This window comes from Pseudopipra pipra, unplaced genomic scaffold (genome assembly GCF_036250125.1).
Source record: "Pseudopipra pipra isolate bDixPip1 unplaced genomic scaffold, bDixPip1.hap1 HAP1_SCAFFOLD_230, whole genome shotgun sequence".
Classification (NCBI taxonomy): Eukaryota; Metazoa; Chordata; class Aves; order Passeriformes; family Pipridae; genus Pseudopipra; species Pseudopipra pipra.
The window spans coordinates 1-60,386 of record NW_026990709.1 but is presented as its reverse complement, the minus strand read 5'-3'; the positions used below and the strand labels follow the sequence as shown (position 1 = coordinate 60,386).

The 60,386-nt window shown below is 57.3% G+C and overlaps 3 long non-coding RNA genes across 4 annotated transcripts; 2 read left to right on the top strand and 1 right to left on the bottom strand.

Annotated features, from left to right (window-relative positions):
- Positions 1-38,643: 38,643 nt before the first annotated feature.
- On the top strand, positions 38,644-40,804 carry LOC135408204 (uncharacterized). Its single transcript, XR_010427366.1, has 3 exons — positions 38,644-38,917; positions 39,302-39,479; positions 40,063-40,804. It is a non-coding gene; the product is annotated as an uncharacterized LOC135408204 (long non-coding RNA).
- A 6,018-nt stretch (positions 40,805-46,822) lies between these two features.
- LOC135408205 (uncharacterized) lies at positions 46,823-49,020 on the top strand. Its single transcript, XR_010427367.1, has 3 exons — positions 46,823-47,013; positions 48,229-48,321; positions 48,740-49,020. It is a non-coding gene; the product is annotated as an uncharacterized LOC135408205 (long non-coding RNA).
- A 6,668-nt stretch (positions 49,021-55,688) lies between these two features.
- On the bottom strand, positions 55,689-58,797 carry LOC135408203 (uncharacterized). Of its 2 annotated transcripts, XR_010427364.1 has the most exons (4): positions 58,509-58,795; positions 57,978-58,395; positions 56,802-57,767; positions 55,689-56,670 (listed from the first exon to the last, which is right to left on the bottom strand). It is a non-coding gene; the product is annotated as an uncharacterized LOC135408203 (long non-coding RNA). The 2 variants fall into 2 exon arrangements; XR_010427365.1 differs by lacking the exon at positions 56,802-57,767 and having other exon boundaries at positions 58,509-58,797.
- Positions 58,798-60,386: the final 1,589 nt, after the last annotated feature.

Genomic DNA, 60,386 nt, shown 5'->3' with positions numbered 1-60,386 from the left:
TGCCAAACCTCACAAGCTTTCTGTCGCGGGAAACAGGGCTGCTGTCCCCCTTTGGTCAGCCCCGCCCCGCCTTTGCCGGCCACCCGATCCAAACGAGGATTCCTCGCAGGGAAAAGGTGCCAGCACAGAAAGCCCTGCCTGCCCACGGACACCCCAGGCTGCGCCACACACTGCACCTGAAAGCCAAACCTCACAAGCTTTCTGTCCGGGAAACAGGGCTGCTGTCCCCCCTTTGGTCAGCCCCGCCCTGCCATTGCCGGCCACCCGATCCAAACTCGATCCAAATGAGGATTCCTCGCAGGGAAAAGGTGCCAGCACAGAAAGCCCTGCCTGCCCACAGAGTGCCCAGGCTGTGCCACACACTGCACCTGAAAGCCAAACCTCACAAGCTTTCTGTCCCGGGAAACAGGGCTGCTGTCCCCCCTTTGGTCACCCCCGCCCCCGCCATTTTAGCAGCCCCCCCAAAACTCGATCCAAATGAGGATCCTCGCAGGGAAAAGGTGCCAGCACAGAAAGCCCTGCCTGCCCACAGAGTGCCCAGGCTGTGCCACACACTGCACCTGAAAGCCAAACCTCACAAGCTTTCTGTCCCGAGAAACAGGGCTGCTGTCCCCCCTTTGGTCAGCCCCGCCCCGCCATTGTCGGCCACCCGAACCAAACCCGACCCAAATGAGGATTCCTCGCAGGGAAAAGGTGCCAGCACAGAAAGCCCTGCCTGCCCACAGAGTGCCCAGGCTGTGCCACACACTGCACCTGAAAGCCAAACCTCACAAGCTTTCTGTCCCGGGAAACAGGGCTGCTGTCCCCCCTTTGGTCAGCCCCGCCCCGCCATTTTAGCAGTCCCCCAAAACTCGATCCAAATGAGGATTCCTCGCAGGGAAAAGGTGCCAGCACAGAAAGCCCTGCCTGCCCACAGAGTGCCCAGGCTGTGCCACACACTGCACCTGAAAGCCAAACCTCACAAGCTTTCTGTCCCGGGAAACAGGGCTGCTCTCCCCCCTTTGGTCAGCCCCGCCCCGCCATTGCGGGCCACCCGATCCAAACCCGATCCAAATGAGGATTCCTCGCAGGGAAAAGGTGCCAGCACAGAAAGCCCTGCCTGCCCACGGACACCCCAGGCTGCGCCACACACTGCACCTGGAAGGCAAACCTCACAAGCTTTCTGTCCCGGGAAACAGTGCTGCTGTCCCCGCTTTTGATCAGCCGCGACCCGCCACTGCCGGTCAGTCGATCCAAACCCGACCCAAATGAGGATTCCTCGCAGGGAAAAGGTGCCAGCACAGAAAGCCCTGCCTGCCCACAGAGTGTCCAGGCTGCGCCACACACTGCACCTGAAAGCCAAACCTCACAAGCTTTCTGTCCCGGGAAACAGGGCTGCTGTCCCCCCTTTGGTCAGCCCCGCCCACCACTGCCGGCCATCCCGATCCAAACGAGGATTCCTCGCAGGGAAAAGGTGCCAGCACAGAAAGCCTGCCTGCCCACAGTGTGCCAAGTCTGCGCCACACACTGCACCTGAAAGCCAAACCTCACAAGCTTTCTGTCCGGGAAACAGGGGCTGCTGTCCCCCCCCTTGGTCAGCCCCGCCCCGCCATTGCCGGCCACCCGATCCAAACCCGATCCAAATGAGGATTCCTCGCAGGGAAAAGGTGCCAGCACAGAAAGCCCTGCCTGCCCACGGACACCCCAGGCTGCGCCACACACTGCACCTGAAAGCCAAACCTCACAAGCTTTCTGTCCCGGGAAACAGGGCTGCTGTCCCCCCTTTGGTCAGCCCCGCCCCGCCATTGCCGGCCACCCGATCCAAACCCGACCCAAATGAGGATTCCTCGCAGGGAAAAGGTGCCAGCACAGAAAGCCCTGGCCTGCCCACAGAGTGCCCAGGCTGCGCCACACACTGCACCTGAAAGCCAAACCTCACAAGCTTTCTGTCCCGGGAAACAGGGCTGCTGTCCCCCACCTTGGTCAGCCCCGCCCCGCCATTTTAGCAGCCCCCCCAAAACCCGATCCAAATGAGGATTCCTCGCAGGGAAAAGGTGCCAGCACAGAAAGCCCTGCTGCCCACAGTGTGCCCAGGCTGCGCCACACACTGCACCTGAAAGCCAAACCTCACAAGCTTTCTGTCCCGGGAAACAGGGCTGCTGTCCCCCCTTTGGTCAGCCCGCCCACCACTGCCGGCCATCCGATCCAAACCCGATCCAAATGAGGATTCCTCGCAGAGAAAAGGTGCCAGCACAGAAAGCCCTGCCTGCCCACGGACACCCCAGGCTGCGTCACACACTGCACCTGAAAGCCAAACCTCACAAGCTTTCTGTCCCGGGAAACAGGGCTGCTGTCCCCCTTTGGTCAGCCCCGCCCGGCCCATTTTAGCAGCCCCCACGATCCAAACGAGGATTCCTCGCAGGGAAAAGGTGCCAGCACAGAAAGCCCTGCCTGCCCACAGAGTGCCCAGGCTGTGCCACACACTGCACCTGAAAGCCAAACCTCACAAGCTTTCTGTCCCGGGAAACAGGGCTGCTGTCCCCCCTTTGGTCACCCCCCGCCCCGCCATTGCGGGCCACCCGATCCAAACGAGGATTCCTCGCAGGGAAAAGGTGCCAGCACAGAAAGCCCTGCCTGCCCACAGTGTGCCCAGGCTGAGCCACACAATGCACCTGAAAGCCAAACCTCACAAGCTTTCTGTCCCGGGAAACAGGGCTGCTGTCCCCCCTTTGGTCAGCCCCCGCCCACCACTGCCGGCCATCCGATCCAAACCCGATCCAAATGATGATTCCTCGCAAGGAAAAGGTGCCAGCACAGAAAGCCCTGCCTGCCCACAGTGTGCCCAGGCTGCGCCACACACTGCACCTGAAAGCCAAACCTCACAAGCTTTCTGTCCCGGGAAACAGGGCTGCTGTCCCCCCTTTGGTCAGCCCCGCCCCCGCCATTGCGGCCACCCGATCCAAACCCGATCCAAATGAGGATTCCTCGCAGGAAAAGGTGCCAGCACAGAAAGCCCTGCCTGCCCACAGAGTGCCCAGGCTGTGCCACACACTGCACCTGAAAGCCCAAACCTCACAAGCTTTCTGTCCCGGGAAACAGGGCTGCTGTCCCCCCTTTGGTCAGCCCCGCCCCCGCCATTTTAGCAGCCCCCCAAAACCCGATCCAAATGAGGATTCCTCGCAGGGAAAAGGTGCCAGCACAGAAAGCCCTGCCTGCCCACGGACACCCCAGGCTGCGCCACACACTGCACCTGAAAGCCAAACCTCACAAGCTTTCTGTCCCGGGAAACAGGGCTGCTGTCCCCCCTTTGGTCACCCCCGCCCCGCCATTGCCGGCCACCCGATCCAAACCGGACCCAAATGAGGATTCCTCGCAGGGAAAAGGTGCCAGCACAGAAAGCCCTGCCTGCCCACAGAGTGCCCAGGCTGTGCCACACACTGCACCTGAAAGCCAAACCTCTCAAGCTTTCTGTCCCGGGAAACAGGGCTGCTGTCCCCCCTTTGGTCACCCCCGCCCCGCCATTGCCGGCCACCCGATCCAAACCCGATCCAAATGAGGATTCCTCGCAGGGAAAAGGTGCCAGCACAGAAAGCCCTGCCTGCCCACAGAGTGCCCATGCTGAGCCACACAATGCACCTGAAAGCCAAACCTCACAAGCTTTCTGTCCCGGGAAACAGGGCTGCTGTCCCCCCTTTGGTCAGCCCCGCCCCGCCATTGCGGGCCACCCGATCCAAACCCGACCCAAATGAGGATTCCTCGCAGGGAAAAGGTGCCAGCACAGAAAGCCCTGCCTGCCCACAGTGTGCCCAGGCTGCGCCACACACTGCACCTGAAAGCCAAACCTCACAAGCTTTCTGTCCCGGAAACAGGGCTGCTGTCCCCCCTTTGGTCAGCCCCGCCCACCACTGCCGGCCATCCGATCCAAACCCGATCCAAATGAGGATTCCTCGCAAGGAAAAGGTGCCAGCACAGAAAGCCCTGCCTGCCCACGGACACCCCAGGCTGCGCCACACACTGCACCTGAAAGCCAAACCTCACAAGCTTTCTGTCCCGGGAAACAGGGCTGCTGTCCCCCCTTTGGTCACCCCCGCCCCGCCATTGCCGGCCACCCGATCCAAACCCGATCCAAATGAGGATTCCTCGCAGGGAAAAGGTGCCAGCACAGAAAGCCCTTCCTGCCCACAGAGTGCCCAGGCTGTGCCACACACTGCACCTGAAAGCCAAACCTCACAAGCTTTCTGTCCCGGAAACAGGGCTGCTGTCCCCCCTTTGGTCAGCCCCGCCCCGCCATTTTAGCAGCCCCCCCAAAACCCGATCCAAATGAGGATTCCTCGCAGGGAAAAGGTGCCAGCACAGAAAGCCCTGCCTGCCCACAGAGTGCCCAGGCTGAGCCACAAAATGCACCTGAAAGCCAAACCTCACAAGCTGTCTGTCCCGGGAAACAGGGCTGCTGTCCCCCCCTTGGTCAGCCCCGCCCCGCCACTGCTGGCCACTCGATCCAAACCCGATCCAAATGAGGATTCCTCGCAGGGAAAAGGTGCCAGCACAGAAAGCCCTGCCTGCCCACAGAGTGCCCAGGCTGTGCCACACACTGCACCTGAAAGCCAAACCTCACAAGCTTTCTGTCCCGGGAAACAGGGCTGCTGTCCCCCCTTTGGTCAGCCCCGCCCCGCCATTTTAGCAGCCCCCCCAAAACCCGATCCAAATGAGGATTCCTCGCAGGGAAAAGGTGCCAGCACAGAAAGCCCTGCCTGCCCACAGAGTGCCCAGGCTGTGCCACACACTGCACCTGAAAGCCAAACCTCACAAGCTTTCTGTCCCGGGAAACAGGGGCTGCTGTCCCCCCTTGGTCAGCCCCGCCCCGCATTTTAGCAGCCCCCCCTAAAACTCGATCCAAATGAGGATTCCTCGCAGGGAAAAGGTGCCAGCACAGAAAGCCCTGCCTGCCCACAGAGTGCCCAGGCTGTGCCACACACTGCACCTGAAAGCCAAACCTCACAAGCTTTCTGTCCCGGGAAACAGGGCTGCTGTCCCCCCTTTGGTCACCCCCGCCCCGCCATTGCCGGCCACCCGATCCAAACCCGATCCAAATGAGGATTCCTCGCAGGGAAAAGGTGCCAGCACAGAAAGCCCTGCCTGCCCACGGACACCCCAGGCTGCGCCACACACTGCACCTGAAAGCCAAACCTCACAAGCTTTCTGTCCCGGGAAACAGGGCTGCTGTCCCCCCTTTGGTCAGCCCCGCCCCGCCATTTTAGCAGCCCCCCCAAAACTCGATCCAAATGAGGATTCCTCGCAGGGAAAAGGTGCCAGCACAGAAAGCCCTGCCTGCCCACAGAGTGCCCAGGCTGTGCCACACACTGCACCTGAAAGCCAAACCTCACAAGCTTTCTGTCCCGGGAAACAGCGCTGCTGTCCCCCCCTTTGGTCAGCCCCGCCCGGCCATTTTAGCAGCCCCCCCAAAACCCGATCCAAATGAGGATTCCTCGCAGGGCAAAGGTGCCAGCACCGAAAGCCCTGCCTGCCCACGGACACCCCAGGCTGCGCCACACACTGCACCTGAAAGCCAAACCTCACAAGCTTTCTGTCCCGGGAAACAGGGCTGCTGCCCCCCCCTTTGGTCAGCCCCGCCCACCACTGCCGGCCACACGATCCAAACCCAATCCAAATGAGGATTCCTCGCAGGGAAAAGGTGCCAGCACAGAAAGCCCTGCCTGCCCACAGAGTGCCCAGGCTGTGCCACACACTGCACCTGAAAGCCAAACCTCACAGCTTTCTGTCCCGGGAAACAGGGCTGCTGTCCCCCACCTTGGTCAGCCCCGCCCACCACTGCCGGCCACCCGATCCAAACCCGATCCAAATGAGGATTCCTCGCAGGGAAAAGGTGCCAGCACAGAAAGCCCTGCCTGCCCACGGACACCCCAGGCTGCGCCACACACTGCACCTGAAAACCAAACCTCACAAGCTTTCTGTCCCGGGAAACAGGGCTGCTGTCCCCCCTTTGGTCAGCCCCGCCCCGCCATTTTAGCAGCCCCCCCAAAACTCGATCCAAATGAGGATTCCTCGCAGGGAAAAGGTGCCAGCACAGAAAGCCCTGCCTGACCACAGAGTGCCCAGGCTGTGCCACACACTGCACCTGAAAGCCAAACCTCACAAGCTTTCTGTCCCGGGAAACAGGGCTGCTGTCCCCACTTTGGTCAGCCCCGCCCCGCCATTTTAGCAGCCCCCCCAAAACCCGATCCAAATGAGGATTCCTCGCAGGGAAAAGGTGCCAGCACAGAAAGCCCTGCCTGCCCACGGACACCCCAGGCTGCGCCACACACTGCACCTGAAAGCCAAACCTCACAAGCTTTCTGTCCCGGGAAACAGGGCTGCTGTCCCCCCTTCGGTCACCCCCGCCCCGCCATTGCCGGCCACCCGATCCAAACGAGGATTCCTCGCAGGGAAAAGGTGCCAGCACCGAAAGCCCTGCCTGCCCACAGAGTGCCCAGGCTGTGCCACACACTGCACCTGAAAGCCAAACCTCACAAGCTTTCTGTCCCGGGAAACAGGGCTGCTGTCCCCCCTTTGGTCAGCCCCGCCCCGCCATTGCCGGCCACCCGATCCAAACCCGATCCAAATGAGGATTCCTCGCAGGGAAAAGGTGCCAGCACAGAAAGCCCTGCCTGCCCACAGAGTGCCCAGGCTGTGCCACACACTGCACCTGAAAGCCAAACCTCACAAGCTTTCTGTCCCGGGAAACAGGGCTGCTGTCCCCCCTTTGGTCAGCCCCGCCCACCACTGCCGGCCACCCGATCCAAACCCGATCCAAATGAGGATTCCTCGCAGGGAAAAGGTGCCAGCACAGAAAGCCCTGCCTGCCCACGGACACCCCAGGCTGCGCCACACACTGCACCTGAAAGCCAAACCTCACAAGCTTTCTGTCCCGGGAAACAGGGCTGCTGTCCCCACTTTGGTCAGCCCCGCCCGGCCATTTTAGCAGCCCCCCCAAAACCCGATCCAAATGAGGATTCCTCGCAGGGAAAAGGTGCCAGCACAGAAAGCCCTGCCTGCCCACGGACACCCCAGGCTGCGCCACACACTGCACCTGAAAGCAAAACCTCACAAGCTTTCTCTCCAGGGAAACAGGGCTGCTGTCCCCCCTTTGGTCAGCCCCGCCCCGCCATTGCCGGCCACCCGATCCAAACCCGTTCCAAATGAGGATTCCTCGCAGGGAAAAGGTGCCAGCACAGAAAGCCCTGCCTGCCCACAGAGTGCCCAGGCTGAGCCAAACAATGCACCTGAAAGCCAAACCTCACAAGCTTTCTGTCCCGGGAAACAGGGCTGCTGTCCCCCCTTTGGTCACCCCCGCCCCGCCATTTTAGCAGCCCCCCCAAAACCCGATCCAAATGAGGATTCCTCGCAGGGAAAAGGTGCCAGCACAGAAAGCCCTGCCTGCCCACGGAGTGCCCAGGCTGTGCCACACACTGCATCTGAAAGCCAAACCTCACAAGCTTTCTGTCCCGGGAAACAGGGCTGCTGTCCCCCCTTTGGTCAGCCCCGCCCCGCCATTGCCGACCACCCGATCCAAATGAGGATTCCTCGCAGGGAAAAGGTGCCAGCACAGAAAGCCCTGCCTGCCCACAGAGTGCCCAGGCTGTGCCACACACTGCACCTGAAAGCCAAACCTCACAAGCTTTCTGTCCCGGGAAACAGGGCTGCTGTCCCCCCTTTGGTCAGCCCCGCCCACCACTGCCGGCCATCCGATCCAAACCCGATCCAAATGAGGATTCCTCGCAGGGAAAAGGTGCCAGCACAGAAAGCCCTGCCTGCTAACAGAGTGCTTAGGCTGTGCCACACACTGCACCTGAAAGCCAAACCTCACAAGCTTTCTGTCCCGGGAAACAGGGCTGCTGTCCCCCCTTTGGTCACCCCCGCCCCTCCATTTTAGCAGCCCCCCCAAAACCCGATCCAAATGAGGATTCCTCGCAGGGAAAAGGTGCCAGCACAGAAAGCCCTGCCTGCCCACAGAGTGCCCAGGCTGCGCCACACACTGCACCTGAAAGCCAAACCTCACAAGCTTTCTGTCCCGGGAAACAGGGCTGCTGTCCCCCCTTTGGTCAGCCCCGCCCACCACTGCCGGCCACCCGATCCAAACCCGATCCAAATGAGGATTCCTCGCAGGGAAAAGGTGCCAGCACAGAAAGCCCTGCCTGCCCACGGACACCCCAGGCTGCGCCACACACTGCACCTGAAAGCCAAACCTCACAAGCTTTCTGTCCCGGGAAACAGGGCTGCTGTCCCCCCTTTGGTCAGCCCCGCCCGGCCATTTTAGCAGCCCCCCCAAAACCCGATCCAAATGAGGATTCCTCGCAGGGAAAAGGTGCCAGCACAGAAAGCCCTGCCTGCCCACGGACACCCCAGGCTGCGCCACACACTGCACCTGAAAGCAAAACCTCACAAGCTTTCTCTCCAGGGAAACAGGGCTGCTGTCCCCCCTTTGGTCAGCCCCGCCCCGCCATTGCCGGCCACCCGATCCAAACCCGTTCCAAATGAGGATTCCTCGCAGGGAAAAGGTGCCAGCACAGAAAGCCCTGCCTGCCCACAGAGTGCCCAGGCTGAGCCACACAATGCACCTGAAAGCCAAACCTCACAAGCTTTCTGTCCCGGGAAACAGGGCTGCTGTCCCCCCTTTGGTCAGCTCCGCCCACCACTGCCGGCCATCCGATCCAAACCCGATCCAAATGAGGATTCCTCGCAAGGAAAAGGTGCCAGCACAGAAAGCCCTGCCTGCCCACGGACACCCCAGGCTGCGCCACACACTGCACCTGAAAGCCAAACCTCACAAGCTTTCTGTCCCGGGAAACAGGGCTGCTGTCCCCCCTTTGGTCAGCCCCGCCCCGCCATTGCCGGCCACCCGATCCAAACCCGATCCAAATGAGGATTCCTCGCAGGGAAAAGGTGCCAGCACAGAAAGCCCTGCCTGCCCACAGAGTGCCCAGGCTGTGCCACACACTGCACCTGAAAGCCAAACCTCACAAGCTTTCTGTCCCGGGAAACAGGGCTGCTGTCCCCACTTTGGTCAGCCCCGCCCCGCCATTTTAGCAGCCCCCCCAAAACCCGATCCAAATGAGGATTCCTCGCAGGGAAAAGGTGCCAGCACAGAAAGCCCTGCCTGCCCACAGAGTGCCCAGGCTGAGCCACAAAATGCACCTGAAAGCCAAACCTCACAAGCTTTCTGTCCCGGGAAACAGGGCTGCTGTCCCCCCTTTGGTCAGCCCCGCCCCGCCATTGCTGGCCACTCGATCCAAACCCGATCCAAATGAGGATTCCTCGCAGGGAAAAGGTGCCAGCACAGAAAGCCCTGCCTGCCCACAGAGTGCCCAGGCTGTGCCACACACTGCACCTGAAAGCCAAACCTCACAAGCTTTCTGTCCCGGGAAACAGGGCTGCTGTCCCCCCTTTGGTCAGCCCCGCCCACCACTGCCGGCCACCCGATCCAAACCCGACCCAAATGAGGATTCCTCGCAGGGAAAAGGTGCCAGCACAGAAAGCCCTGCCTGCCCACAGAGTGCCCAGGCTGTGCCACACACTGCACCTGAAAGCCAAACCTCACAAGCTTTCTGTCCCGGGAAACAGGGCTGCTGTCCCCCCTTTGGTCAGCCCCGCCCCGCCATTTTAGCAGCCCCCCCAAAACCCGATCCAAATGAGGATTCCTCGCAGGGAAAAGGTGCCAGCACAGAAAGCCCTGCCTGCCCACGGAGTGCCCAGGCTGTGCCACACACTGCACCTGAAAGCCAAACCTCACGAGCTTTCTGTCCCGGGAAACAGCGCTGCTGTCCCCCCTTTGGTCAGCCCCGCCTGGCCATTTTAGCAGCCCCCCCAAAACCCGATCCAAATGAGGATTCCTCGCAGGGAAAAGGTGCCAGCACCGAAAGCCCTGCCTGCCCAAGGACACCCCAGGCTGCGCCACACACTGCACCTGAAAGCCAAACCTCTCAAGCTTTCTGTCCCGGGAAACAGGGCTGCTGTCCCCTCTTTGGTCAGCCCCGCCCCGCCGTTTTAGCAGCCCCCCCAAAACCCGATCCAAATGAGGATTCCTCGCAGGGAAAAGGTGCCAGCACAGAAAGCCCTGCCTGCCCACAGAGTGCCCAGGCTGAACCACACAATGCACCTGAAAGCCAAACCTCACAAGCTTTCTGTCCCGGGAAACAGGGCTGCTGGCCCCCCTTTGGTCAGCCCCGCCCACCACTGCCGGCCACACGATCCAAACCCAATCCAAATGAGGATTCCTCGCAGGGAAAAGGTGCCAGCACAGAAAGCCCTGCCTGCCCACAGAGTGCCCAGGCTGTGCCACACACTGCACCTGAAAGCCAAACCTCACAAGCTTTCTGTCCCGGGAAACAGGGCTGCTGTCCCCACTTTGGTCAGCCCCGCCCCGCCATTTTAGCAGCCCCCCCAAAACCCGATCGAAATGAGGATTCCTCGCAGGGAAAAGGTGCCAGCACAGAAAGCCCTGCCTGCCCACAGAGTGCCAATGCTGAGCCACACAATGCACCTGAAAGCCAAACCTCACAAGCTTTCTGTCCCGGGAAACAGGGCTGCTGTCCCCCCTTTGGTCAGCCCCGCCCCGCCATTTTAGCAGCCCCCCCAAAACCCGATCCAAATGAGGATTCCTCGCAGGGAAAAGGTGCCAGCACAGAAAGCCCTGCCTGCCCACAGAGTGCCCAGGCTGTGCCACACACTGCACCTGAAAGCCAAACCTCACAAGCTTTCTGTCCCGGGAAACAGGGCTGCTGTCCCCCCTTTGGTCAGCCCCGCCCACCACTGCCGGCCACCCGATCCAAACCCGATCCAAATGAGGATTCCTCGCAGGGAAAAGGTGCCAGCACAGAAAGCCCTGCCTGCCCACGGACACCCCAGGCTGCGCCACACACTGCACCTGAAAGCCAAACCTCACAAGCTTTCTGTCCCGGGAAACAGGGCTGCTGTCCCCCCTTTGGTCAGCCCCGCCCCGCCACTGCTGGCCACTCGATCCAAACCCGATCCAAATGAGGATTCCTCGCAGGGAAAAGGTGCCAGCACAGAAAGCCCTGCCTGCCCACAGAGTGCCCAGGCTGTGCCACACACTGCACTTGAAAGCCAAACCTCACAAGCTTTCTGTCCCGGGAAACAGGGCTGCTGTCCCCCCTTTGGTCACCCCCGCCCCGCCATTGCCGGCCACCCAATCCAAACCCGATCCAAATGAGGATTCCTCGCAGGGAAAAGGTGCCAGCACAGAAAGCCCTGCCTGCCCACAGAGTGCCCAGGCTGTGCCACACACTGCACCTGAAAGCCAAACCTCACAAGCTTTCTGTCCCGGGAAACAGGGCTGCTGCCCCCCACCTTGGTCAGCCCCGCCCCGCCATTGCCGGCTACCCGAGCCAAACCGATCCAAATGAGGATTCCTCGCAGGGAAAAGGTGCCAGCACAGAAAGCCCTGCCTGCCCACAGAGTGCCCAGGCTGTGCCACACACTGCACCTGAAAGCCAAACCTCACAAGCTTTCTGTCCCGGGAAACAGGGCTGCTGTCCCCCCTTTGGTCAGCCCCGCCCCGCCATTTTAGCAGCCCCCCCAAAACCCGATCCAAATGAGGATTCCTCGCAGGGAAAAGGTGCCAGCGCAGAAAGCCCTGCCTGCCCACACAGTGCCCAGGCTGTGCCACACACTGCACCTGAAAGCCAAACCTCACAAGCTTTCTGTCCCGGGAAACAGGGCTGCTGTCCCCCCTTTGGTCAGCCCCGCCCCGCCTTTGCCGGCCACCCGATCCAAATGAGGATTCCTCGCAGGGAAAAGGTGCCAGCACAGAGAGCCCTGCCTGCCCACAGAGTGCCCAGGCTGTGCCACACACTGCACCTGAAAGCCAAACCTCACAAGCTTTCTGTCCCGGGAAACAGGGCTGCTGTCCCCCCTTTGGTCAGCCAAGCCCCGCCATTTTAGCAGCCACCCCAAAACTCGATCCAAATGAAGATTCCTCGCACGGAAAAGGTGCCAGCACAGAAAGCCCTGCCTGCCCACAGAGTGCCCAGGCTGTGCCACACACTGCACCTGAAAGCCAAACCTCACAAGCTTTCTGTCCCGGGAAACAGGGCTGCTGTCCCCCACCTTGGTCAGTCCCGCGCACCACTGCCGGCCACCCGATCCAAACCCGATCCAAATGAGGATTCCTCGCAGGGAAAAGGTGCCAGCACAGAAAGCCCTGCCTGCCCACGGACACCCCAGGCTGCACCACACACTGCACCTGAAAGCCAAACCTCACAAGCTTTCTGTCCCGGGAAACAGGGCTACTGTCCCCACTTTGGTCACCCCCGACCCGCCATTTTAGCAGCCCCCCCAAAACCCGATCCAAATGAGGATTCCTCGCAGGGAAAAGGTGCCAGCACAGAAAGCCCTGCCTGCCCACGGAGTGCCCAGGCTGTGCCACACACTGCATCTGAAAGCCAAACCTCACAAGCTTTCTGTCCCGGGAAACAGGGCTGCTGTCCCCCCTTTGGTCAGCCCCGCCCCGCCATTGCCGACCACCCGATCCAAATGAGGATTCCTCGCAGGGAAAAGGTGCCAGCACAGAAAGCCCTGCCTGCCCACAGAGTGCCCAGGCTGTGCCACACACTGCACCTGAAAGCCAAACCTCACAAGCTTTCTGTCCCGGGAAACAGGGCTGCTGTCCCCCCTTTGGTCAGCCCCGCCCCGCCATTGCCGGCCACCCGATCCAAACCCGTTCCAAATGAGGATTCCTCGCAGGGAAAAGGTGCCAGCACAGAAAGCCCTGCCTGCCCACAGAGTGCCCAGGCTGAGCCAAACAATGCACCTGAAAGCCAAACCTCACAAGCTTTCTGTCCCGGGAAACAGGGCTGCTGTCCCCCCTTTGGTCACCCCCGCCCCGCCATTTTAGCAGCCCCCCCAAAACCCGATCCAAATGAGGATTCCTCGCAGGGAAAAGGTGCCAGCACAGAAAGCCCTGCCTGCCCACAGAGTGCCCAGGCTGTGCCACACACTGCACCTGAAAGCCAAACCTCACAAGCTTTCTGTCCCGGGAAACAGGGCTGCTGTCCCCCCTTTGGTCAGCCCCGCCCCGCCATTGCCGGCCACCCGATCCAAACCCGACCCAAATGAGGATTCCTCGCAGGGAAAAGGTGCCAGCACAGAAAGCCCTGCCTGCCCACAGAGTGCCCAGGCTGTGCCACACACTGCACCTGAAAGCCAAACTTCACAAGCTTTCTGTCGCGGGAAACAGGGCTGCTGTCCCCCCTTTGGTCAGCCCCGCCCCGCCATTTTAGCAGCCCCCCCAAAACCCGATCCAAATGAGGATTCCACGCAGGGAAAAGGTGCCAGCACAGAAAGCCCTGCCTGCCCACGGACACCCCAGGCTGCGCCACACACTGCACCTGAAAGCCAAACCTCACAAGCTTTCTGTCCCGGGAAACAGGGCTGCTGTCCCCCCTTTGGTCACCCCCGCCCCGCCATTACGGGCCACCCGATCCAAACCCGATCCAAATGAGGATTCCTCGCAGGGAAAAGGTGCCAGCACAGAAAGCCCTGCCTGCCCACGGACACCCCAGGCTGCGCCACACACTGCACCTGAAAGCCAAACCTCACAAGCTTTCTGTCCCGGGAAACAGGGCTGCTGTCCCCCCTTTGGTCAGCCCCGCCCCGCCATTTTAGCAGCCCCCCCAAAACCCGATCCAAATGAGGATTCCTCGCAGGGAAAAGGTGCCAGCACAGAAAGCCCTGCCTGCCCACGGACGCCCCAGGCTACGCCACACACTGCACCTGAAAGCCAAACCTCACAAGCTTTCTGTCCCGGGAAACAGGGCTGCTGTTCCCCCTTTGGTCAGCCCCGCCCACCACTGCCGGCCACCCGATCCAAACCCGATCCAAATGAGGATTCCTCGCAGGGAAAAGGTGCCAGCACAGAAAGCCCTGCCTGCCCACAGAGTGCCCAGGCTGCGCCACACACTGCACCTGAAAGCCAAACCTCACAAGCTTTCTGTCCCGGGAAACAGGGCTGCTGTCCCCCCTTTGGTCACCCCCGCCCCGCCATTACCGGCCACCCGATCCAAACCCGATCCAAATGAGGATTCCTCGCAGGGAAAAGGTGCCAGCACAGAAATCCCTGCCTGCCCACAGAGTGCCCAGGCTGTGCCACACACTGCACCTGAAAGCCAAACCTCACAAGCTTTCTGTCCCGGGAAACAGGGCTGCTGTCCCCCCTTTGGTCAGCCCCGCCCCGCCATTTTAGCAGCCCCCCCAAAACTCGATCCAAATGAGGATTCCTCGCAGGGAAAAGGTGCCAGCACAGAAAGCCCTGCCTGCCCACGGACACCCCAGGCTGCGCCACACACTGCACCTGAAAGCCAAACCTCACAAACTTTCTGTCCCGGGAAACAGGGCTGCTGTCCCCCCTTCGGTCAGCCCCGCCCCGCCATTGCCGGCCACCCGATCCAAACCCGATCCAAATGAGGATTCCTCGCAGGGAAAAGGTGCCAGCACAGAAAGCCCTGCCTACCCACGGACACCCCAGGCTGCGCCACACACTGCACCTGAAAGCCAAACCTCACAAGCTTTCTGTCCCGGGAAACAGGGCTGCTGTCCCCCCTTTGGTCACCCCCGCCCCGCCATTACGGGCCACCCGATCCAAACCCGATCCAAATGAGGATTCCTCGCAGGGAAAAGGTGCCAGCACAGAAAGCCCTGCCTGCCCACAGAGTGCCCAGGCTGTGCCACACACTGCACCTGAAAGCCAAACCTCACAAGCTTTCTGTCCCGGGAAACAGGGCTGCTGTCCCCCCTTTGGTCAGCCCCGCCCCGACATTTTAGCAGCCCCCCCAAAACCCGATCCAAATGAGGATTCCTCGCAGGGAAAAGGTGCCAGCACAGAAAGCCCTGCCTGCCCACGGACACCTCAGGCTGCGCCACACACTGCACCTGAAAGCCAAACCTCACAAGCTTTCTGTCCCGGGAAACAGGGCTGCTGTCCCCCCCCTTCGTCAGCCCCGCCCACACGATCCAAACCCTATCCAAATGAGGATTACTCGCAGGAAAAAGGTGCCAGCACAGAAAGCCCTGCCTGCCCACAGAGTGCCCAGGCTGTGCCACACACTGCACCTGAAAGCCAAACCTCACAAGCTTTCTGTCCCGGGAAACAGGGCTGCTGTCCCCCCTTTGGTCAGCCCCGCCCCGCCATTGCCGGCCACCCGATCCAAACCCGATCCAAATGAGGATTCCTCGCAGGGAAAAGGTGCCAGCACAGAAAGCCCTGCCTGCCCACAGAGTGCCCAGGCTGTGCCACACACTGCACCTGAAAGCCAAACCTCACAAGCTTTCTGTCCCGGGAAACAGGGCTGCTGTCCCCCCTTTGGTCACCCCGGCCCAGCCATTTTAGCAGCCCCCCCAAAACCCGATCCAAATGAGGATTCCTCGCAGGGAAAAGGTGCCAGCGCAGAAAGCCCTGCCTGCCCACAGTGTGCCCAGGCTGTGCCACACACTGCACCTGAAAGCCAAACCTCACAAGCTTTCTGTCCCGGGAAACAGGGCTGCTGTCCCCCCTTTGGTCAGCCCCGCCCACCACTGCCGGCCACCCGATCCAAACCCGATCCAAATGAGGATTCCTCGCAGGGAAAAGCTGCCAGCACAGAAAGCCCTGCCTGCCCACAGAGTGCCCAGGCTGTGCCACACACTGCACCTGAAAGCCAAACCTCACAAGCTTTCTGTCCCGGGAAACAGGGCTGCTGTCCCCCCTTTGGTCAGCCCCGCCCCGCCATTTTAGCAGCCCCCCCAAAACCCGATCCAAATGAGGATTCCTCGCAGGGAAAAGGTGCCAGCACAGAAAGCCCTGCCTGCCCACCGAGTGCCCAGGTTGTGCCACACACTGCACCTGAAAGCCAAACCTCACAAGCTTTCTGTCCCGGGAAACAGGGCTGCTGTCCCCCACCTTGGTCAGCCCCGCCCACCACTGCCGGCCACCCGATCCAAACCCGACCCAAATGAGGATTCCTCGCAGGGAAAAGGTGCCAGCACAGAAAGCCCTGCCTGCCCACAGTGTGCCCAGGCTGCGCCACACACTGCACCTGAAAGCCAAACCTCACAAGCTTTCTGTCCCGGGAAACAGGGCTGCTGTCCCCCCTTTGGTCAGCCCCGCCCCGCCATTTTAGCAGCCCCCCCAAAACCCGATCCAAATGAGGATTCCTCGCAGGGAAAAGGTGCCAGCACAGAAAGCCCTGCCTGCCCACGGACACCCCAGGCTGCGCCACACACTGCACCTGAAAGCCAAACCTCACAAGCTTTCTGTCCCGGGAAACAGGGCTGCTGTCCCCCCTTTGGTCAGCCCCGCCCACCACTGCCGGCCACCCGATCCAAACCCGATCCAAATGAGGATTCCTCGCAGGGAAAAGGTGCCAGCACAGAAAGCCCTGCCTGCCCACGGACACCCCAGGCTGCGCCACACACTGCACCTGAAAGCCAAACCTCACAAGCTTTCTGTCCCGGGAAACAGGGCTGCTGTCCCCCCTTTGGTCACCCCCGCCCCGCCATTACGGGCCACCCGATCCAAACCCGATCCAAATGAGGATTCCTCGCAGGGAAAAGGTGCCAGCACAGAAAGCCCTGCCTGCCCACAGAGTGCCCAGGCTGAGCCAAACAATGCACCTGAAAGCCAAACCTCACAAGCTTTCTGTCCCGGGAAACAGGGCTGCTGTCCCCCCTTTGGTCACCCCCGCCCCGCCATTTTAGCAGCCCCCCCAAAACCCGATCCAAATGAGGATTCCTCGCAGGGAAAAGGTGCCAGCACAGAAAGCCCTGCCTGCCCACAGAGTGCCCAGGCTGTGCCACACACTGCACCTGAAATCCAAACCTCACAAGCTTTCTGTCGCGGAAAACAGGGCTGCTGTCCCCCCTTTGGTCAGCCCCGCCCCGCCATTTTAGCAGCCCCCCCAAAACCCGATCCAAATGAGGATTCCACGCAGGGAAAAGGTGCCAGCACAGAAAGCCCTGCCTGCCCACGGACACCCCAGGCTGCGCCACACACTGCACCTGAAAGCCAAACCTCACAAGCTTTCTGTCCCGGGAAACAGGGCTGCTGTCCCCCCTTTGGTCACCCCCGCCCCGCCATTACGGGCCACCCGATCCAAACCCGATCCAAATGAGGATTCCTCGCAGGGAAAAGGTGCCAGCACAGAAAGCCCTGCCTGCCCACAGAGTGCCCAGGCTGTGCCACACACTGCACCTGAAAGCCAAACCTCACAAGCTTTCTGTCCCGGGAAACAGGGCTGCTGTCCCCCCTTTGGTCAGCCCCGCCCCGCCATTGCCGGCCACCCGATCCAAACCCGACCCAAATGAGGATTCCTCGCAGGGAAAAGGTGCCAGCACAGAAAGCCCTGCCTGCCCACGGACACCCCAGGCTGCGCCACACACTGCACCTGAAAGCCAAACCTCACAAGCTTTCTGTCCCGGGAAACAGGGCTGCTGTCCCCCCTTTGGTCAGCCCCGCCCCGCCATTGCCGGCCACCCGATCCAAACCGGATCCAAATGAGGATTCCTCGCAGGGAAAAGGTGCCAGCACAGAAAGCCCTGCCTGCCCACAGAGTGCCCCGGCTGTGCCACACACTGCACCTGAAAGCCAAACATCACAAGCTTTCTGTCCCGGGAAACAGGGCTGCTGTCCCCCCTTTGGTCACCCCCGCCCCGCCATTTTAGCAGCCCCCCCAAAACCCGATCCAAATGAGGATTCCTCGCAGGGAAATGGTGCCAGCGCAGAAAGCCCTGTCTGCCCACAGTGTGCCCAGGCTGTGCCACACACTGCACCTGAAAGCCAAACCTCACAAGCTTTCTGTCCCGGGAAACAGGGCTACTGTCCCCGCCTTGGTCAGCCCCGCCCACCACTGCCGGCCACCCGATCCAAACCCGATCCAAATGAGGATTCCTCGCAGGGAAAAGGTGCCAGCACAGAAAGCCCTGCCTGCCCACAGAGTGCCCAGGCTGTGCCACACACTGCACCTGAAAGCCAAACCTCACAAGCTTTCTGTCCCGGGAAACAGGGCTGCTGTCCCCCCTTTGGTCAGCCCCGCCCCGCCATTTTAGCAGCCCCCCCAAAACCCGATCCAAATGAGGATTCCTCGCAGGGAAAAGGTGCCAGCACAGAAAGCCATGCCTGCCCACGGACACCCCAGGCTGCGCCACACACTGCACCTGAAAGCCAAACCTCACAAGCTTTCTGTCCCGGGAAACAGGGCTGCTGTCCCCCCTTTGGTCACCCCGTCCCAGCCATTTTAGCAGCCCCCCCAAAACCCGATCCAAATGAGGATTCCTCGCAGGGAAAAGGTGCCAGCGCAGAAAGCCCTGCCTGCCCACAGTGTGCCCAGGCTGTGCCACACACTGCACCTGAAAGCCAAACCTCACAAGCTTTCTGTCCCGGGAAACAGGGCTGCTGTCCCCCCTTTGGTCAGCCCCGCCCACCACTGCCGGCCACACGATCCAAAACCGATCCAAATGAGGATTCCTCGCAGGGAAAAGGTGCCAGCACAGAAAGCCCTGCCTGCCCACAGTGTGCCCAGGCTGCGCCACACACTGCACCTGAAAGCCAAACCTCACAAGCTTTCTGTCCCGGGAAACAGGGCTGCTGTCCCCCACCTTGGTCAGCCCCGCCCCGCCATTGCCAGCCACCCGATCCAAACCCGACCCAAATGAGGATTCCTCGCAGGGAAAAGGTGCCAGCACAGAAAGCCCTGCCTGCCCACGGACACCCCAGGCTGCGCCACACACTGCACCTGAAAGCCAAACCTCACAAGCTTTCTGTCCCGGGAAACAGGGCTGCTGTCCCCCCTTTGGTCAGCCCCGCCCCGCCATTGCCGGCCACCCGATCCAAACCGGATCCGAATGAGGATTCCTCGCAGGGAAAAGGTGCCAGCACAGAAAGCCCTGCCTGCCCACAGAGTGCCCCGGCTGTGCCACACACTGCACCTGAAAGCCAAACCTCACAAGCTTTCTGTCCCGGGAAACAGGGCTGCTGTCCCCCCTTTGGTCACCCCCGCCCCGCCATTTTAGCAGCCCCCCCAAAACCCGATCCAAATGAGGATTCCTCGCAGGGAAATGGTGCCAGCGCAGAAAGCCCTGTCTGCCCACAGTGTGCCCAGGCTGTGCCACACACTGCACCTGAAAGCCAAACCTCACAAGCTTTCTGTCCCGGGAAACAGGGCTACTGTCCCCGCCTTGGTCAGCCCCGCCCACCACTGCCGGCCACCCGATCCAAACCCGATCCAAATGAGGATTCCTCGCAGGGAAAAGGTGCCAGCACAGAAAGCCCTGCCTGCCCACAGAGTGCCCAGGCTGTGCCACACACTGCACCTGAAAGCCAAACCTCACAAGCTTTCTGTCCCGGGAAACAGGGCTGCTGTCCCCCCTTTGGTCAGCCCCGCCCACCACTGCCGGCCACACGATCCAAACCCGATCCAAATGAGGATTCCTCGCAGGGAAAAGGTGCCAGCACAGAAAGCCCTGCCTGCCCACAGAGTGCCCAGGCTGTGCCACACACTGCACCTGAAAGCCAAACCTCACAAGCTTTCTGTCCCGGGAAACAGGGCTGCTGTCCCCCCTTTGGTCAGCCCCGCCCACCACTGCCGGCCACCCGATCCAAACCCGATCCAAATGAGGATTCCTCGCAGGGAAAAGGTGCCAGCACAGAAAGCCCTGCCTGCCCACAGTGTGCCCAGGCTGCGCCACACACTGCACCTGAAAGCCCAACCTCACAAGCTTTCTGTCCCGGGAAACAGGGCTGCTGTCCCCCCTTTGGTCAGCCCCGCCCACCACTGCCGGCCACCCGATCCAAACCCGATCCAAATGAGGATTCCTCGCAGGGAAAAGGTGCCAGCACAGAAAGCCCTGCCTGCCCACAGAGTGCCCAGGCTGTGCCACACACTGCACCTGAAAGCCAAACCTCACAAGCTTTCTGTCCCGGGAAACAGGGCTGCTGTCCCCCCTTTGGTCAACCCCGCCCTGCCATTTTAGCAGCCCCCCCAAAACCCGATCCAAATGAGAATACCTCGCAGGGAAAAGGTGCCAGCGCAGAAAGCCCTGCCTGCCCACAGTGTGCCCAGGCTGCGCCACACACAGCACCTGAAAGCCAAACCTCACAAGCTTTCTGTCCCGGGAAACAGGGCTGCTGTCCCCCCCCTTGGTCACCCCGCCCACACGATCCAAACCCGATCCAAATGAGGATTACTCGCAGGAAAAAGGTGCCAGCACAGAAAGCCCTGCCTGCCCACAGAGTGCCCAGGCTGTGCCACACACTGCACCTGAAAGCCAAACCTCACAAGCTTTCTGTCCCGGGAAAAGAAGACTGCTGCTGTCCCCCACCTTGGTCAGCCCCGCCCACCACTGCCGGTCACCCGATCCAAACCCGATCCAAATGAGGATTCCTCGCAGGGAAAAGGTGCCAGCACAGAAAGCCCTGCCTGCCCACGGACACCCCAGGCTGCGCCACACACTGCACCTGAAAGCCAAACCTCACAAGCTTTCTGTCCCGGGAAACAGGGCTGCTGTCCCCCCCGTTGGTCAGTCCCGCCCACCACTGCCGGCCACCCGATCCAAACCCGATCCAAATGAGGATTCCTCGCAGGGAAAAGGTGCCAGCACAGAAAGCCCTGCCTGCCCACAGAGTGCCCAGGCTGTGCCACACACTGCACCTGAAAGCCAAACCTCACAAGCTTTCTGTCCCGGGAAACAGGGCTGCTGTCCCCCCTTTGGTCACCCCCGCCCTGCCATTTTAGCAGCCCCCCGAAAACCCGATCCAAATGAGGATTCCTCGCAGGGAAAAGGTGCCAGCACAGAAAGCCCTGCCTGCCCACGGACACCCCAGGCTGCGCCACACACTGCACCTGAAAGCCAAACCTCACAAGCTTTCTGTCCCGGGAAACAGGGCTGCTGTCCCCCCTTTGGTCAGCCCCGCCCCGCCATTTTAGCAGCCCCCCCAAAACCCGATCCAAATGAGGATTCCTCGCAGGGAAAAGGTGCCAGCACAGAAAGCCCTGCCTGCCCACGGACACCCCAGGCTGCGCCACACACTGCACCTGAAAGCCAAACCTCACAAGCTTTCTGTCCCGGGAAACAGGGCTGCTGTCCCCCCCCTTGGTCAGCCCTGCCCACCACTGCCGGCCACACGATCCAAACCCGATCCAAATGAGGATTCCTCGCAGGGAAAAGGTGCCAGCACAGAAAGCCCTGCCTGCCCACAGAGTGCCCAGGCTGCGCCACACACTGCACCTGAAAGCCAAACCTCACAAGCTTTCTGTCCCGGGAAACAGGGCTGCTGTCCCCCCTTTGGTCACCCCCGCCCCGCCATTTTAGCAGCCCCCCCAAAACCCGATCCAAATGAGGATTCCTCGCAGGGAAAAGGTGCCAGCACAGAAAGCCCTGCCTGCCCACAGAGTGCCCAGGCTGTGCCACACACTGCACCTGAAAGCCAAACCTCACAAGCTTTCTGTCCCGGGAAACAGGGCTGCTGTCCCCCCTTCGGTCAGCCCCGCCCCGCCATTTTAGCAGCCCCCCCAAAACTCGATCCAAATGAGGATTCCTCGCAGGGAAAAGGTGCCAGCACAGAAAGCCCTGCCTGCCCACAGAGTGCCCAGGCTGTCCCACACACTGCACCTGAAAGCCAAACCTCACAAGCTTTCTGTCCCGGGAAACAGGGCTGCTGTCCCCCCTTTGGTCACCCCCGCCCCGCCATTGCCGGCCACCCGATTCAAACCCGATCCAAATGAGGATTCCTCGCAGGGAAAAGGTGCCAGCACAGAAAGCCCTGCCTGCCCACAGTGTGCCCAGGCTGCGCCACACACTGCACCTGAAAGCCAAACATCACAAGCTTTCTGTCCCGGGAAACAGGGCTGCTGTCCCCCCTTTGGTCAGCCCCGCCCCGCCATTGCCGGCCACCCGATCCAAACCCGACCCAAATGAGGATTCCTCGCAGGGAAAAGGTGCCAGCACAGAAAGCCCTGCCTGCCCACGGACACCCCAGGCTGCGCCACACACTGCACCTGAAAGCCAAACCTCACAAGCTTTCTGTCCCGGGAAACAGGGCTGCTGTCCCCCCTTTGGTCAGCCCCGCCCCGCCATTGCCGGCCACCCGATCCAAACCGGATCCAAATGAGGATTCCTCGCAGGGAAAAGGTGCCAGCACAGAAAGCCCTGCCTGCCCACAGAGTGCCCCGGCTGTGCCACACACTGCACCTGAAAGCCAAACATCACAAGCTTTCTGTCCCGGGAAACAGGGCTGCTGTCCCCCCTTTGGTCACCCCCGCCCCGCCATTTTAGCAGCCCCCCCAAAACCCGATCCAAATGAGGATTCCTCGCAGGGAAATGGTGCCAGCGCAGAAAGCCCTGTCTGCCCACAGTGTGCCCAGGCTGTGCCACACACTGCACCTGAAAGCCAAACCTCACAAGCTTTCTGTCCCGGGAAACAGGGCTACTGTCCCCGCCTTGGTCAGCCCCGCCCACCACTGCCGGCCACCCGATCCAAACCCGATCCAAATGAGGATTCCTCGCAGGGAAAAGGTGCCAGCACAGAAAGCCCTGCCTGCCCACAGAGTGCCCAGGCTGTGCCACACACTGCACCTGAAAGCCAAACCTCACAAGCTTTCTGTCCCGGGAAACAGGGCTGCTGTCCCCCCTTTGGTCAGCCCCGCCCCGCCATTTTAGCAGCCCCCCCAAAACCCGATCCAAATGAGGATTCCTCGCAGGGAAAAGGTGCCAGCACAGAAAGCCATGCCTGCCCACGGACACCCCAGGCTGCGCCACACACTGCACCTGAAAGCCAAACCTCACAAGCTTTCTGTCCCGGGAAACAGGGCTGCTGTCCCCCCTTTGGTCAGCCCCGCCCCGCCATTGCCGGCCACCCGATCCAAACCCGATCCAAATGAGGATTCCTCGCAGGGAAAAGGTGCCAGCACAGAAAGCCCTGCCTGCCCACAGAGTGCCCAGGCTGTGCCACACACTGCACCTGAAAGCCAAACCTCACAAGCTTTCTGTCCCGGGAAACAGGGCTGCTGTCCCCCCTTTGGTCACCCCGTCCCAGCCATTTTAGCAGCCCCCCCAAAACCCGATCCAAATGAGGATTCCTCGCAGGGAAAAGGTGCCAGCGCAGAAAGCCCTGCCTGCCCACAGTGTGCCCAGGCTGTGCCACACACTGCACCTGAAAGCCAAACCTCACAAGCTTTCTGTCCCGGGAAACAGGGCTGCTGTCCCCCCTTTGGTCAGCCCCGCCCACCACTGCCGGCCACACGATCCAAAACCGATCCAAATGAGGATTCCTCGCAGGGAAAAGGTGCCAGCACAGAAAGCCCTGCTTGCCCACAGTGTGCCCAGGCTGCGCCACACACTGCACCTGAAAGCCAAACCTCACAAGCTTTCTGTCCCGGGAAACAGGGCTGCTGTCCCCCACCTTGGTCAGCCCCGCCCCGCCATTGCCAGCCACCCGATCCAAACCCGACCCAAATGAGGATTCCTCGCAGGGAAAAGGTGCCAGCACAGAAAGCCCTGCCTGCCCACGGACACCCCAGGCTGCGCCACACACTGCACCTGAAAGCCAAACCTCACAAGCTTTCTGTCCCGGGAAACAGGGCTGCTGTCCCCCCTTTGGTCAGCCCCGCCCCGCCATTGCCGGCCACCCGATCCAAACCGGATCCGAATGAGGATTCCTCGCAGGGAAAAGGTGCCAGCACAGAAAGCCCTGCCTGCCCACAGAGTGCCCCGGCTGTGCCACACACTGCACCTGAAAGCCAAACCTCACAAGCTTTCTGTCCCGGGAAACAGGGCTGCTGTCCCCCCTTTGGTCACCCCCGCCCCGCCATTTTAGCAGCCCCCCCAAAACCCGATCCAAATGAGGATTCCTCGCAGGGAAATGGTGCCAGCGCAGAAAGCCCTGTCTGCCCACAGTGTGCCCAGGCTGTGCCACACACTGCACCTGAAAGCCAAACCTCACAAGCTTTCTGTCCCGGGAAACAGGGCTACTGTCCCCGCCTTGGTCAGCCCCGCCCACCACTGCCGGCCACCCGATCCAAACCCGATCCAAATGAGGATTCCTCGCAGGGAAAAGGTGCCAGCACAGAAAGCCCTGCCTGCCCACAGAGTGCCCAGGCTGTGCCACACACTGCACCTGAAAGCCAAACCTCACAAGCTTTCTGTCCCGGGAAACAGGGCTGCTGTCCCCCCTTTGGTCAGCCCCGCCCACCACTGCCGGCCACACGATCCAAACCCGATCCAAATGAGGATTCCTCGCAGGGAAAAGGTGCCAGCACAGAAAGCCCTGCCTGCCCACAGAGTGCCCAGGCTGTGCCACACACTGCACCTGAAAGCCAAACCTCACAAGCTTTCTGTCCCGGGAAACAGGGCTGCTGTCCCCCCTTTGGTCAGCCCCGCCCACCACTGCCGGCCACCCGATCCAAACCCGATCCAAATGAGGATTCCTCGCAGGGAAAAGGTGCCAGCACAGAAAGCCCTGCCTGCCCACAGTGTGCCCAGGCTGCGCCACACACTGCACCTGAAAGCCCAACCTCACAAGCTTTCTGTCCCGGGAAACAGGGCTGCTGTCCCCCCTTTGGTCAGCCCCGCCCACCACTGCCGGCCACCCGATCCAAACCCGATCCAAATGAGGATTCCTCGCAGGGAAAAGGTGCCAGCACAGAAAGCCCTGCCTGCCCACAGAGTGCCCAGGCTGTGCCACACACTGCACCTGAAAGCCAAACCTCACAAGCTTTCTGTCCCGGGAAACAGGGCTGCTGTCCCCCCTTTGGTCAGCCCCGCCCACCACTGCCGGCCACACGATCCAAACCCGATCCAAATGAGGATTCCTCGCAGGGAAAAGGTGCCAGCACAGAAAGCCCTGCCTGCCCACAGAGTGCCCAGGCTGTGCCACACACTGCACCTGAAAGCCAAACCTCACAAGCTTTCTGTCCCGGGAAACAGGGCTGCTGTCCCCCCTTTGGTCAGCCCCGCCCACCACTGCCGGCCACCCGATCCAAACCCGATCCAAATGAGGATTCCTCGCAGGGAAAAGGTGCCAGCACAGAAAGCCCTGCCTGCCCACAGTGTGCCCAGGCTGCGCCACACACAGCACCTGAAAGCCAAACCTCACAAGCTTTCTGTCCCGGGAAACAGGGCTGCTGTCCCCCCCCTTGGTCACCCCGCCCACACGATCCAAACCCGATCCAAATGAGGATTACTCGCAGGAAAAAGGTGCCAGCACAGAAAGCCCTGCCTGCCCACAGAGTGCCCAGGCTGTGCCACACACTGCACCTGAAAGCCAAACCTCACAAGCTTTCTGTCCCGGGAAAAGAAGACTGCTGCTGTCCCCCACCTTGGTCAGCCCCGCCCACCACTGCCGGTCACCCGATCCAAACCCGATCCAAATGAGGATTCCTCGCAGGGAAAAGGTGCCAGCACAGAAAGCCCTGCCTGCCCACGGACACCCCCAGGCCTGCGCCACACACTGCACCTGAAAGCCAAACCTCACAAGCTTTCTGTCCCGGGAAACAGGGGCTGCTGTCCCCCCCGTTGGTCAGTCCCGCCCACCACTGCCGGCCACCCGATCCAAACCCGATCCAAATGAGGATTCCTCGCAGGGAAAAGGTGCCAGCACAGAAAGCCCTGCCTGCCCACAGAGTGCCCAGGCTGTGCCACACACTGCACCTGAAAGCCAAACCTCACAAGCTTTCTGTCCCGGGAAACAGGGCTGCTGTCCCCCCTTTGGTCACCCCCGCCCTGCCATTTTAGCAGCCCCCCGAAAACCCGATCCAAATGAGGATTCCTCGCAGGGAAAAGGTGCCAGCACAGAAAGCCCTGCCTGCCCACGGACACCCCAGGCTGCGCCACACACTGCACCTGAAAGCCAAACCTCACAAGCTTTCTGTCCCGGGAAACAGGGCTGCTGTCCCCCCTTTGGTCAGCCCCGCCCCGCCATTTTAGCAGCCCCCCCAAAACCCGATCCAAATGAGGATTCCTCGCAGGGAAAAGGTGCCAGCACAGAAAGCCCTGCCTGCCCACGGACACCCCAGGCTGCGCCACACACTGCACCTGAAAGCCAAACCTCACAAGCTTTCTGTCCCGGGAAACAGGGCTGCTGTCCCCCCCCCTTGGTCAGCCCTGCCCACCACTGCCGGCCACACGATCCAAACCCGATCCAAATGAGGATTCCTCGCAGGGAAAAGGTGCCAGCACAGAAAGCCCTGCCTGCCCACAGAGTGCCCAGGCTGCGCCACACACTGCACCTGAAAGCCAAACCTCACAAGCTTTCTGTCCCGGGAAACAGGGCTGCTGTCCCCCCTTTGGTCACCCCCGCCCCGCCATTTTAGCAGCCCCCCCCAAAACCCGATCCAAATGAGGATTCCTCGCAGGGAAAAGGTGCCAGCACAGAAAGCCCTGCCTGCCCACAGAGTGCCCAGGCTGTGCCACACACTGCACCTGAAAGCCAAACCTCACAAGCTTTCTGTCCCGGGAAACAGGGCTGCTGTCCCCCCTTCGGTCAGCCCCGCCCCGCCATTTTAGCAGCCCCCCCAAAACTCGATCCAAATGAGGATTCCTCGCAGGGAAAAGGTGCCAGCACAGAAAGCCCTGCCTGCCCACAGAGTGCCCAGGCTGTCCCACACACTGCACCTGAAAGCCAAACCTCACAAGCTTTCTGTCCCGGGAAACAGGGCTGCTGTCCCCCCCTTTGGTCACCCCCGCCCCGCCATTGCCGGCCACCCGATTCAAACCCGATCCAAATGAGGATTCCTCGCAGGGAAAAGGTGCCAGCACAGAAAGCCCTGCCTGCCCACAGAGAGCCCAGGCTGCGCCACACACTGCACCTGAAAGCCAAACCTCACAAGCTTTCTGTCCCGGGAAACACGGCTGCTGTCCCCCACCTTGGTCAGCCCCCGCCCACCACTGCCGGCCACCCGATCCAAACCCGATCCAAATGAGGATTCCTCGCAGGGAAAAGGTGCCAGCACAGAAAGCCCTGCCTGCCCACGGACACCCCAGGCTGCGCCACACACTGCACCTGAAAGCCAAACCTCACAAGCTTTCTGTCCCGGGAAACAGGGCTGCTGTCCCCCCTTTGGTCACCCCCGCCCCGCCATTGCCGGCCACCCGATTCAAACCCGATCCAAATGAGGATTCCTCGCAGGGAAAAGGTGCCAGCACAGAAAGCCCTGCCTGCCCACAGAGTGCCCAGGCTGCGCCACACACTGCACCTGAAAGCCAAACCTCACAAGCTTTCTGTCCCGGGAAACAGGGCTGCTGTCCCCCCTTTGGTCACCCCAGCCCCGCCATTTTAGCAGCCCCCCCAAAACCCGATCCAAATGAGGATTCCTCGCAGGGAAAAGGTGCCAGCACAGAAAGCCCTGCCTGCCCACAGAGTGCCCAGGCTGTGCCAGACACTGCACCTGAAAGCCAAACCTCACAAGCTTTCTGTCCCGGGAAACACGGCTGCTGCCCCCCACCTTGGTCAGCCCCGCCCACCACTGCCGGCCACCCGATACAAACCAGATCCAAATGAGGATTCCTCGCAGGGAAAAGGTGCCAGCACAGAAAGCCCTGCCTGCCCACGGACACCCCAGGCTGCGCCACACACTGCACCTGAAAGCCAAACCTCACAAGCTTTCTGTCCCGGGAAACAGGGCTCCTGTCCCGTGTAACAGAGTGATAACATTCAAATGCCAAAAAGGATGTTTCGCCAGTGTTTCTGCCTGTCAAAATCGTCCTACCAAAACTCCTGTGTTAGTTTTTCACCAGAACTTCTCACCAGAGTCTTCCCACGGGAGTTTTCTTGCCAAAGGATCCTGGGATTGTCCAGCCTTATCATTTCTCTGCCAACATCTGAACAGGGCTAAGTGCCAAAACACCACAGCCTACCTCCTTAAACACTATAAAAGCTGAAGAGAAATTTTGGAAAACCAGGGAAAGAGGAGTGAGCAAGAGATTTTGGCTATGCCAGCTGAAAAATCTTGTCTCCGCCTCGCCCTCACCTTTTCTTTTCTTCCGCCGCCGTAAAACTGCCTGCCCGTCACCAGAGACTGAACCTCTGCCGTCCGGAATTGCACCGGGACCCTCCGTGCTACTCTGGGTGAGTTTTCCACCCTAAGCCCATTTCTGAGAGGTACGGCAGGACCGAGACCTCTGCACAAGCCTGAGACTGGGCCGGGGGGAGTGACGGCGTGAGCTGCGGAGAAGCCACATCCCGGCTGCATTCCAGACCCCCTGCAGCTAAAGAGATAACATCACCGAATAGCGGCGGCGGAGCCAGAGACAAAAAAAAAAAGGCGAAAGCTACTTCTTTCTCTCCCTCTCCCCCCCCACACTCCACAAGTCAGCTCGGACGAATAGGTAGTTTTTCGCTGGTAATCTTTTTCTGTGCTTCTAAAAAGCAATCTTATCATTTTCTAACCTTTTCTGATTTTTTCCTCTTCCTCTTTGCATCTCTTAGCAATTAATAAAAGCAGTTTTGGCATCAACAGTTAACTTGTATGAGTTTTAATTTTGCTCAAGGGAACATTCGAATATAAAAATTCTTTCTGCAATATTTTAGCAGATTGTAACACCTCCCCAAACCCGACCCAAATGTGGATTCCTCGCAGGGAAAAGGTGCCAGCACAGAAAGCCCTGGCTGCCCACCTTATACCAAAAGTGGGCCATTAGCTGAACTTGAGAGACACACGGCAAAGCTTTTCTTTCCACTATTGAACTGCACCCCGTCTATTGATGAAATGCTCCACTTAAACTCTCAGTCCTATTCCAGAAAAACCATTAGCCGCAGACCCACCTCATAGGCCTCCAAAGACAGCTGGGAAGGAGAGTGGTTCTTCTCTTTTACTCCCTCTGCCCGGACGACCAGCTGCTCCAAGTGCCCTGCCTTACTAACATGGCACACTCCTCTTTGCCTGCTCCAATTTCTATCACCCAGAAACCACCTGGACTCCACCCCCCGCTCAGCTGATTATGCCTCTCAAGGCAGCTGGGCTGAGCCGGGCTGAGCTCAGAGCAGTTTCTCCCCGCAGTTTAAATCCCCCACAAACGCCCTCAGCTGCATTCAATGAGGAGATGATTAGAGCTTGCAGTGCAGCTCCGTTCACCTGCGCTGAACTGAAAGGAGCTCCTCCATGAAGTAAAAATCTCCGAGGAAGAACCTCAACTCGTCTCCTGGTTACCTCACAAGGTCCTTAGGTGCAGATGAGCTGATGTGGCTTGCCTCGAATACCAGGAAACAGACCACTTACTCCCCACAGAGTGCCCAGGCTGCGCCACACACTGCACCTGAAAGCCAAAGCTCACAGGCTTTCTGTCCTGGGGCACAGGGCTGCTGTCCCAATGTTTCTTGCAAATCCCACCTTCCTGCCTTTGCCAAGTTAGGCAATATCAGCCTTTCCTTGGCTATGAGAAGTTTCCTTTATTTTTAAAAAAGCGGAATAATTCCAAGTCCCATCTGCTAAGCAGAAGCAGGGGGGTGACAGAAGGCAGTGGGGTGTAAGCCCTGCTGGTCCCCCAGCTTTTCCCTTTGCCTCTTCCTGACCTGGTTGCTGTTTGTCCTGCCAGGCCAGGGATCCTGAATCCTTCCAAGAGTCCTGGAATTGATGAACTAGAGGTGTAACTGAGGCTGGGCTTTACCCCAATTAAAGAGGAGTTGCTGAACCAGCCCAGCATACGGAACCTCTGCCCTCATAGAGCAACTGGGAACAACTAAGGGGTTTTACAGAAATGCCAGTAGGATAAAGGGTTTGGATGAGCTTTCCCAGCAGCCAGTGCCCTGCTGTGTCTGCCCACAGATCCGTTTTCTGTCTGTATTTCCTGCAGCCGACTCCAAGCAGAATGGGATGGTGTCTTAAAAGCTGGTGGGGTGGGAAAGGGGAAGATCTGTGTTAATTTACAATTCCACAAGATTATCCTTTCAGTCTGTTTTACTTTTGGAGTGTGAAGGACAAGGGGAAGTGGGGTGCAGTGGGGAACCAGTGGAATCCACCAGGCAACTAAAACTAAGCTGGACAATGCTTTTCTCTTTTTCCTTCTTTTCTTTTCCCCGTTCCTACAGAAACTATGTGAAGGATAATTTTAATGTGTGGGAGATGATAATTTTAATGTGTGAGAGAGCAGTGGGAATGTTCTAAGAGCTTTTACACGTTTCTTTCACAGTCTGACTGCCCCTATTCAGAAAAAGTCCCAAGGATTAAAATACCAATGGACATCACGGAGCAGGAACCTTTCCTAAGTGATAGCAAACCTGCTGACAGTGAGTAGAACTAACCTCTCGCATGCCTGCTGGACTCTGACTTGCACTACAGATATATATCTATATATTCAGTGATTTTTTTTTATTTTTTAATCTTTCCTTTTACTTGAGAAGTACTTTTTCTTGTTCTATTTTTTTTCCTCTCTTTTTTAATTTCCAGGCCTCTGCTTTATGACAGATTTTGCTTTTGTGAGCTTTTTGTTTTGGTTTGGTTTTTTTTTCCTTTGCTGGTTACAAAATCAATGTTGTTCCTTCTGGTGCCTCCAGCTTAAGTGCTTTTCTCCCCTCCCCTCCCCTCCCCCTTGGTGTTAACCTGCTGATGGTGGGATTTATTTTTTTCCTCTGAGTCTGGTGTTCTGGATTTGCAGCGCTGTCCTGTCACTGTTTGTTTCCTTAGGTGCCAAGCAGTTGCAAAAAAAATCAGCACTTAACAGAGTAATTAATTATTTGTGTCATTAAGCTGCCCAGGCAGGGATCAGTTGGTCATTAACTTATTTCCCTTCTTAGATGATTTGCTTTTGTGCTCTTCTCTTGGTTTGAATTTCTCATGTTAATATCCATAAATGCTGATTGTAATCTTTATTTTCAGTCATTCCCACTTTACATTTTCCTCTTTTAAGTGAGGAATCACAGCTGACCTTGGCTTTTTTGCCTTTGGGCTGACTTTTTAATATACTAAGGGTGTCCTATACTGTTTTGTTGTGAGTTGGGAGGGGAGAAATACAAATCAGAGCAATAAATTAGTGCTGCTGCCAGACTGGTAATTCCTGGGAGTAGGACCTAAACCCCTAGGTGATAAATCCTTAAATTCTCCTTAGGGTTTAAGAGCTGGGACCCAAGTCCCTTTCCTTTTGGTGGCATAGAGAGGCCTTGGGCAACACGGAGCATTGCTCTGTGGGTTTTAGATACAGAAGTATCTAAAAGTTCTACCTCTTATTTCTAGATGCCAGGCTTTCTGTAAAAAATGTATTGTACCATATATAATGTGATTTTTACAAAAAACCAAACCCACCACACCACAATCTCCAGGACGTGGCACAGGGCTGGATCAGTTCCATTAACACCTTCTGCTCCGAAGCATCTGGCTGCTTTAGGGTTATGTTGGTTTTATGGGTTTTATTTTTTATGAGTAATCTTTGCTGTGAAGGAGACGGGATGTGATCCGCATCCTCCTGCATCCCACACCGTCATCTGTGGAATTTACCCAAAATCTTGGCTACTCAGCTTCTCGGCCCCAGACCCAGCAATGCAGCAGGACCAAGCAGAAAACGTTTCAAATATTATTAAAGTGATTTTTTTTCCCAGTAATATAAACCATGAAATTCCTTATAACATTATAGTATTTTACAGTTTTATGAAGCTTTCTATTGTGACTTTTATGGAATCAAAAGATGAAATGATGAGATACTTTAGCATTTATATTTTTCAAAATGAAATGTATACTGAAAATAAAGTAGCTTTATGCATTTATGGGAGAGTTCATGTCCATTTTCGCTCCTTATGTGTCGAGTCTTGTCTGACCGAATTGAGATCTGAGGATCACTGTGGTGGTATGGGAGAGTGGCTGGCAATTTGGAAGCAGGCGTCATTGGTTCGCCTGGATTGCCAAGGAGCAGCACGGAGATGAGCCCACTGGTGGCAGGGGTGTCACCTCCTTCAGGAAGCAGGCGGTGGGTGCAGGGGAGATGCAGCAGGTGGAGACCATGGAGAGGAAGGTCCTGGTGGAGCCCAGGAGCACAGGCAGAGGCGCCTGGCTGTAGCTGCTGGCGTACTCGTCCAGATACCTGCGGCAGGGGCGGGACGAGGAGACCCGGCACCCCGGGATCGGGAGCAGGAGCTGCGGGATTTAGGGGCGTTGGGGCTGCCCGGGGATGGGAGCCCTCTCCGGCTACCGGGAACGGCGAGTCCGCACTGCAGGACTTGATCGACAGGGCCGAGGACTGCGGGAGGGACAAGTGGTTATGGCCACCCACGACACACTGTCTCATCCCAGCCGTGCTTTGGGGTCCATCCCCCGCTTTTGGGTCGCGCCCCGGGGCTGCAGTCCCGGCCGTGCCCACCGGGGTCACCGCTCTCCCGTGCCAAGGCACAGCCCCGGCTCCCCCGGCCCGAGGGGGACCGTGTCCCGTTCCCTGGGGGGGTCCCAGCCCCAATCCCACCTCGGTCCTCCCGCCGCGGGGCCCCCACTCCGCCTGCCGGGCGAGAGGCGGCACCGGCCAGGACCCGCAGCGGGCACGGGCGGGACCCGGCAACGAGCCCCGGGAACAAGCCCCCGAGCACGGACCCCCGGCAACGAGCCCCTGGACTTAAGAGTAAGGGGTTTGAAATCCTCAAAAGCTCAGTGACGACAGAACAGTGTCACTGCCTTTATCAGCTCATCTCTAAATTCAACATGGCACAAGAAGCTGTGCAGAAATACCCATCTCAACAAAGGTCTCCCAGAGCAGTTCGAATTCAAGGGTGCTTCACTTCAGCTGGGCACAAGCACCACTCCTGCTCACCTCCGTGCTGTGTTTGACAGAGTCTGACATGACATTCCTTTGGGGAACGTGCTGGTTCCTGCTCACGAGGAGGCTGATACACCAGACTTACTGCCTGAGGTACAAAACACTCTCCAGAGTAATCACCCCAACAACTGTATCAGATAGAAACACATCCTTAGAAATAACAATTGCAATGCCAAGGTTTCATGTTCTAAACTCTCTGTCTCTCCCTCCAGCGTTCTCCTGGGAATGTAGGGATGGTGTTTAAGAGCATCATAAGGAGAACTGACAGTCACTGTTCCACACTTTCCAGGATAGCAACACTGCCAAACTGAGCTTGTAACATAGACACTGCCAGGATAATTTGTATATCTCATTAAATGCTAATTCTTCATGAGAAGAATCAGGACAGGGAGGCTGATTTAACACCTAGAGGGATTCATGGGCTACAATGAGGACACTGACCACAAGCCTGGTGCTCCTGAAAAGAGCAGGTATTGACCTGACAAGTGGCTCAGATCGATCTGTGACAAGAACTGGGAGGTGGAGTTGGTACCAGAGTCGCTGTCCCTTCACACACAGTTAGTCATTGGCCTGCAGAAAAGAAGGGGGTTCCTGCCTGCTGCTCTGCCCTGTCACTGCCCCGTTCCCTGGGAAAGTGCAGCTCTTGTCACTGCAGTGTAAAGGTGGGGAAAAGGCAGCGAGAGAAAGGCAGCCCAGCTTGGGGGGTGACCCTCCCTTCCTTCAGCTGCTGGGAAACGTGGCCGGGGGTCCCTCAGAGGCACTCCAGCTGAGGAGCTGCACCACTGCCGGAGGGACTTGGCAGTGACGGGGCAAGGGCAGCTCCTAAAATGCCCAGCTGGAGGAACGAGCCGCCCAGGCCTCCGCACCAAGCCCTGTGCAGGGCACTTGGGCTGCTGGGGAATGGCCCAGCAGGGAGGTTCTGCTCCTGCCAGCCCAGCTGTTGCTGCCAACCGCATAGGAGGGGAGGTATTTTGTCAGGACAGTCGCTCATGGAACTGGTTGCCTGGGGAGGTTGTTGTATCCCCATCCGTGGAATGTTTCAAAACATGACTGGATCCCTCCCTGAGCAGCCCGGTCCGATCCTACTGGTGACTGTGGCCTGAGCAGGAGGTCAGACTTAGAGACCTTGAACTGTCTCTTCTGACCCAGATTCCTCTACAGTCCTGCAGCAGTTCTGGCTTCTTACAGTCCATGAGACCTGTTGGTTCCACAGTCTGCAGAGAAGCTCCTTTGCCCAGCAGGCAGTCCTGGAATGCCCAGCCATCCATGGCAGATTCCCAGAGCTGCCACGTACCCCAGCTGTCCCTGAGCCCCAGCTTTGGCCTCGGCACTGAAACGCTGCCAGGACCTGTCCCTGCTGTGCAGGTCCGTGGGGCTGCAGGACACGGTGTCACACAGCACACACGGCCACTGGGTCCTGCCAGCTCCTCCAGCCTGTGCTTCCTGATTGCCGGGGATTTTAGGGGCCACCTGTCTCCAGGGATGGGCAGGGAAACAGAGATTTCCTGTGACTGGGAGCAACACAGGGCCTTGCCAAGGCAAGCAAATCGCCTGGGCTTCAGGTGCCCGTGTGCAATTCCATCTCCAGGCTCTCCCCCAGCAGCAGGTTCCTGTCCCCAGTTCCCGATCTCCCTCAGCTGAGCGGGCGGGGCGGGGCCGCAGGGCCAGGCGGGCTGGGATTGGGCGGCGGCGCTCGAGCGCTGATTGGGCAGCGCTGGCGGCCCGCGGTATAAAGGGCCGGCGGGGCGGGTGCGGTCGGTTGTGTGTGAGGGCTGAGGGCGCGGCCCCGCTGCTGCCCGGGCTGCGGAGGGGAGAGCGCCTTGGCCGCTGGGTTATGGACCGGGGGAGCCGGGGGGCGTTTAGGGGCGCCTTGTGCTGGGCAGCGGGGGCTGGGTAAGCCCCTTCCCTGCCGGGTGCGCCTGGGAGAGCCGTGGCAGGACTGCGGGGCTGGTTGTCTGAAAAAGGTGGAAGCTCTGTTGGCCTCTGTTGACACCTGCACCAAAGGAGATGCAAATTTTCCCCCTCTTGGTTGCCGGCTTCACAAAGCTTCACAAGCTTCCTTTCCCAGGAAAGGAAGTTTTAGATTCCAGCTCCCCTTTATGCTAAAGGTTTCCTTGTTCTCTCAGCAGGATGTCGAGTGCCACCGTGTCCCTGAGGTTCCCCTTTCTGCTGTTGGGAGAGCACGAGGTGGATGGAGAGGATCCCCAGCCATCTGCAGGCACAAGGGACTCGTACAACTGCGATTTTTCTCCAGGTCCCTTAAGGGGGACTTTCAGGGTACCATGGGTAATGTGCCAGCTCTCCTGCTGGAGTTTTTGTCTTCTGCTATATTTGAACATAAAGAGTAAAACTAAAGTCAGGTGTGTTCTGGAGTATGTTACACTTGTGCAGAGCTCCTTCCCTCTGTTTATTTTCTATTCCGGAAAGCACAGTCTGGGGTTCCTGGGCACTTCCTGTTAAGCGATTCCATGAAAATAATTTTGTACTGAAAGGAGAAAGGAGCTGTCTGTGGGAGATCAGATGTCACTGATAAAAGCTTTGTTTTTTCACTCAGTAAGCTTTTAAAATATCTCATAGTGTGTAGGAATGCCTGGCTTCTAAAACTCACCGAGTCTTAGAAGTTTCTTTGAAGAGCTGATTTCAGACAGGAAAATTGCCCCCCAGGAGGGACTCTGTGCCTGCTCTCCCGTGGCTCCAAGGGATCTCTGGCCCTTCACGCCGGCACCGAGATTTTCTCGGGAAGGGCCTCAGATCCCCGGACCAGTCTGGGACACAGGCAAGATCCCCCTGCATTTTAGGACCAAATTGGGCCCCCTGGAGGGATAGTGCTGTTGGTGCCCCCGGGTTGGGGCACCCCGAGGACTCCAGCGCGCACCGAAAGGATTATTCGGGGAGATCCTCGGGGTGCCCGGCCCTGGGGAGCTCAAAGCAAGGTCCCTGCAATGGATTCAGGCATTGCTGAGAGTATCCCAGGGGTACCTGTCCCTGCTAGACAGGGAGCTCTCTAATGGGCTGTAATTGGGTTCTAAAAGTGGTGCTCCAAGTGCCAAAGCAGTGTGGGATTGGGATTAAGAAATGAGCAGTGATGGTGCATTTGGCTGTTTTCTCTTGAATGTAATGGTAAGAGCTGCAGGAGTGCCAGGTGTGTGTTCCAGTCCCCAGCATTTGGTTTGCACATGTCCTGGTCAGACACAGGTCCAACTTCCTCAGTCCTTAACACAACAAAGAGGGAATGAAGGACTGGCAGTGTTAAGGTGATTGGTGTGACAGGGGTTAAACTGGGAAAACATTGGGGAATTCCTCAGTTGGTCTATTTGCCAGACTCACCCAAACCTGTGTTAGGAAGAGATTGAGTGGAAAAGTTGAGGCAGAAATGAAATGGAAAACTGGGGATAATGAAACTGTAATTGCTGGAACTAAATGTGTCCAAGCAGCAGCTCTTGTTGTGCAGGGAATAACTCCTGTCAGCAGCAAGGTCCCGACTGAAGTGGCAGCTGCAGTTGTTCCTGTGGTGTGGGCCAGTGGAATTGCAGGAGAGTGGGAGAGGGCAGAACCTGTGGGTATTACCCCTGATGTGGGATCTATATGGGTAAGGCAAAGTCAGTATTCTTTAAAATCAGATTGCCAGCTTGAATTGGTTGCAGTAACAGCTAAATTTGCTCATCCTGGTTTGCTTGTAGGACGTGAATGCAAGAACCTGCCAAGAAAACCAGTGGCCAAGATGATTGATCAGTGCAGGACCTGAGAGAAGCACCTTGAATGACAACCTCGAGCAGTTTCCAGTACTGGATTGCAAAGATGGCCTTTGCTGCATCTGCTTGAGCAAGGAAAGCCGAGAAACCTTTGCTTTGGCAGGAGAAAATCCAGAAAGCGGGAAGGAAGAAAAGAAGCTCCCTGACTCCTCCTGAGCCCCAGACAGCCCATGAACTGCCTTCCTGGGAATGGTAGGACAGGATGGACTCTGGATTGCTCCCTCTGGATGTGTGGTAAGACTGTTCTGCCAACTTTTCCAAACAGCTTGTAAGCATTTGCTGCTTTGGTTAGATGGTGCAAGGGCAGCCTTTAAGCAGCTGAAGCATTCCCTGAGGAGAGCTCTGGGTCTGCCAGATGTCTCAGAACTGTTGGAAGCATCTTTGGTGGGGAGGGCAAACAAAGGCCAAGGTGTGCAGTGCCCCCCCTGAGAAGGGACTTTGAGTTAATGGCATCCCTGCAAGTGAACTGTGTGGGCTGTTCCCCCTGTAGGGCAGGTGATAGTCCCAGCTACAGTGATGGGAAAAATAGTTAAAAGGGAGCCCCAAAAGCTGGAAATCCTCCAGGAGGCTCTTGGCAAACAGAGTTTCCTGAGTTCCCCCTGAAAGAAGAACAGTGATAGTTTTGAGTGCTGGTAGATCCTTTGAATAGATAGCCTTGAGTGTGTCCTTGTTGCACCAGTAGGCTTTGTCCAACTCCCCATCTTCCAGGAGATACACATATTAAAGTTTAAAATGATCCTTTTCCTAATCCTTTGTTGTCTTGAGGCTCTCCCCTCAGGAACTGCAGGAACTCCTGGTGCCGCCTGGGCCGATGGATTGGACGCCCCAGCCCCTCCGTTCCTGCCCAGCCACTGGGTCCGTGTCCAGTGGTGGCACTGCCAGCCCTGCAGGTGAAGTGGGAAGGGCCTTTCCAGGTCTTGTGGGTCACATTGATAGCAGCTGACATTGCAGAAAAAGGACCTGGGGTCTCTTCTTCTTTAGTTCAGAAAGCTCCTTTTGATTGGTGAGCAGGACAAAGTGGATCCTTCAGAGTTCCCATCCGTGTTTGTGTCTCAGCCTGTGTTAGGATTCAGGGCTGTAGCTGTTGTTGTCACTGAGGAGTCAAACTCTGCTTTAAATAATGAGACACTGGCCTGATGGCCCAGTGTCAAGAATAAAGGGGGAATGATATCTGAGTGTTGAGATGTAACAAGAGCTGATCCTTTTGCAGTGGGATGTAGCCTGGAAAGTGCACAGAGCTGAGCCAAGGGATTGAAAGGGACCAAGCAAGGGAGGTGAAGAAAGAAGGAAGAAGGGAAGTGAGGCAGCGGCCAAGCAGCAGCAAGTTGCTGTGTAAGCAGGTGAGTTGTGTTGAGGTTCCTAAGGCAGGAACTGAGGACTTTGAGGGCTCCAGGCAGAGCAGACCTGGGATGGCCCTTGGTGACGCCCCTCAGAGACCTTCGAAGTGTAGGTGTGTATGGTAATGAGTGTTGGAAAATGTCCTGACTGTGGAACAGGAATGCAGGGAAGGAAAATGAATCCTCCTGTAATGCTGACCCCTCCCATCATCTGCAGTGGAGATAGGTCTGTGTGCCCTTTGGGAACTGATTGCCAGGACACCTGGTGGGCTGGAATGATTCAAGAGCGTAGGAATACAAGATTGCCTGGCTTCTGAAACTCACCAGTTGTGTCTCAGAGGTTCTTGTAAGAAATTTTAGACAACATCTGAACTTCTAGTGTGTACTTCTGAGTTCAGTTGGAAAGAGATTGTCCAGGGAACAACTATCTTTCTCATTCCAAGAAGTTGCACTTTATGAACTTGCCATCTGAGCTGATGCCCTTGGCAGGAGAAGTGCTCAGCAAGGAGGCTCTTTGCTCCTAGGCAGGAAGAAAGGCCAGTGCCCTTCCTCCCCAAGGCCCAGCCCAGCAGGGCTGGCAGGAGCTGCTGGTGTGGCTGCTCTTTGGGTTCTCAGCTGTGGCTGTGGGGTGGTGACATCGTGTTCCTGCCTGTGCTCCAGGGCAGCCAAAACCCCAGCCCAGCCCCTGGGCCTTTGTGGGAGCCTGAGCTATTGTAGTACTGGGGATGGGGGTTTGGGTTTTTGTTTCCCTAAAAGTAGAACCATTAGGGGGGATCTCTTATCTCACAGTTGTTGTTGTTTTGATATCTTAATTAATTACAACTTGAGAAGAAAAGCTTGTGTAACTTAGGAACTGACTTGCACTGGTTACACTGAAAGTGCCAAGGAGTTGTAGTGTCCACTGGATTGTTTGTATTGAAGCAGTTTGGTGTTTACAGAGGGATAATAACTCCTGTCAGCAGCAAGGTCCTGACTGAAGTGGCAGCTGCAGTTGTTCCTGTGGTGTGGGCCAGTGGAATTCCAAGAAAATGGACAAGGACAGAAGCTGTAAGAATTACCCCTAAGCCAGAGTCTCTCCTGGTAAGGCAAACCCAGTATCCTTTAAAATTAGGAAGCCAAGCTGGATTGGTTCTAGTAACAGCTAAACTTCCTAATCATGGTTTGATAGTAGAATGTGAATGGAAGGACCTGTAAAGAAAGGAAATGGGAAAGATGATGGATTGCTGGGAGCAGGGGCTGGCAGACAGTGGGATGGATGTTTGGTTGTGTTTGGGAATGAGCAGCTTGACCTGCCCAGGGTTGTCTGTGCTGGGGGTGGGTTTGGGTCCTGTGTGGCCACAGGTCTGTGCAGCAGCTGGAGCCTGGGCAGGTCTGGGGGCTGTGGTGTGCCAGGCTGCTGAGTGTGTTGTCCCTGTTTCCTTGGGGTGTCCCAGTGTCCCTGCTTGGCTGTTTGTTGCCCTGCAGGCAGAAGAGCCCAGGCCTGAGCTGGCTGAGTGTTGGTGTGAGCCAGAGTGGGTGTCCCTGCCCTCGGGCCAGTCCCCAGAGCTGCCTTTGGCATCCCCTGCTGAAGGGTGGGAGCTGCCCAGAGCCAGCAGCATCCAGCTGGAGGATCCAGGAGGATGCAGCTCTGCTTTGCTGGGAGGTAAGAGGTGGGGTGCAGGAGCTGGCAGGGGTGTTTTGCAGGCAGAGGGAGGGCAGGAGCAGAAGAATTGCAGGTGCAGCAGCTGGGTCAGTGCTGGATGGAGTCGGGGCTGGGAAAGGGCCCTGAGTGTCAGGGCAGGGGAGAGCCCAGGGTGGCCCTGGGAGCCCTGGGGCTGTGAACAAGTGCAGTGGGCAAAGGAATGGGCACTGGAGAGCTGGGCAAACAGCTGGAGGAGTTGCAAGGGGAACCAGGAGACTGGAATGCAGGAACAGCAGCTCCCTGAGTGTGTGTAGAACCAGGTGTACTGCAGCCCTGAGTGAGGTGGGAAATGAACCTCAGGAGGCTGGGAACGAGTCCCACACACTGGTTAAAGTGGGATGGACTCTTCCCAAGTGTCTGAAAAGCTTTTCTTCAGTATTGCTTTATCAATTGAAAACTGGAGTGATTGTTGAAGTGTTGGCAGTTGTTTTCCTGTGTCTTTGGTGAGGTGTTGACTCAGTACCTTTCTTGGAGCTGCTGTTGGATGAAGAGGTGCCCCCAATTGACCTGTAAGGTCCTTGTTTTTCTTCCCTGCTTCTCCCAGCTTGTCCAGGAGATGGAATTCCAGTGCTACAGTCTGGGTGGGTCATGGTGCTCCCAAAAGGAGCCTTTGTGCCTTCAGGACAAGTTTTGGTGCCACTGGAGCTGCTGGGAGAAGCATAGGGTTGGCAGTGAGAGGCCTGGAATGATGTTGCTGTGGCACAGAAGAAATGAGCAGTGATGGTACAATTGACTGTTTTCTCTGGAATGTAATGGTAAGAGCTGCAGGAGTGCCAGGTGTGTGTTCCAGTCCCCAGCATTTGGTTTGCACTTGTCCTGGTCAGACACAGGTCCAACTTCCTCAGTCCTTAACCCAGTAGAGGGAGAATTAAGGACTGGCAGTGTTAAGGTGACTGGTGTGACAGGGGTTAAACTGGGAAAACATTGGGGAATTCCTGAGTTTGTCTCTTTGCCAAACTCACCCAAACCTGTGCTAGGAAGAGATGGACTGGAAAAGTTGAGGCAGAAATGAAATGGAAAACTGGGGATGTTGAAACTGTAATTGCTGGAACTAAATGTGTCCAAGCAGCAGCTCTTGTTGTGCAGGGAATAACTCCTGTCAGCAGCAAGGTCCCGACTGAAGTGGCAGCTGCAGTTGTTCCTGTGGTGTGGGCCAGTGGAATTGCAGGAGAGTGGAAGAGGGCAGAACCTGTAGGTATTACCCCTAATGTGGGATCTATATGGGTAAGGCAAACCCAGTATCCTTTAAAATCAGAATGCCCGCTTGGATTGGTTGCAGTAACAGCTAAATTTGCTCATCCTGGTTTGTTTGTAGGATGTGACTGCAAGAACCTGCCAAGAAACCAATGGCCAGGATGATTGATTAGTGCAGGACCTGAGAAAACCACCTTGAATGACAACCTCGAGCAGTTTCCAGTATTGGATTGCAAAGATGGCCTTTGCTGCATCTGCTTGAGCAAGGAAAGCCAAGAAACCTTTGCTTTTGAAGGAGAAAAACCTGAAAAGCAGGAAGGAAGAAAAGAAGCCCCCTGACTCCTCCCTGAGTCCCAGACAGCCCATGAACTGCCTTGCTGGGAATGGTAGGACAGGCTGGACTCTGGATTGCTCCCTCTGGATGTGTGGTAAGACTGTTCTGCCAACTTCTCAAACAGCCTGTAAGTATTTGCTGCCTTGGCTAAATGGTGCAAGGGCAGCCTTCAAGCAGCTGAAGCATTCCCTGAGGAGAGCTCTGGGTCTGCCAGATGTCTCAGAACTGTTGGAAGCATCTTTGGTGGGGAGGGCAAACAAAGGCCAAGGTGTGCAGTGACCCCCCTGAGAAGGGACTTTGAGTTAATGGCATCCCTGCAAGTGAACTTTGTGGGCTGTTCCCCCTGTAGGGCAGGTGATAGTCCCAGCTACAGTGATGGGAAAAATGGTTAAAAGAGAGCCTCAAAAGCTGGAAATCCTCCAGGAGGCTCTTGGCAAAGAGAGTTGGCTGAGTTCCACCTGACAGAAGGACAGTGACAGCTTTTGAGTGCTGGTAGATCCTTTGAATAGATAGCCTTGAGTGTGTCCTTGTTGTACCAGTAGGCCTTGTCCAACTCCCCATATTCCAGGAGAAAGACCTATGAAAGGAAAAAGTGATCTTCCTAATCCTTTGTTGTCTTGAGGCTCTCCCCTCAGGAACTCCGGGAACTCCTGGTGCCGCCTGGGCCGATGGATTGGACGCCCCAGCCCCTCCGTTCCTGCCCAGCCCCTGGGTCCGTGTCCAGTGGTGGCACTGCCAGCCCTGCAGGTGAAGTGGGAAGGGCCTTTCCAGGTCTTGTGGGTCACATTTATAGCAGCTGAAGTTGCAGAAAAAGGACCTGGGGTCTGTTATTCTTGAGTTCAGAAAGCTCCTTTTGATTGGTGAGCAGGACAAAGTGGATCCTTAGGGTAAAGTGGGAATGATATGTGCATGTTGAGATGTAACAAGATCTGATCCTTTTTGCAGTGGGATGTAGCCTGGAAACTGCAGAGAGCTGAGCCAAGGGATTGAAAGGGACCAAGCAAGGGAGGTGAAGAAAGAAGGAAGAAGGGAAGTGAGGCAGCAGGCAAGCAGCACCAAGTTGCAGTGTAAGCAGGTGAGTTGTGTTGAGGTTCCTCAGGCAGGCACTGAGGACTTTGAGGGCTCCAGACAGAGCAGACCTGGGAAGGCCCTCAGTGAAGCCCCTTGGAAACCTTGTAAGGGTAGGTGTGTATGGTAATAAGTGTTGGAAAGTGTCCTGAATGTGGAACAGGAATGCAGGTAAGGAAAATGAACCCTCCTGTAATGCTGATCCCTCCCATCAGCTGCAGTAGAGATAGCTGTGTGTGCCCTTTGGGAGCTGATTGCCAGGACCCCCGTGGGGCTGGGATCATGGCAGGGTGTTGTAAGCAAGGAATGCCTGGCTTCTAAAACTCACCAGCTGAGTCTCAGAGGCTTCTTAGAAGAGCTGAATTCAGACAGGAAAATTGGCCCTGCAGGAGGGACTCTGTGCCTGCTCTCCCGTGGCTCCAAGGGATCTCTGGCCCTTCACGCCGGCACCGAGATTTTCTCGGGAAGGGCCTCAGATCCCCGGACCAGTCTGGGACACAGGCAAGATCCCCCTGCCTTTAGAAATGAGGCCTTCTTGTGGCTTCCCCCCCGTACCCGTTGGGGGGTTCCAAAGAAGGCCTCTTGAAATGCCTTTTGGGCTGTCCATTGAAGCCTTGAGACCAAATTGGGCCCCCTGGAGGGACAGTGCTGTTGGTGCCCCCCGGGTTGGGGCACCCCGAGGACTCCAGCGCGCACCGAAAGGATTATTTGGGGAGATATTCGGGGTGCCCGGCCCTGGGGAGCTCAAAGCAAGGTCCCTGCAATGGATTCAGGCATTCCTGAGAGTAGGCTGGACTGGGCAGAGAGGGAGCAGTTTGTCCTGTGGAGTTGGGATGGGTTAGTTCCGGATGCCTTGGGAGGCAGGGCTGGAGAGGCCCCTCTGTTGGCTGTAGTGGTGGAAGGTTGTAGCAGCAGGGATGGAGCCTTTGACCTCCTGCTCCCCCCGTGAGCCCCGACGGGACCGTGCCCTTGGCAATGGAGGGCTCCCCATTGCTGAGTCAGCGGTTCCGGGGCCAGGAGGGATGGGATCAGGATGCCGAGCTCTGCCCAGGGCCAGGGCTGCCAATGTTCAACCATGGAGAGAACTGAAAGCAGAGTGAGATGGAGGCCAAGCTGCAGCACAAGGATGGGTGAGAAAAGACCCTGGTCCTCAGGTGGAGCTTTGAATTCCCTGGAAAAATGGATCCTGTCAGATGGTTCAGGCCCTTGTGGGTGCTGGAGCAGAGGCCTCTGTAATTTATGGTCACCCTAAAAAGTTGCAAGGACAGCAAGTTCTGACTGCAGGATGAGGTGGGAAACAAAGTGCAGTGGTCCAGAGAAAAGCTGAGCTTAAAATTGGTCCTGTGCCAGAGCAGCCTCCTGTGCCAGAGCAGCCTCGTGCAGTGCTTGTTGCTGTCCCTGAGTGTCCCATTGCAGTGGATATTCCCAAGGGTGCCTTGTGCTGGGGAACACTGGGGGCAGTTCCCTTTCCCTGGGCAGGGCAGGCAGGGCACGTTTCCCCCCTCGAGGGTGGCTCCACAGTCCCACCCTGTGCCCTGGGAGCGTGGCAGAACACCTGGACCCACTGTCCTTGTCAGAGAGGGCACAAGGGATGGTTGGATGGGTGAGGGAATGGTTCAGGGAGTACAAGCACCATTAGAGTGAGTAGTGCAGCACATGGAAAGGAAGGGGGGGAGTTAATCCAGACAAAATTCAAGCACCTGCCCAACCTGTGATATTTTTAGGAACTCAGAGGTGTTGTGGTCCCCAGGAAGTATTGCCCAGGACTAGGCAGGAGACTTCAGGCTTGGTCACCCCCAGAGCAAGGTGGAAGCCCAGCAGTTTATTGGTTGGTTTGGCTTTTGGTGACAACACGGTCCTCCTTTGGGACCAATCCTTGGCCTGGGCCATAAAGTCTAAGGGCAGAAGTGTGAGTTTGAGTGGGAAAGGAGCAGCAGGGAGGGTTGGAAACAGCTCAGGGAGCAATTCAAGAGGCTCCAGACCTGTGGCCAATACGAGCTGCGGAGGGGGAACTGAAGGTTTCTGCCAGTGCTAATGATGCCAATTGGAGCCTCTGGCAGAAGTAGGGTCGTGTAAGGGGGGTACTCCTGAATTAGATGATCAATGGAGCATAGAGGCGTGAGAAAGAAATCCTATTAGGATGTGAAACCAGCTCGAGTGTGGTACAATGTAACTTGATGGCACAAGCTAATTGTAAGGTCCATTGTGCTTTTCAGCAAGTCAGCCTGATATCCCCTGTTATGAAAGCTGAGTTCTTCCTTGGTTCTGCTACATCTTGCAAGGTAGGTACATCTACCCTTGAAACACCATGGGAGAGGTCATCCCTAGGGGTGAGAAAGATGATGGTGAGAGGAAGATGATGTGGGCAGGGGTGGCTGGCCCCTTGCCCTACAAGTAGGGCAGGCCCAGGCTGTTGCCACCAGGCAATGATCAGGCGGGGTTTGGCTGCCATTCAGGCCTCCCCTTACACTGCGTCCTGGCCCTACGTGGTGTAATGTGGAGCTGATCAAATGGGCTGTCAGGACTGCTGAGCTGAGCGATCCTCATCCTGCCACCGAGCCTGTGTTGCTCCGCGGGGACGCCCGCTAAGGGATGGGCACCGACCAGCTGCTGCAGATCCTGACAGCCCTGCCTGGCTGGGGGGGTGGGCACAGGTTAGTGATAGGAAGCAATTGGGGAAAAAAGGCTTTAAATATCCTTTAGTGTTCCTTTAATACCCTTTATTTAGTATTCATAATATTTTCCCTTTAATTTCCCCTTTTACTAACCAAATTTTGTGTTAATAGTTATCCATAATATTGTGTTAAGATCCTTTTTGGTATCCCTTTAACTCCCTTTTTACTAGTTAATATTGTACTGTATTGAATGCTGTTCTTAGTATTTGTTTTAATGCCACACAATAAGGCAGTTCATTTGTATCCTTTTTTAACTTTTGATTCTCTTTGCTAAGTTCATTATTATTATTGTTCTCACTGCAATAAAGATATTTTGTGTGTTTGAATGCTTGTGGCACTTGTCTTTGTTCCGGGTATGTATCCTAATGAACTGTTACAGGTAGGAAGGAAGTGCCCTTAGGACTTGGGAATAGGAAGTTACTGGAAGCCAGCCCAAGATAGACCCTGTTGGAGAAGCGGCTCTGAGTATGTTCTTGGGCTTTAGAGGGAACTTAACAAATGATAAGAGGGCCTGAAATCCCCATAGGGCCTTGGGTAAAAAGCTGCTCCAGGATGCCCAGGCCAGGCCCTGCTCAGGAAGGCAGCCCCATGGAATGGAGATGGTGGATCCAAGCCAGAGCCAGAGCAGGGGTCGGGGCAGGAGCGAGGCCTCGGGAGGGAGTTGCCCCCGGCCCTGTGGTTGAAGCAACAAGTGTAGATCCCCTGGACAGTGAGCACAAATCACTGGGAAATGGGGAAAAGCCCCAGAGCAAGTGCTGGGAGCAGAGAGGGAGCATGCATGGCTCACTGCTGGGTCAGCCACATCTGTCAGTGGGAAGCACTTTTGGAAAGCAGGAGCTTTTAACCTGTGCCAGAGTCACGACGGGGGAGGCAAAAGTAGTCCATGTGCTGAGTGAGACACTGTACCTGTGGGAATGAAACAGGAAGAACTAGGGCAGTGTCAGGTTTGTAGGGATTTGGGGTCAGTTGGCAGTGGTTTGGCCTACTTGGCTCCCAAGTGACACCATCACAGAATTAGTGATTAAATGCAGACAAGGAAAATGGGAATATGTTCCTGTGAATGAATGTTAGTGGAGGGAATGATATTGCCATGTTTTAGCTTGATATCTTACAGAACCTGTGGATCCTGGCCATCCTCACAGCCCTTGTGGTCCCTCTGGGCGATGCTGTTGGCCCGGGCAGTTCCCTGGAAAAGGTGCCTGGGTCGGGTGCCTTGGTTTGATTTGGATGGAGATGGAAAAGCAGCTCCAAACCAGGACCCCAGGACAAGGTGACGTGGGAAGCAAGTGGCCCTTGCCCAGGGGTCAGTGTCCCTTTGTGCCCGGGGGGACTCTCTGGCAGGGCCAGGGTCTGTCGGGCTCATTGTGCGGGCGGCTGTTGGTGCCCTCAGTGGGATTGGATGGATGTGATTCCAGGGGCTGGGAGCACTGTTGCCATGCAGTGCTGTAGTTTCCCTTACGGTGCTGGGTCCGGGGGGTCTCCCTGGCATCGTTGTCCCCCTGTGTGAGCGGTGCCAGTCCCAGCCCCAGTGTCACAGCAGCAGGGCCGTCCCCTGGGCTCTGCCTGCTGGGCTGTTCTGGGAAGTGCTGCCAAAAGAGCAAAGGGATCAGCTGGGGCAGGGGATGGCACAGTTTGGCATCATCCTCCCGAGGCGAATATTGGTCCAGCTGTTGGGTACCTGCTGCCTGTGTCCTGCAGCCCAACATCATCAGGATAATAGAATTCCTTTCCCCACTCTGATTCCAGTGCTCCCATCTTGCCCCCGGCAGTGAGGCTGGGGGGACACGGGACTGGGAGGAACAGGAGCTGGTATTGGATTTGTAGGCAGTGGAGACATGGAATTGTTTGGTAACCAATGGCAAAGAGCTGGGCCAGGTGTGTCCCGAGTGCTGAATTTAGGAGCACAAGGGATGCCCACTGTATTTACCCCCCACCCTTCACTCCAGAATGGGATGGGGAGTTTGGGCAGCTCTCTAATGGTTCCCAAGATGTAATTGTTGTGCACAGGGGAACAGCAGTAACTTATGACTGGGCTGAGTGCACATGCCATGGTGTGTATATTGTAATACAAAGAAATGAGGCACAGAAGGACTTAATGAGTACCAATGAACTGATCTGGAGGGCTGTATTCACATCCTGGATTGCAAAAATTAACTGGATTTTGTCTCCTGAATTTCTGCAGTGCACCAACTGATACCATGCTGGAAAAATAACACACTTCAATGTAAGTAAACCAGGGGTTTCTTTGGATGTAAGTGCAAATTATTGCCTTACAACTTTGAAATAAGACTTGACTTGATCACCAAATGCAAACAGTAATTATAGGGGTCAATTAATGATTTTGGGCATCAGGTAGAACAAGTCCCTGCTCCCCACTGGTGGGACGTATTTACAAGATTCTCACCACCTGCTACAAAGTTTTTGAACACTTTAATCCATCCACTGATCACAGTAATTATACTGGTTTTATGAACAATATGCAGTTGTTGTCTCTGGGATCAACTAGAAGAAGTTGTTCAAAGGCTGCAGGTGCAGTGAGTGTGTGCTGGGCCAAGGCAGCCAAGGTGTGTGCAGCTGTTCCGTGCCCTCCACCCTTGGAGCTAAAATTCCACAGCCTTGAGCTGTTGGGTCCCAAATAATATTGGAGGGAGAGGCTGAAAATGCCACTGCTGCTGGGGCTGAACTGTGTGCAGTGACTGGGCAGGACTTGGCCCTGATGCCTGAGTGCATCTTTGGGATAGATCCCAACTGTCAGCCCCTGGCTCCATAACTTGAGAAGAGGGTGTTCCTTCAAGCCCAGCTGCTGTGTTGGTGTCCTGTGGGCACCTCTTGCCCTGGCCTGCTGTGAATGTGTTTGTGTTGCAGCTCAATAAAGTCCCTTTCAGTGGTGACTGTGTCATTTTTGTGTCAGTTCCTCTCCCCTCTTGCCCTGCCCCCGTGGCTGCATCACTGGCTTGTGCCTAAATGAACTCTTCCCCTGCAGCAGTTCCCTGCTGCTCTCAGACAGGGTGGAGCTGAGGCCCCTGAGCAAAGGGAAAAAGGATCCATCCAAGGCAGGCCCGTGCTCCCCCCCTGCCTTCCTCCAGCCTCCCGTGTTTCAAGTTCCCATCCCTGCTGGACACACAGCCTGTTCCCAAACAACCCCTGTTCCTGTTCTCTCTCTGTGTTTTTGAGGGGCATTCCTGGGCTGCTGCCCCCCATTCTTTATAAATGAAGTGCCAAGAGCCCCAAGTGCAGAGAGGTCTGCAGGGAATCAGTGCCCAGAGCTGCCTGTGCCTGCCTGAGTTCCTGCAGTTCTCCTTCCTGTTCTCCCTGGGCTGGAGAGACCTGCCTGCCCTGGGTTTAGTGGAGCAGAGGGATGGGATTACATTTGTCCAGAAGGTTTGTTCACAGACATGTTTTCTGACAGGCAGTGCCATTTCCCTTTTGTCTTTCCCAGGTTTTTCCAAGTGCTGCCCAGCACGGGGATCCGTGTGCTGGGACAGTGACTGGCAGCAGGAAGGGGAGCCTTGGCCTCACCTGCCCAGCTCAGGTGGGTGGCACAGCATGGGGGTGGGCTGGCAAGGCATGAACACATTTCTGAGTTCTGGAGTGCCTTGAATCCTTTCCCTGTCAGGTTTCTCTCCCTCATTCCCTGGGCTCCATCGTCCCAGATGTCTCTTCCTTTGCCCAAAGTCCAATGGCAGAGGATTGACTGACTCCCAAGGGAGGTTTGGAATGAAAAGGGTTCTGTTCAAATGGGGCAAGGAATGCAATAAGAAAGTTGAGCCTCCTTTTAGTGCCTGAAACAGGTAGGAATAAAAGTGTTGGAAAACGTCTCATTTTATTTGTTGTCCCCCCTGGATTTTTCATGGCTAAAACTCTCTAGTGAACAACTGAACAGAAGGGTGAAGGGCAGGAGCCTTTGACTTGCCCAGTGCCCTTAATTGCCTTGTTCTCCTCTCTTCCAGGCCAGGCCAAAGCCCTGCTCCAGCCCAGCTCTGCCAAGTGCCCTGGGCTGGGAGCAGCCAAAGGCAAGAGGCTGCAGCCCCGCCGGCCGGGCTGGGGGCTCCTGGTGCTGCCCGTGGGGTGGGGTAAGTCAGAGGGACACGTTTCTCTCCTCCTGGTGTTGGCATTTGCTCCCTGGGCACTGGATGTGTAAGGAAGGACGGAGTAGCAGGGAAGGGGAGTGTTTCCAAACTGTCTGAATGTTGCCCCCAGGTTTGGGATGGAGCAGGGATGGGGGTGGTTGGGTTTGGCCTGGGCCAGTCAGGATCAGCCATAAAGGACCCACCAGAGCCCTGAACCCTCACTGGACATGTCCAGCCCCTCAAGTCATTAATTTTCAATAGAGGACAAAGTATTGGTACTTGCTTCTGATCTGTGGAGGATTTCCTTTGGAATGATCAATGCAAAGTATCTCTTTGGGTCTTTTGTTTGTTTGTTTGTTTGTAATTTCCTCTCTGGCTTCAATGAGTTTGGTGTGTTCCTATTAAGGAAGCAGCCTGTTTTTATCTTGAAATTTGAGGTGGTTTGGTTTGTTTAGGTTTTTTTCCCCCCACTGACTCGGGCCTTCCGTGCATAGTCCGTGTTGTCCCACAGGACTGTTCTGGTTCTGGGTCAGAGAGAGAGAAGGGAAGCGGCTTTTCCTCATCTGGAATGTTTCCAAGCAGAAGTGGGACATTGTCCTGCCCCTCCCCAAAGCACTGCAGGCACCTGGGAGTAGCTCAGGGCTGGCCCAGTTCTCTGAGACAGAACCATGGGGGAGAGGTTTAAGTATTAATCACATCTCTGGTGTCCCTTGGTTGCAAAGATTGGGTCCTACAGTCCCAGAGTGTTAAGGAAAACAAGGAACTTCTGTTCTTCCTGGCAAACCTTCTGCTATTGCTTGTGCAGTGTTTGGGTTCTGTTGTCTGAGTTCCTGTCCAGGATCTTTCTAAGAGAACCTGTTAGAAATGTAGAGGTAGGATTAGAATTTGGGTCTGTTGCCTCCCCAACTGCCTCCAAGTCCTGATGGACTGGAGTGATGAGTGCTCTCCGCCCAGGGTATTTCTTACTATTGTGTGGCTTTCCCTCAGCTGTGGGTGAGGAATTGTGCAAGCAAGGCCTGTGTGCCCGTGGGTGTCTCCCGTGTGTGTCCGTGTGGCAGGGCTGGGACAAGGACTCGTGCAGGGACCCAGCTGGCACTGGAGCTGCTGCCATTCTGAGCCACTGCCAAGGGCTGGGGAGAGACCCTCTGGGAGGCTGTTGCCAGGATTCCATTGGGAGCTGGATCTCCCTCCAGCTGCAGCAGCCAGGGGAGGGTTCTTCCTTGTGCAGCCCAGTGGCTTCTGCTCAGGCTGGCCCAGAGTGGGGCTGGGGCAGGTTCTCCAGGGAACTGGAGCCAGCCCTGAACGGGGCTCTGGAGAGCAGGAGCTGCAGGGACTGAGGTTTGCAAAGCTGGGCTGAAGTTTGTCAAAGCAGCAGAACATTCTCATTCTGGTGGGTTTGTGGAGTCCGTGTTGGTGCCCAAGAGAACTGGGTCAGACTGGGCTTTGTGGTCTGAGAGCTGCCCCCCTAAATTTGGCAGGCTGTGTGTGCTGGCAATGAAGTGCTATCCCAGAGGCTGATGGTTTCTGTCTCCAGGGATGCCCAGGATGCTGCTAATGCCCAGGGATCTGCTCTGGGTCCAGGCTGTCCGTGCTGGAGGGCCCTGGTGGCTGCAGTCCCTGAGCCCACAGAGACAGAGAGAGCCCCGGCCCGAGGGGCCTTTGGCCCCTTGTCCTGAATTTGGGGTGAGCCTGGGAGCGTGTGGAAGGTGAGAATGAGGGCTGTGTTCCAGCCTGACACCGGGAAGGTCAGTGTTTCCCTGGAGGGGGAAGGTTTGGGCCCGCAGGCTGAGTTGGAACAGGACCAGGGCAACAGACGCTGCTGTCTTTTGTTGCCTCCTGAGGTCTTCTGTCCCCCTTGGAGATTTCCTCCCGGGCTGTGGCCCCACAGGGAGCAGAAGGGAAAGCTACCAATGCCATGGGCATTGCCAGCCTTTGTCTCTCTGCTTTGCCATCCAAGCTGGGAATTTGCTGCTGTTGCTGCCGAGGCTCCCCTACCTGGGAGTTGTGTCCTTGCAGCCCTTCCCAGCCCCAGCCATGAGCTCCAGTTGTGCCTCTGTGTGTCTGGGAGTGTTTGCTGGGACTGTGCTTCCAATGTATCATCCCTGAGAAGATCCTGTTGTTCCAGAGCACTGGGGACAGTTTGGGTTTGGCAGCTTCAGAGCTGGATTGGAGCAGTCCCTGAAAAGAATCAGGAGAGTGGAGGTTTGTCCCAGTGGTGCTTTCACACCCCACTGGACAGGCTGGGCTTTGTGTTTGGGGTTGTCCTGTATTTGCTCTGCAGATAATGGGCCCTTCCCAATTCAGCCCAGCAGATCCCAAGGGCTCTGACAGGAATATTTGTTCTTTCCTTCCCTTTGGGATAACTTCATCTCCAAACTGCCATGAGCAATTCCTTAATTTCTCCTGAAGAAAACCAAGTGTCAGAGGCAGTTTGCCAAGGAGGCCAGAAGTGTCTTTGGAGCAGAGAGTGCTGCCAGCTGCGTGTGCCTGTCCCCAGCCTGGCACTGCCCACAGGGACACACTGGGCACTGACCATGAGAGGGAACAAAACCACTGCCTGCCAGAGGGTTTGTCCTGGGCCAGTCAGGCCTGGGGCAGGAATTGGACTGGGCAACTCCATCAGCTGCTCTTCCCTCCCCCACAAAGCCCCATCCCCTGGGCATTAATGACGTGCCCTGTGCCCAGCGCTCCCTGTTCACCCAACTGAAACCAGAGCAAGGCTTGCTTTGCTTGGAACAACTTAATGTAACTTTAAACCAAAATAAATCACTTTTTTCTTCTTTTTTTTCTTTTAGATGCTGGAATTGCCTCTCTGGCTGTGTGCTGAGCTCTGGCTGCAGGGGACTGTCAGGCCTTGGTGGCTGTGAGTTCCTGTTCTTCTCCCTGGGAAACTGGAAAGAGTTATTCATTAGATTGCAGAAAAGTAATTTTGAGGGGACCCAGCAACTGTTTGTGTAGGAAAAGGTGAGGTGCTGCAGAGGGGAGGGAGGTGGCATTTTGGAGGGGTCCCACTGAGGGGGGAGTGGAGACCCTGGGGCTGGAGTGTGAGTTATTAAACAGGGAAGAAGGGAAGGATGCTTGGGAGGGAAACACTCAGGGAATGTGTAGGGATGGAATGGAAATTTGGGGTGTCAGGAAGAGATAATTGGTGATGTAGAGGAAGGGAAATGTTGGGGGTAAGACTTGATCTCATCTGTAGAGGACAGAAGGACCATTTAGAGATAAAGTGAGGCAGTGAGTGGTGGGCAGGTCGGGAAAATTTGTGTTTGTCAAATTTCAGGTCACCTGTAGCAGAGAGGATGTACCTCCTGATGGACACTGAGGCAGTCAGGGGTGGGCAGGAGGGGGGGAAACCTTTGGGGTTAAAACTTGAGGGAACGTCCAGGGCAGAGACTGAATATTTTGAAGGATAAATGAGGTACTCAGTGGTGGACAGCTGGGGAGTGTTTTAGGGTAAACTTGGGGTAGTCCACAGGGTAGAGAATGAACATGTATTTGTACAGAGGAGCTGATTACATGTGGGTAGGTAAGGAGAATTTTGGGAGTAAAATCTGGGCAATCTGTAGCAGAGAGAATGAATATCTTGGTGTGAAGTGAGGCAGTCAGTGTTGGGCAGGTAGGGAAAAATTCTGTTTGTAAAATTTGAGGTCACGTGGAGCAGAGAGAATGTACATCCTGAGGTAAACTGGGGTAATCAGTTGTGGACATATGGGGAAAATTGGGGGGGAAATATCTGAGGTAATCTGCATGGTAGAGAATGAATATTGAGAGATGAACATGAGGTACTCAGTGGTGGACTTGTAGGGAAAATTGTTCCAAAATATTCCTTCTCTCTGCTGCACATTGCCACAGATTTGACCCCCACAAAGTGAGGCAGTCAGTAGGGGGACAGGCAGAGGAATTTCTGAGGGTGAAACTTGAGCAAATCTGCAGGGCAGAGAATGAATATTTGGAGGTCCAAAAGAGGCAATCAGGAGTGTGCAGTAGGGAAGACTCTGGGGAGAGAATGACTCTTGTGTTCAAAAAGAGGTAATCAGGAGTGGGCTGGAAGGGGAAAGTTTGGGGGTTAAAAAGGAGGTTCATTCTCTCCAGGGCAGGGAATGAACACACTGAGGTAACCTGAGGTGATGAGTGGTGAGAGACACAGACAATTGTGGGTGTTAAAGTTCAGGTGATCTGCTGGGAAGAGAAGGAACCTGTTGAGGTAAAGATGAGGCACTGGGTGGCAGACAGGTGGGGAGAGGTTTGAGATAAGCCTGAGGTGTGTGTGGGGTGCAGAATGACCCTCTGTAGGTACAAAGGAGCTGGTCAGACGTGGACAGGTAAGGCAGATGTTGGGAGTAAAATGTGGGGCAATCTGTCGCAGAGAGAATGAATCTTTTGGGGTAAGGTGAGGCAGTCAGTAGTGGGCAGGGAGGGAAATCTTTGTCTGTCAAACCTGAGGTAATGTGCAGCAGAGAGAATGCACCTCCTGGGGTAAACTGGGGCAAACAGTAGTGGACAGGTAAGGAGGTTTTGGGGGAAACTTTGAGGTCATCTGTGTGGCAGAGGACAAATCTTTGGAGGTAAAAATGAGGTAATAAGTAGTTTGCAGGCAGGGAAAACTGTGAGGGTAAGTGTGGATGTCACCTAGGGGAGAAAATGAGGCTTTTGAGGTCCAGTGAGGCAGTCAGTGGTGGGCAGGGAGGGAAAATTTGTGTTTGTAAAATCAGAGGTCATGTGGAGAAGAGAGAATGCACCTCCTGGGGTAAACTGGGGTAAACCTTGCAGACCTGCAGGGAAAATGTGGGGGGTAAAACTTGTGGGAATCTGCAGGGCAGAGAGTGAATCTTCTGAGGTGAAAATGAGTTCCTGGGTGGTGGAGAGGTGGGGAAAGTGTTGAGAGTAAACTGGAGGTGGTGTGCTGGGTGGAGAATGAACATCTTGATGTAGAAGTGAGTTGCTGAGATGTGGAGAGGTCGGGAAAATGCAGTGGGTCCAGTGTGAGGTCACCTGTAGCAGAGAGGATGTACCTCCTGATGGACACTGAGGCAGTCAGGGGTGGGCAGGAGGGGAAACCTTTGGGGGTAAAACTTGAGGGAATGTCCAGGGCAGAGAATGAATATTTTGAAGGATAAATGAGGTACTCAGTGGTGGACAGTTGGGAAGTGTTTTAGGGTAAACTTGGGGTAGCCCACAGGGTAGAGAATGAACATGTATTTGTACAGAGGAGCTGATTACATGTGGGTAGGTAAGGAGAATTTTGGGAGTAAAATCTGTAGCAGAGAGAATGAATACCTTGGGGTAAAGTGAGGCAGTCAGTGATGGGCAAGGAGGGAAAATTTGTGTTTGTAAACGTTGAGGTCATGTGGAGCAGAGAATGTACATCCTGAGGTAAACTGGGTTAATCAGTTGTGGACATATGGGGAAAATTACAGGGGTAAAACTTGAGGTAATGTCCAGGGGACAGAAGGAATATTTTGAGTTAAAACTTGGGGGGTTTTTAAGGAGGTTATCTCCAGGGGAGAGAAAGGACATCAGGAGGTCAACTGAGGTAATCAGTGGTGGCCAGGTGGGGAGATTCAGGGCAGAAATCTCTGAGGTAATCTCCGGGGTCCAGAATGAATCCTGAGAGGTGCAGAGGAGGCAATCAGGAGTGGACACCACAGTGGGCCCAGGGAAGGTTCTGGGGGTAAAATGTGTGGCAGTGTCTGGCAGAGAGAATGAACATTTTGGGATAAACTAAGGCAGTCATCAGTGGACAGGTAAAACTAGAGAAACCCTCCAGGGTGGAGAATGAATATTTGGAGGTCAAAAGGAGGTAGTCAGTGGTGAGGAGGTGGGGGAAGTTTTGAGAGTAAACTTGAGGTGGTCTGTAGGGTAGAGCATGAACATATTTAGGTATACATGAGGTGATCAGCTGTGGAGAGGTAGGGAAATTTTGGGGGTCCCACTTGAGCAAATCTGCAGGGCAGAGCATGAATATTTGGAGGTCCTAAAGAGGTAATCAGGAGTGTGCAGGTAGGGGAGACTCTGGGATTTAAAAAGTAGGTAAACTGAGGGAGAGAATGACTCAATTTTGTGTTCAAAAAGAGGTAATCAGGAGTGGGCTGGAAGGGGAAAGTTTGGGGGTTAAAAAGGAGCTTCATTCCCTGCAGGGCGGGGAATGAACACACTGAGGTAACCTGATGTGATGAGTGGTGACAGACAGACAGTTGTGGGTGTTAAAGTTCAGGTAACCTGCTGGGAAGAGAAGGAACCTGTTGAGGTGAACTGAGGGTCTCTGCAGTGGCCAAGCAGGGAAATGTTGGGCTGATCCCTGAGTTGCTCCTGTGTGGGGCGGCTGCAGCGAGGCCGAGCCCTGGCCCTGATTTGCCAGCCATGGGCAGGGGGCTCTGTGCCAGCCGGGGGAGCAGCGGGGCCCCCGTGGCAGAGAGGGCAGGGGGGTTGTGGAGCTGCCCGGGGGGAGCGGGGGGTCCTTTCCTGGGCCGCCTCCAGCCCCCCTCGATCCCCGGGGCTGCGCTGCCCCCCGAGGCTGTTTGGGGCAGAGAGTGCTGCCAGCTGCGTGTGCCTGTCCCCAGCCTGGCACTGCCCACAGGGACACACTGGGCACTGACCATGAGAGGGAACAAAACCACTGCCTGCCAGAGGGTTTGTCCTGGGCCAGTCAGGCCTGGGGCAGGAATTGGACTGGGCAACTCCATCAGCTGCTCTTCCCTCCCCCACAAAGCCCCATCCCCTGGGCATTAATGACGTGCCCTGTGCCCAGCGCTCCCTGTTCACCCAACTGAAACCAGAGCAAGGCTTGCTTTGCTTGGAACAACTTAAAGGAACTTGAAAACAAAATAAATCACTTTTTTCTTCTTTTTTTCTTTTAGATGCTGGAATTGCCTCTCTGGCTGTGTGCTGAGCTCTGGCTGCAGGGGACTGTCAGGCCTTGGTGGCTGTGAGTTCCTGTTCTTCTCCCTGGGAAACTGGAAAGAGTTATTCATTAGATTGCAGAAATGTTTTCTGAAACCTGTCCCCTTCTTTGTGCCTTTTGCTGACAGATCTTCTCTTTCTGCCTTTCAATTTACAGCCTCCTTGCAGCTCCCAGCCAGGAAAACCTGGGATAACTGAGGAGGGACAGAGATGAAGGTTTTGTCTGCAAACTTGGGGTAGTTTCTAGGGGATACAGCAACTGTTTTTGTAGGAAAGTGTGTTTAACCACATTGGCCCAAGTTGTGTTTGCACCAGCTGGGGCCAGAGGTGCCAGGCAATCCAAAGCAAACCCTGCTCAGCCTCCAAATCCCAGGGGAAGTTCTCCAAGCTGCTCATTGACGGACTAAAGATCCATTGAAATGGAACCAAGAGCACTAATAAGTTTCCTGAGAATCCCAGGATTGCTGTCCTAGAATTTTTAACAGTTTTTTTAAGCTTTTTATGACAAAAATTACTTTCTTCCTTTGATTGAGTCCCTCAGTAGGATTTGGGATTTCTGTGGATTCTGAATCCCTCCCAGTGGCCCTGACACTGGTCAGAGCTGGCAGGACAAACAGAGTCAGAGCTCCTGGCAGGCACAGGGGCTTTCCCCCAGAGTGGATCCAACTGCTGCCCCCCAGCCTGGCCAGGCGGGATCTGCTTTGGCTCCCGGCTTCTGCCAGAGACAGAATGTGTTCCCTTGATTGGAATGAGGATCCCGTAGCTTCATCTCCTAGAGGTTCCCTGGGCAGCTGATCCACTCTGCCCCGTGTCCTGCTCTCAGTTCCTGCCCAGCCAGAGCCATCTGTGCCAAGGGCACGAGCACTCCCAGCCTGGATAGGGAATGGGGGACTGGCTTGTGCACAATTCACCTAGAAAGTCAAACGAGGGGACTGTTGGGCAGCGGCTTTGGCCGACACGGCAGCACAAAGATTGTTCTCTGCAGGGGGCCCAGGTTTGGGTGCCGGTCTCAGCTTTGCAGGTTTGGATGAATTCTCCCTACAGCCCGCAATTCCATGCCGAATTCCTGCTGGAACAGCCTCCCAGTGCCTCCTGGAGCCCGGCTGTTCCCCCGCAGAGCTGCCGCTCTAACGCCAGGTTTGCCAGGAAGCAGCCACGGTTCCAGGTTTGCTCAGCGGGATCGGGACAAGGACAGGTTGATATTCCACAGACTTTGCTGTTTATAACCCTCCTCCCCCAGCCCCGCTGGTGTCCCTGGGGGGACTTGAGCGAGTTCCCTGGAATTGGGCCGGTTTTCCGCCCCGGGCCGGGCTCCAGGGGATGTGTTGGCCCAGGAGAAGGCGGGGGCCGGACGCGCTCCCGGCCCGGGGCGAGGCAGCCCCTGAGCACGGGCGAGGACGTCTGTCCGGCCGGGAAGCCGCTGTCCCTTCGGAGCCTCGGGAGCGGCCCCGGGGAGTTCTTTTCCCCGAGGAAAGGGATGCACAGCCCTGCCTTCAGGGCACCTCGGCTCTGACCCACCTGTTCAAGCTGTCCACGGGTTCTGCAGGTGCGGTTGGGTCCCCGAAAAACTGCGAATTGCATCCAAGCCCAATTTTCTCCAAGCACCCCCTTTTCTTTTCAGGCATCTCCGAGGGCTCTTGCTCGGGATTTAGTGCCGCTGAGGGCACATGGCCCTGGCTTTAAGGCTGCTGCTGGCTGCTGGCCTCCGGCTGGAAGGGCAGGGATTTGGGGCGGGCGGGACACACGTGGGGGGCGCGGGGGAGCTCTGGGAGGTGGGCCCTGGGAATGGCTGCCCGCGCTGCTCTGCAGCCCCGCCGTGCCGACACTGCCGAGTGCCAGCTGGATTCTTTGGGTCCTTTGGGGCTGGCGCTGGGGCGTGTCCAGGGTGAGGCATCTCAGGGGGCCCGTTCAGAGCAGCGCCCGGCTGAGGAGCCGCGGGCAGCCCTTTCCCCGTGCCCACCCCACGGGGGCTGTAGGGCACAGCTCCAGGGCACAGCTCCTCCATCCCCTGGAAATAGGAAGCCTAAGCAGGGCTGGGTCGCTGTCTGTCGCTCCGGCCTCCTCCCGGCCCGCGTTCCCTGCCCAGCTGGGACTGCCCAGGGAGCCCCGAGAACGTTCCTGGCGGGAAGCGGGAGCCGCCGAGGGCTCCGTCCAACTCCGGGCCCGAAAAGCGGCCCCGACCTGAGCCCCCCCGGCATTTTGGGTTCCGAAGGCTCACCTGGAGGAGACGCTCCCCCGCAGGCGGGACCAGGCGGCGACACTCGACCAAACGCCTTTGCCTCGGAGCGAGGGATCCCTCCGGACTCGTTTGGCTCCTTTATCCCTGGAAATGAGCTCGGATGCCGCACGAGCACCTTTGCAGCCGTTGGGTGAAGCCCGGACGGGGCCGGAAAACCTCCCTGAGCAGGGCAGCGATGAATTGGTGCCCGTCCCCAGCCGGGCACAGCCCAGCCGGCCGCGCTCCCTCCGGCCCGTGGCTGCGAAGGGCTCCTGCAGAGATTGAATAAAAGCTCATTTCCTGACTGTATTTGCCCGCGGTCTTGCCCCTCTTTTGACTCGCGCAGCACCATCCGGTTGGAGCATTTCTTGGTTTCCTCCCCTGTAGCCGTTTCCCTCCCAGGCAGGGCCTTCCCCGTCTGCAAATCAAGAGGAAATGTTTCAACGGGATTTTGAAAACCAGAGGGTTTGCCCCGGGAGGGTGCGAGTTGCCGAGAAAGCGGGGGAGAGGAAGGAGAGCCTCAGGTCTCACCTGGCTGGTGTCAGATGAGCCGCACCTTCTGGATGGCAGGGCAAAGAACTGCTGTCGGTAATTGCCGAAGTTCCGCAGGCAGAGCTGGGAGCAGCCTGTGCCCGAGCCGCGGCACGGTCAGTGCCAGCTCCTGGGGCCGCCTGAGGACAGACACAGGGACACGGGGACAAACGAGCAGCTCTGCTCGGGGTCCCGGAGCACGGGAGGAACGGGGAAAGGGCTGCCGCCGTTCTTCCCTCCCCGGCAGGCCCCCAGCTCCCCGCGGCCGGAGCGGGCCCGTGGCCGGAGCCCCGGCGGGCCCCAGAGCCCTCGTTCCCGGGGGGCCCTGGGGGTAGGAACCTCCTGGGGCCGCGTTTAAGGGGGAGACGGGCGATGTTCGCCCCGGGAGCGGGTGCGGTGGCCTCGGGGGTGCCCGAGCGGGGAAGCTCCGATCCCGCGGGGGGTACGGGCGGCACCCCTCCTCGGGGGTCCCGGGGCCGGCCCGGCGTGTCCCCGCGCCCCGGCCGGTCCCAGCCCCGGCTCCGCGTCTACACGACGAACGCGCCGCCGTTCTCCCCCGACCGGGCCCCGGCAGAGCCCCGGCCCGAGCGGCCCCGCCGCGCTCGGCCCCAGCGCCCGGCCCGGAGCGGCTCTTCTCGCCCGCGTTGCCGGGGCACAGGCGGCGAGGCCGGGCTGGGATAAGCCCGGCACCGATCCTGGTCCCCGTCCGGATGCCGAGCCCCATCCCAGCCCCAAACCAACCTCGCTCCTCCGGTCGCGGTCCCGGTCCTGGCGCCGGTCCTGGCCCCGATCCTTGTCCCGGTCCCCCTGCCGAGCTCCATCGCCACCCTCGGTCCTCCGACGCGCCGATCGCTCCCGCAGCATCCCGGTCCGAGGTTCCTCCACAAACTCGGGACGAGCGCGGCTCTGCCGGCTTTAAACGGCGCGGCCGGGGCGGGGCCGGGGCGGGGCCGGGGCGGAGCGGGGCCCGCACAGGTGTGCGAGGCGGGGCCCGTCCAGGTGCGCGGGGCGGGGACGGGCAGGGGGCGGGTCGGGGCGGGGGTATTTAAGCGCCGGAACTCGCCCCCGCGGCCGTTTGCTCGGGCAGTGCGCGGGGAGGCAGCAGCTCCGCGGGAGCCTCTCGCTGCCGCGGCCCTTTTTCTTTGCTTTTGTTTTTGTCTTTCTTTTGCTTTTCCCCCTTTTTTTCGTCCCCTCCCTTCCTCCCCACCCTCCACCCGCTCCCCGCACGCCGCCTCTCCCGGCCGCTGTCGCTGCCCTCCTGCACAGCCCGGCCCCCCCACCTGCCCCCGGCCCCCCCTGCCTGCCCCTGCTCCCCCCTCGCTGCTCCGCTGCACAGCCCGACCTGCCCGCACCCCCGCTCCGTCCTTGCCCCCCCGCCCGTCCCGTCCGTCCCCCTGTCCCCCGGGCCGTGTCCCCGCAGCCGCGGGCTTGGGGGCGCCGCTTTAATAAAGCCGCGAGGGCCGGAGCCGGCGCCCCCCCTGGATCCCCCTTTCCACGGGGCCGGGCCCGCTCGGCGGGTCCCCCCTGCAGTTCACAAGCACCGCCCGACACCGCCGGGGCTCCGGCCCGTCCCGACATCACACGGGGGGCTCCGCGGGCGGGGGGACGAGGGGGTGGCGGGGGGGGCGGGGGGGGCAGGGGATGAGGGTCCCCTCCGGAGGAGGGGGCTCGGGGGGACGAGGGGCAGGCGGGGGGGCAGGGGATGAGGGTCCCCTCCGGAGGAGGGGGCTCGGGGAGGTGGGCGGGGGCAGGGGGGGCTCGGGGAGGGGGAGGAGGAGGGGCCAAGGGAGGGGTGCAGGGGGATCCCCTCCGGAGGAGTGGGGTCCTCGGGTGGGAGGGGTCAGAGGGGGGAATTCCTCCCACTGATCCCTCCCACCA